Source organism: Convolutriloba macropyga, chromosome 10 (genome assembly GCF_964194025.1).
Source record: "Convolutriloba macropyga chromosome 10, txConMacr16.3, whole genome shotgun sequence".
Taxonomy (NCBI): domain Eukaryota; kingdom Metazoa; phylum Xenacoelomorpha; order Acoela; family Convolutidae; genus Convolutriloba; species Convolutriloba macropyga.
The window spans coordinates 17219161-17278209 of record NC_134477.1 but is presented as its reverse complement, the minus strand read 5'-3'; the positions used below and the strand labels follow the sequence as shown (position 1 = coordinate 17278209).

Genomic DNA, 59049 nt, shown 5'->3' with positions numbered 1-59049 from the left:
ATGTGTGTGTGTGTGCGAGCAACTATTTATTCGAAGAACTCATTAGACAATCGGATTCAGTAAAGAATGTGAAGAGACAGGCCGGCGTAAAACTCGAGAACCAGGCTGTGATATTTTGGTTCCGCTGAAGTTTCTGAGCTGCCGCAAGATTTTGTCCACCGACCCGGACAACAGCAACGATGACACAAACAGCAGAGATTCTTCAATTCAATTAGGTGGACCAAAGCACAAACAGTAAAAATTGCCAGCAAAAGTCCTAGCAGGCACTGGAAAACAGTTGATATGAAATCGAGTCGTCAACTCAAAACGTTAGAGAAAAAAGAAACTGACCTACTCAAGTTTTGCTCTAGACACCTCAACGAGTTAGAAAGCTAATTGACACAAAACAAAACGACAAACGACGACAGCCGAAAATGCCAATCGATGCATCTTGGAGACTTACGATGCATTAGAAGACAACAAACAGCAGCAGAGGTTACTGTTAAAATTGATGTATTTAGAAAATTTCGATAATGAGACCAAGCATATGTTGGAAGAAAACAAAAATGTTTGGAGATGAGTAATTGTAAGTTAATGGTAAGTAACATTTCTCCGAGACCATTAAAGTTCCTGCACAAAACTCTTCAACCGTTCGAAAGACACATTTCGATCATACAAATCAGTGAGTTTTGTTGTTCCAACTTTGAGTGAACTATGAATTTTGAACAAAGAAGTTGAACACAGAAAATTTAGGCGACTCTGAAAAATTCACATTGTGTAATCAGCTGGACAAGTTAGAAGGAAAGCTATATAAAAGCTACAAAGAATTGGTTCGAATGATAAAGCCGGTAGATTGCACCCCAGAGATTGCGGAGGTCAGCGTTACTAGGAGTTATTATCAAGGCCTGATCAAGCAGTATGGGCACAGCAAGGATTGCGCAAACCAAACAATCCTAGTGACATCTGCAACAAGTACCAGAATAGATTCAAACCAGGCCGTAGTTGTCAAAGATAAAGAGGCTTCAGACGCGAAAGGAGAAACTGTGGATGTTTCTTCTCAGGTTTGTTCTACCAAAAGTAGAAGTAAGGAACTCAGTGTTGCCAGGTCCCACTCCTTACGACAACGTGAAATTGAATGAATAGAACTTGAAAACTTGATGGCTAAGCAAGACGCAGAGCAACAGCTGCGAGGCCGAAAAATTGAAATGAAAATGAGCGTGAAGAAATTGAACTACGTGGACGGCAAAAAGAATTACGCCTACAGCAAAAACAACAGCAACAGGAAGAAGAATTACGCTTTAAGTTTCAACAACAAGAAGACTAACTACTACAGCATAATCGAGCCCTTGAAAATGAAAGAAAGAAAACTGAAGCTGACGAAGAACAAAGACTTCTAAATAAAATTTGAGCTGACCAATGGAATCTCAAGAGCATCTGGATCAGTGGCCGATTAGAATGAAAGTGTTGGATCAAAATGCAATCAAGAAAGAAGAGCATGGTGGTCAACATCGGAGGCTCAACGGTCTGTCCCAAGCCGGCCAATATCTCCAGACTGTGTTCTCGATCGTCCGACAAAATTCACAAGCGAGAGGCAAAAAGTTTCAGCGCCTATCCAAAAACTACCCCGCTATTTCAACTGGGGGTGTGGCCCTTTTCAGCAACATTGACGGAGCCGAGTATTCTTATGAAACACGAAATCCAAAAATCAATTAAAGTCTCGAGCCCGCAAGTTCCATTGACAAACACGAGCCCGCAAGTTCCATTGACAAACACGAGCCCGCAAGTGCCGTTGAGAAGTGCCGTTTCAGCAACAAGGAACGTCAACAGTCCAGAACAGAAACAGGAGTCAGAGTCCAATAAACAATTCTCAAAACAGATCTGCCAAGCGTAGAAACAAGAGCACAATGAACCAAACTACTACCCAAGTCATTTACCAACCAGTACAGAACAAAGGCGCCAGTGGCATGCAAAAACTAAAGCTAACTGAGTTTTCAGGAGATTCTCTGCAGTGGCCACAGAGTGGTCGGGTGTTTTTGATTTAGTTGTTCATCTAAAGCAAATCGGCGATACGGAAAAGATGCAATACCTGAAGACGAGTCTACAGTGTCAAGCCAAAGCAGCAATATCGGGAATGGGATTCAGCTCACAATCATACTATCATGCTTGTGATATACTCTGTGAGAAGTATGGCAGATCAGATGTCATAGTCAAAACTCTATTCAAGAAAATACATTTCCATCCGCCAGTTCGAGTTCGGCACGACAATTCTGCGAGCATTGTCAAATTTGCAAAGGTGATTACAAATGTGGTAAATATTTTAACTAAACTTGGAAACCTAGAAGCAGAAGCAGGGCTAAGTTCATTAACGAGAAAACTTTTTCCGCAACTGAGAGAACAGTGCTTTCAGTATATGTAATATCGTCGACTACTGAGACGCAACTTGAATTTTTTCAAAGAGGGGCTTGCATCCAAAGCGGAAATTCATGAGAGTTTTTTAGCACAGACAAACTCGTGGTTTGACAGAAATAAAACACAAAGTCGGTATAAGCCAAAGACAGGTACATTCCTTCAAACGCTAAAGCTTTAAGCATACCCAAGAACCTATTATGTCCCTTCAAGAACGGAAAAAAACCCTGTAGGGACTTGTGAAAACTTCAAAACAATGAAAGCAAATGAACGATTTGAAACAGGGGCGCCTGTTGAAGGATTGCAAAAGCAGGACTTGTAGTGTACCCAACTGTGGAATGCGAAACAGCATACTTTCGCACAGCGATTTCTTGAAGAAGGAGACTACAAAAATGTATCAGATGATACAGCGGCAGTAGCAACTAACATAACTCAAGGAGGTCTCCCAGTGGAGCAAATCTAACTGACAAACAGAGACTTAAGCCTAATTGTACTAACCATGTGAGATTCGGGATGCTCAATCTCAATTGTAGACAAATCAGTGGTATCTAATCTTCAAATTGAAGGCCGAAAAGTGTCCTTATCAGTAGCATGGCTCCATGGCTCACAGGATGTCAATAAGTTAATAGTGCCGATACCTGTTTCAGCCCATGAGAAGTCTGGACCACCGACAACAGTGCAAGTCTAAGTGCACGGAAAATTGAAGTTGAGTGGCCAGATTTTGGAGCTGCAAGAGCTAAAAGACCGTCATTCATTTGTGAGAAATTTGCGCAACCAGACCTAACATCTGAACGGGGTTCAATTGACTCTTGCACAAGATTGCTACGACATCCATCAGCCTTTCGAGTTCAAGAACTCAGAAGAGAAGGCTGCACCATGTGCAGTCACTTCAGAGATTGGCTGGGCCTTAGGTGGTCAGCTACCAGCGACAGCAAGCAGCAATTCTTCCCACAACAGCAACATCAATTGCAGATGATAAAATGGTCATCCAGTTGAGAAAGTGGTTGGATATCAGGTCCTACGCCTCAAATTTTGATGTCACCGGCCAATCAAAAGATGAACAACAAGCGATCAAGACGTGGGAGCCAAAATCGCGATTCAACGGTGAAAGATACGACGTTGGACTTCTGTGGCGTGGGGACAAAGAGAAGTTGCCGAACACCTTCAACTCTGCAATGGGGCAACTAAAGTCCCTAGAATGACAAATATAACGAGACAGGACTCCAGGAGCGCGCCATTAGCAGTTGTCAAAGCAGGATATGTTTGCAAAATTGACCAAACCAAACTGAAACAAACTAAAGACAAATTAAAATGGTATTTGCCACATCAACCTGTCATCAACCCATATAACAAGTCAATCCGAAGATTGTGCAATCCAGCAGCAAAAAATCAAGGCGTAACCCCCAACGACAAACTTCTATCTGGAGAAGACCTGCTGCAGAGTCTAATCAAAATTATTTTTCGCTTCGCAGAACACCAATCAGTTTTACCAGCCGACATAGAAACAATGTTTCTTCAAATTGCTGTCCCAAGCAACGACAACCGATGTCTACAATTTCTCTGTCGAGAAGACCCAGAAGTGGAAGTTTACAAGTGCACACGGCACGTTTTGGGGCGGAAAGCTTGCGGACTTGTGCAATTTACGCTTTGCACCAAGTGGCGAAATAAAATGCAGTCAACGACGAAAGTCTCGTCAGAACAGGTCACCAAAATTTCTACATGGACGAATTCTTTAAGCCAATCAATTCCTCTCAAGAAGCGTTTGAGATCTACCATAAAGTCAAAGAAGTCCTCAGCAGGTGGATACAAAATGGTGCAATCGTAACATGTGACGATGAATTTAATCAGAGATCCCAGAGACAGACAGGTTAACGAAAATTGTGAAAATTTTCGAAACTGCACCACAGTCATGCGCAATGGTTAGACTAAACTGGAACGTAGGCACCGATAGTCTCATTGTCTTCTGCGGAACTGACCCAGAAGTTCCGATAAGAAAAACACAGAAAATTTTCTTATCGTTTGTCTCAGCAGTGTTCGACCCGCTTGGGATAAGTTCACCGGTCCCCATACGAATGCGGTTTCTACTTAAATGCATTTGGGCAGCAATTGGATCTGCATGGGACAAAGAGTTTTCAGCAGAACACTCAAAACTGTTCATTGATTGGTCTTCTGAGTTGACAGAAATAATGACAAAGTCGTTAAACTTTATTTTGAAAATAGATGTACAAACTTGAGACTTCACATCTTTACAGATGCTTCAGAAGAAGCAATATGCATTGTGACATATCTGCAAGGTGAAACAACCCTAAGACCGACCTATGTAAGAGGGAAAAGCCGTGCGGCAGCCATCAGACATTTGACATTACCGAAGTCATTACTCCAGGCCGCAATTTACGGAGTTCGTGTCAAAAAGCAGATACTCAGCGAACATGATGTCAGTATTGACAAAAACTATCCTTGGACCAACCGACTCATAAAAGGTACTACAGTGGCTAAAAGCAGCTCACAAGGAACAACAAGTGTTCGTTGCAAATAGAGCAGAGAAAATATTGCAAAACTCAACAAAGGGTCAATGCAGACACGTCAAATGTGTCGAAAACCTGCCGACATAGGAACTTGAGGAATATCAATTTAAGGGTTCTCGGCGTCCGTGTGGTTAAACGGGCCGGCATGGCTACAAACAGATAAAGATAAGTGGCCAAAGCCGTGGTGACAAGAGAACAAACTAGAACCCGGGGACGCAATCAGTGGTGAAGCGACAGAAATACAGGCTAAGCAACCATTTGACTGGAACTACAACAGCAGCTTCAATAGAATCACAAACTTTATTGCCTACCGCAAGAGGTTCCTGACGAAGCATAGGGGACCACTCAAAGCAGACGAACTCCATCTTGCAGAGCAAATTTTGTTCCAATTTGCTTAAACCTAAATATTCCCGAACTTTTCAAGGTCGATAACAAGTAGCAAAGAAATCCCCATAACGTTGAACGTCACCAAATTGTCACCCTCCGTAGAAAAAATTAGAAATTCAAGTAAAGTTTTGACTGAAGCATTTGAGCTTCAATTACGATGCAAAACACAATATTTTTAACAGCAAAGGGTCCAGTTGCCCAATTTCTGTTGGAGAGAACACATCGGAACAACCTACATAAAGGCACTGAGTATGTGAGAAACTTTCTTCAACAAGTTTACTGGATTGTTGGATTCAGAAAAAAGATACAGAAAAAGAAAAAAGTTGGATGAGGAGACAAGACCGCCAATCCAATCTACCAAATGATGGCGGACCTACCTCGATAACTATTTGATGAACACGTTTTTCCTTTCTCACATACCGGAGTCGACTACTTCAGACCCAACGAAGTGAATTTCTTAAGACGTTCCTTGAAATGATGGTGCTACTTCACTTGTGTAACAACAAGAGCAGTACACATCGACCTTGCACAGTCATTGGGCACGGAGTCATCTCTAGCTCCAGTTACAAGCTTCAATGTTCGTCGAGGCTACCCAAGTACCATCATCAGCAACAACGATAAAAACTCCGTCGAAGCATCCAAGGAACTGAAGGCATTCCTGGCGGAATAGAACAAAGGTAAGATGGAAAGTGACTTAGCACAAAAAGAGATCGTCTATAAATTCAAACCTCCGTAGCCCCACACTTTGGTGAAATCTTGGAAAGACTGCCTCAAAGTCGCACGAAAGTCATAATTTCAATTTTGAAAACCGGAGCTTCAAAAATGACGTAATGAATACAACGATGTGTCTTGTTGTACTCATTACGTTTGAGAGCAGTAAGTGACGACCTAGAAGACTTGACAGCGCTCACACCCAATCAATTCTTGGTAGGACGAGAAAACGCTAGTGTATCCTTCATGCCATCCACCGAGCAATACCATGACCTGAGCAAATCATCACAACGGTCAAAGCATATGTCGACATGATCTGGAAAAGATGGACTCATGAATACCTTCCCCAATGGAACCAAAAGTCGAAGTGGGCAAAGGAAGATGTGCGAATACTGAAAGAAGACCTTGTTTTGACAATAGATGATTCAGTGAAACGATGTCAATGCAAAATGGGAAGAGTCATCCATGTCTTCAAAGGCGTCGTACGGTGACGTCGTACGATCAGCGAGAGTCCAGATGGCACATGGCGAATTCAACAGACCAGTAGTGTGAAATTGGCACATGTATTATACGATTCTGTTTCCGTGATTGAAATTAGGGACGGCGATCAGCATGAAGAGCCATCAGACAGCAAGAAAAAAGTTTTGAAACTGAAAAACGTTACAATTTAAACTCAAAAAATGTCAAATATGAAAAGTTGGGACCAAAAAGTTCTACAAAACCCGATTTTGGGACGGGAAAACTTGAGCAACCCGAAATTTTGGCACATGTTTTGGGTCAGCTCTAACTGATTCATGGACTTAAAAAACTTTATTGCGTCAGACCCACAAGTGTGGCTATTAGCACTTATATGGTTCAAAAAATGCAATTTTTGGTACGTTGTTATCTGTTGTCAAACTTCTTAAACTGTTAATTCTATGATCTTTTAGGTGTTTTTTTATGGTCCAATGTCATACGATTGAAGCATTTGGATTTATGTACTAATCAGCCTCGCTTATGTCAACAAATGCAAATATTGCATTAATTTGACTTTTTAATGTAAATATTGATCTAAATCAATTAATTGATTTACCAATCAGAAACGAGTAGCAGTGATGTTATAAATGATATTTACCCTATTACTTATTTTAGCCGAGTCTCTTGAACAGTACAACCAAGTTGTATTTAGAACCATTTGTATTTACAAACTGTTACCAAGAGCAGTTGGCTCTCAGAATATACTAAGTTTGAGTCTTCATCAACTTCAGTCTTTTGTTCTAAGTTTGCTAGATCTTAAGATCTTAAAAGATTAAGTTAGTTGAGCTCTCCTATGAAAAAATTGGCAAGAAAACTAGCTATTGGCTGAAGCTTTAAAAATTTCAGCACGAGATTGAACATATATTATCACTGAGGTGTCTCTCGACTTCAATAAAAAAAACTTATAGTTACAGTAGTTTATACGTCCGAGCGACAAATTATTTCCACGAGATCATTAGACAATTGGATTCAAAAAAGAACCAAGCCGATGTAGAGCTCGAGAATCAGGCTGTGATATTTCGGTTTCGCTGAGATTCTTTAGCAGCTGCAACAGATTTTTTCGTGATGAAACTCTGTCGTCCTGATGCCCTGTCGTCAGGTACAAGAATGCTCAGGCAACCGTCTTTAACCGAAAGAGAGCAAACCTTCCGGTATTTGTCAAAGTAAGAAGAATGGCTCAGCATTGAAGGGATAAAATTTTTGATATTAATTTTTTCGGCTTCCTTCAAAAGACTGTCACAATTTAGAGAACTCCTGGCTATAAAAGTCAATTTGTGTCAATGTTGCAGGTCATGTTTAAATGATTTGTAAACGTTCTGAGGAGACACCCTACTGTTTTGAAGAATTTCTTAGGTATCGAAGAGTAGTTCAGTGCCATTTCTTTCATAAATTGGTTGCAGCTTTTATCAGAGCCAAGAACTGATCCCCGAACACGATGACCTTATATTACATCAACATTTAATGCATTATCTAAATTTAATCACATTATGGCCAAATGCACCGCCATTTTCAATGAGCTTATTTAGCCCGATTCTTCAGTGATTCAAGGCTGGCAGCCCTATTACCGTCTTCTATGCACCACTATTGAGTCAATTTAGATCTTCAAGCATGTCGATGAGAGGAAATGTAGCCACTCCGTACATTGCCATGGCCATCAGATCAGCATGTATTGTTATTTCTTGAGACTTGATTACTTTTTATCAATCAAAAGGCTTTGATGGGGTATTATAAAAGTTTCTGACTGGTGTATAAACTAAAGGACATCGCTTTCTGATGGGACATCGGTTTTTGGGCCAAATCTCTATCAAGCTAGTAAACTTGCTGGCATGAACCAGAAGTATCGCTTAAGTACGATCCTCAAAAAACGTCGGTGGAGTGCATGGATAGCATGTTTGATGCCAATTTTTTGGGAGTCTCGTTTAACGCGCATAACAATACTCCTACCTACAACTCATCCTAAAGCCTCGCCCATGCTAATTGCATGAAACACCGGGCATTTATCCATTGCAACAAGACGACAATCGTTATAAGAACTCATTGCAACCAGTGACCTTGCAATTTTGGACACTGGTGTGCAGAGATCAATTGAGGAGCATTGGTATGATGTAAAAAAATGTCTCCATTTTGCTGAATCAAGACCAGATGAGCTACGGCTGCTATTTGCTTTCATTGTGGCGCGTTTCAATTCAGAGTCATTAATTCTTTCTGAAAAAGAATAATTAAACGGCAATTCACAATTTATCAGATCACAACTACGTTTTCTGGATCAACATTCTGACTAAATGGGTGCTTCTTCTGTAGAAGATCGAGTACGGTGCAGTTTCTTCCTTTGATAACCACCTTATCGGCTGTTGACAAATTCAAAAGTGCGAAAACAAGGAGTCTATTTGTGGCAGATTTGCAAGCACATTTCTCTTAAAAATTCAACTTGTCAAATTATCTCTTCTTGGGGACAAAATCAGCTACGCCTACGACTTCCTGCCTTCTCCGAACCTGTTCAACATTATTATCTTCTTCCTTGGTGGAAACAATGCCTTCGACGGATTTGAGCCCTCCTCTTTACCAGCGAGGACAGTTGCGAAGGAACTCATTGACTTAGCTAACGTCCTTTTGACCCTAGCTAGAGAAGTCTTCGTTCTGGGAATAACCGACAGAAACGAATAAAAACAAACGGCAGTTGGCATCAACCAGATTCTCGAGGCAGCAGCTCATCGACTTCACAAAACAACGAAACCAAAACTTGGAAGGAGGAAGAATTTGACCGCGATGGACTAAAGCGCAAATATCGCTGTATATTAGACTTAGTTGATGGTAAATGATACTACAGAGGCAATACTATCCACGTAAACAATTGAGGTCTCAATAACATCAAAAAAACCCCATCAAGGCCAAAGATCTCTACCACAAATATATTTTTTCTGCAATTTATACTCTTACTGTATTGGTTGAGGGTTTTATAAAGCCTTTTAAACCTCAAGTTTACTAGAAGAAAAATGCCAAAGTCAGATTAAACTCAATTTGTGAAACGGAAGTATTCAAATGGCTGGTTCAGAATTAGAACAAAATAAGGTTTATGAATGATTATATAAGAAAATTATTTAAGATGCTAATATTGTTTTCTCTTTTTAGAAGAGAGAGGCATCTCAGTTTTTTTAGGAAGAGCTTTGATGTTAGTTTTGATCACATCATTGGTCAATTTATCTTATGTAATAATCTTTATAATAATTTATCGAGTTGAACTAACATAAAAAAATTTTTAGCTGTTTGACAAATCCCGTCAACAAAAAACATTCCTTGACTTGTCCCGCCTTGATCAGACTCCATGATGATTCTCATCAATAATTATTATGCTTTCATTCTTTTGTTCAAGTCTGGTTTGCACTTGGTCACAATCTTTTTTTGTTCGCTTGTTTATTGTAAAACTTTCGAATTGTGTCTTCAATTTGTATCTTACAAGCATGTTTTAGATTTGCTTCGGATGGGCTGCTACACTGCCTCTCTCTTAGAAAAACTGGAATGTTATTTCACTTACTCAGAAGCTTGAATTTCCTAGGTCCATTTTGATGTTCAAAAAGACTTCAGCTTTTTCATTTCCGTACTTGTCAAATATGTTCCAAGATCTTTTTGCCTGCAGTCTGACTCTGAAGAGCTCCTCATGACCAGCCTTGTTGTTTTGACACAGTAGCTACGAAGTTTTGAAATGCTTCTTAATTGTGCTTGTTGTTGCCCCCTGTGGAAAGAACATCAGCTCATAAAAATTGGAGGACGCCTGAAGGGGCTGTGTGAGTTGATGGCTTCCAGCCTCCTCTGTCTGACTTTTTTGGCGTCTGCTCCGTTTTAATCATCAGGACTTTTCCTGATGTCTCTCCTGGCATTCTCCATCTCCCAAGCCAAACATTCCCGGGCAGCTATCAGAGTGATACATTCCCCTGCTTTGGCCTCCGCAACGTTTTTAGCTTCTTCCAATTCCCTCTTTAACAGCTTAAATTGCCTCCTGCAGGACTTCCGCTGATTCCCAACGTTTTCTAGCAACCTCTTAGTCTCTTAAAATTGGTCCCTTATTCTATGACCTTCCAAATTTAACTGCCGGAACTCCTCTTCATTCCGAGCCCGACAGTTCACAGCCCTTCGCTCTTGTTTATCCTCCTCTTTTCGTCTTTGATTTTACCATACAGCTCGTTTACCTCCATGACACTAATGATTGGATCTCTGTCAACAAAATTGGGAGGCTGCAGCTGCATCTTTGTTAAAACATATTTTGTTATTGAACGTCACTGTGAAAATCCGATAAACCTGGTGCCTGATCACTGACTTGACTTCTTATATTTCGGGTAAATAGTAGCAGCAGTCGCCAACTGTTGGTGCAGCCATTCCTACATGATATAGAATACCATTAACCCATTTTCCAATTTTATAGTTCAATAATTATAGTTTCTTTTCCATTTTTTGCTGTATGTCTGTATCAACGTCACACAGTTCAACTGTTGTTCTTTTTCTGGTCGAATTTTGTCCCGTGGCTGTTTGAGATGAAAAAAAAATAATTTTTTTACCACATTGGTTTAAAGGATTTTACTGCGACCCCACGATTGATGCCACTGCGTAATGTATCAATTGGAAGAAACACAGGTACCGCACAAACTATGATTTTAAAACCGTTAAAAAAGTCAAGAAATTAGTAGTTACTTCCCTGGTTACATGCTATATTTGTTTCACTTCACTCCCCAATTATCAAAACCAAGGAGTTTGGGCCACTGATGACCGTATTCCAAGTCCCTGTGGAAATACTCAAAGATTTCATTTTCATATAAGCCTCCTTGTCCCAAGAAAACTTCTCTTCTTGTTATTGTTTTTCCCGAATGCCTTAATATTTGGGCTTTCTTAATGAGTTCAATGTCAAAATTCAATTGTATCTCCCTGATATAGCAAAGTTTGCTCCTGTTTCAGAGAGTCTTTGAGCCATAACCAAGTTCCCTCAATTGTTTACGTAGTTTCGATGAACAAGGTCTCCTGGGTTTGCATGCTCGTCTTTGATTTGTGATGTTTCGCATTTGGTCTCTTCCTTCCGCGATAACTCTAGCATTTCCAGAATTTTCTCTAAGTCATACCTCATCAAAATTCGCAGAAATATGGTACTCGTAAAGTATGGGAGACCAAATTTTGTTAAAGATGCTGAAATGTTTGATTGATTTTCAATCTCTATCGCCGTTATAATATCCGTACACTTCATACTTGTTTCTGCTGGGTTGACGGGTCGTTTAAAGTACTTTAAACCTCGAGTTTACAAGGCAAAGACTCTATTTACTTTGCGAAATGGAAGAATACAAAGGGTTGGTTCAGAGTTATATCAAGTAAAAGTTTTTGAATGAGTTGTAAAATTCCTATAAAGGATGCCAAGATGGAAAATTTCTTTGCTGGAGAAGAGATGCAGTTGGGTTTTATGCGTTAAAGTTTTGACTATGATTGTTGGTTTTGGTCATATCATTGGTAATTTATATTAGATTAATTTTCATTTGTCTAATCGGTCTGTGATTTTCATGGCTATTTTAAAATAGTTGGGTCCCTAATACTTAACAACAAGTTTACGCGCTTGACCAATTCCGTTAAGAACGAGTCTTCATTGAAGTATCCCGTCAAGATCGAACTCCGTGCTGGTTCCCACCATTTTTTTATTCTCTCTTTCTTTCGTTTAGATCCAATGTTTACCTCGTTTCAATCTATCTTTGTTCTCTATTTGTTTTGAACTTTTCAAAATGTGTCTTCAGTTTGTATTTACAAGCTTATTATACATTTTCTTTTGACGGGTTACTACACAAAGACAAGCAGCAACTTCACGCAGTCGGTAACACAGCAGAATCCGATTGCCATCGAAACAAGTGTGCTTGCAAATGCTTCCAGTGGACTTCATTCCATTGAATGTATTTTACAATAAACTACAGTGCTTTCTCGGGGGTCTTTTTAGGTACTACAGAGGGAGTGACTTAAGTTATTTGTTTAACATTCTCCAAGAAATAAGAACCACAAGGACGATTTGGACGCGGTAGACAAAAGCTCGCAATTTGAGTTTGGAGAAATGCTATCCAAGCTGAAATTTCTGTTCATGCTACGTATTAAAATGCACTCTGGTGTGAGAGTTTGAGTTAAGCTTGATTTGTACAAACCGCTTCTTTTACTTCAATTTCTTCTTCATGTCTTGTGCTATATTTCACCATCAAAAAAAGACCTCTGTGAAATAGAGCGTTTTCAAAGAAAAGTTGTGAAAAGGATAACTGGGAAAAAGATATATCAGTTACATTAATCAGCTGACACTCTTGCATAAGCTTTTGTTGCCGATGCGTATCCAACTCACGGTTTTTTTACTTCTAATTAAACTGTTTTCTGAACTTAAACTGCCTGAGTTTTTAGATGATGAACGCCGACAATATTAAAATCTCAAACTGCTGACGGGACACACTTAGAGGGGACGCAAAGAATTTATGTTTAGAACACGCGGATTGGTAAATCCAGCCGAGAATATCACGGCTGTTTTTCATTATGCAGGACAGAAAAAACGACTTCTTGATATCATGTAGAAATTTGTTGATAAGGTTTTTTTCTGACACCAACCTGTTCAGGTGGCAAATCACATGCAATTTTATGATTTTAACTATGATTTTAAAACCGATAAAAAAGTCATGAAATTAATAGTTACTTCCCTGGTTGCATGCTATATTTGTTTCACTTTAATCCCCAATTATCAAAAGCAAGGAGTTTGGGCCACTAATGACCGCATTCCAAGTCCCTGTGGAAATACTCAAAGAACTTTATTTTCATATAAGCCTCCTTGTCCCAAGAAAACTTCTCTTCCTGTTATCGTTTTTCCCGAATGCCTTAACATTTGGGCTTTCTTAATGAGTTCAATGTCAAAATTCAATTGTATCTCCCTGATATAGCAAAGTTTGCTCCAGTTTCAGAGAGTCTTTGAGACATAACCAAGTTCCCTCAATTGTTTCCGTAGTTTCGATGAACAAGGTCTCCTGGGTTTACATGCTCGTCTTTGATTTGTGATGTTTCGCATTTGGTCTCTTCCTTCCGCAAAAACTCTAGCATTTCCAGAATGTTCTCTAAGTCATACCTCATCAATATTTGTAGAAATATGGTACTCGTAAGTTATGGGAGACCAAAGTTTGTTAAATATGCTGAAATGTTTGATTGATTTTCAATCTCTATCGCCGTTATAATATCCGTACACTTCATACTTTTTTTCTGCTGGTTTGGTGGGTCGTTTAAAGTACTTTAAACATCGAGTTTACAAGGCAAAGACTCTATTTACTTTGTGAAATGGAAGAATACAAAGGGTTGGTTCAGATCAGAGTTAGATCAAGTAAAAGTTTTTGAATGAGTTGTAAAATTCGTATAAAGGATGGGAAGATGGATAATATCTTTGCTGGAGAAGAGATGCAGTTCGGTTTTATGCGTTAAAGTTTTGACTATGATTGTTGGTTTTGGTCATATCATTGGTTAATTTATCTTAGATTAGTTTTCATTTGTCTAATCGGTCTGTGATTTTCATGGTTATTTTAAATTAGTTGGGTCCCTAATACTTAACAACAGGTTTGCGCGCTTGACGAATTCCGTTAAGAACGAGCCTTCATTGAAGTATCCCGTCAAGATCGAAATCCGTGCTGGTTCTCATCATTTTTTATGATTCTTTCGTTTAGATCCAACGTTTTCCTCGTTTCAATCTCTCTTTGTTCTCTATTTGTTGTGAACTTTTCAAAATGTGTCTTCAGTTTGTAATTTACAAGCATATTATACATTTTCTTTTGATGGGTTACTACACAAAGACAAGCAGCAATTTCACGCAGCCGGTAACACAGCAGAATCCGATTGCCCCCGAAACAAGTGTGCTTTCAAATGCTTAAAGTGAACTTCATTCTATTAATTGTATTTTACAATAAACTACAGTGCTTTCTCAGGGGTCTTTTTAGGTACTACAGAGAAAGTGACTTAAGTTATTTGTTTAACATTCTCCAAGAAATAAGAACCACAAGGACGATTTGGACGCGGTAGACAAAAGCTCGCAATTTGAGTTTGGAGAAATGCTATCCAAGCTGAAATTTCTGTTCATGCTACATAGTAAAATGCACTCTGGTGTGAGAGTTTGAGTTAAGCTTGATTTGTACAAACCGCTTCTTTTACTTCAATTTCTTCTTCATGCCTTCTGCTATATCTCACCATCGAAAAAAGACCTCTGTGAAATAGAGCGTTTTCAAAGAAAAGTTGTGAAAAGGATAACTGGGAAAAAGATTTATCAGTTAACCAGTTGAGACTCTTGCATAATCTTTTGTTGCCGATGCGTATCCAACTCACGGTTTTTTTACTTCTAGTTAAACTGTTTTCTGAACTCAAACTGCCTGAGGTTTTAGATGATGAAGGCCGACAATATTAAAATCTCAAACTGCTGACGGGACACACTTAGAGGGGAAGCAAAGAATTTATGTTTAGAACACGCAGATTGGTAAATCAAGCCGAGAAGACCACGGCTATTTTTCAGTATGCAGGACAGAAAAAACGATTTCTGGATGTCATGTAGAAATTTGTCGATAAGGTTTTTTTTCTGACACCAACCCCTTTAGGTGGCAAATCACATGCAATTTTAACTCATAAAAAAGAACAAGACATTGTCTTAAAGAAGCCAAAATGGACCAAGTCCACTCAGCTGAGAACTGAAAATTCAAAACAGCAACATCAACATAGCGTGTTATCACAAAATTTCAACTGCGCCTGGCGGCATAAATGACATAAACAAAAACTTGGGAGAAAAGAGTAGATCCCAAAATAAGAGGGATTGAGCTTTGCTGCAGCTATGTTACTGCTAGTGACAAATACTAACAAAAAACAATAACTCAACCAATTTATCCTACACAAAATCACAACTTCCACTTCAAATGCGCAAATAACTTACCAACAAGAAACCTCAGTAATGTACATTCGCACAAAAATTTTCGAACCCACTCATCCACATTTTTCGCTCATCTTTCTAACAAATATAGAAGAGACAAATATTCAAGAGGCAGAAAAATTTTTTATTTAATATTCGAGCAATATTCAAGGTAAAAAACAAAAAGTCAAATAATGTTCAGAAATAAGTGATAAACTGCTTCGTCTCATTTGTTAACGTCTCATTTGTTAACCGAATGCCAATTTAGACAGCCGGTGAGATCCGCATGCTTCTGATTATATTGTAGGTCTTTAAAAACAAACAACAAGAGACGTAAACAATAATTCTATTAAATTTTACTAGAAAACTGTGTTGAGGCCGCTAAAAACATTACATCTTTCGTAACAAATCTAATTAAAACATTCTCATCTTCTTTGTACACCAGAAATGTGATATTTCAACTCTGAACGACGAGACTATATGACATGTACACAAAAAAAGCAAAAGAAAAAAAACAGAAACTCAGAAAACTTAAGTATAATTCGAAAGCAATACATTTTAAAGTCATTCCAATCGTTACTTTTTAATTGAAGTCACTAAATAGGTTTTTTTTCAAAAAAAAACCTTGAGATCTTTCATTATTCATTATATATCATAGGTTTGCAAAAGAATGACGTTTTCAGACAAAAAGAGCAGCAAATTGCATAGTTGAAAAATACTTTTATGTATTTTTAAATATTTTTAAACATTTGCATTCAAAGTCACACAAACCTTTAGTCACTACTCAATCGATTAAGTTGTTCACTTATTCATCTATAAGAAGTTGCCACTGAGAGCTGCTTACATCCAGACTTTTTTGAACAACTACAAACAACGAAATTTAATTTCAATTAGTTTCTTCTAGACGACCGTGTCGAACCCGTTAAAACCAAAAATTCATTGGTTGAAACAATTGATCTCTTACCTGTCAAAAACGTTAAAAGACTAAAAAATTTCAACGTTTGGAAAAGGAAAAAAATGAAAACTGTTTTTGTTAAAACCCGTAGTATCAAAGCCAAAAAACATGACATTAAATGTAATATAACAATAAAAATTACACTTTAACCATTAGAAAGAAAATGTAACCTTTCCTTGTAATTTTTCATCTACAAATTGACCAAGAACAGACGAAAATTGAGAAAGCTCAAAAATTAATGTTTTTTTTAAACAAGTCTTCAAAAAATTTTAAATTACCATAAACTTTCAAATAAAACCTCTACACAGGTTTATGTGAAACTCCATAGGAAACCAATAGAATTGTCATTTTTAACCCTTGATTTAAATTGTCTTATACTGTATCATCAAAAAAAACATATGTGCCAAAATGTTAAAAAAAGAGATCATCTGATAACCATCAGAATTATATTTAGAATAAAGAAAAGCACAAAATGAGACGGAAACTTGCCCTGGTATTGCCGTTTGTCTGTTAAAAACACGTAAAAGTTCCGAATATTACAAATATAGATAATTCAACCCAAAAACACAATATATCAAAATAAGATGGAGAATTTGGATGATTATCAAGCTGAATTGTCAAAAAAAAACGTTTTTTGATTCAAGAAAACTACCACTCCTTGGAGATCACGAAGGTTGCGTCACCGGTTTTTAAGTTTGTTAATCAAACAAACTTAAACTAAGAGGAAAGAAGAAACCTATTTTGTGCCCTTCTTGATGCAAAAAAATCATTTTGATCAAAACTAAGCAACAATTTTACCCACAAATTCAAAAAAAACAGTTCAACAACACCCTTTTGTTTTCAACGGTAAAGCCAACTGGACATTCGTTACCAATTATATCATATTTTTTTACAAATAAAAGATGCAAATAATAGTTGTCCGATAACTCGGCCGCTTTACTTCTACATAACTCTATGTTTGAATTACAAGCCAAGTTTAGTAATCTAGGTATTGAGATTTGAATAAATCTTCCAGGAGTTTGTTAAGTAGATTTAAAGCTAACTAAACTGACAAGTGTACTAAACGAATTCAAAAGAAATGTACCGGTTGGCGTTTTGTTCTGCCGTAATAAGTTGATGTACAATGTGCGGGTCTTATTTGTAGTAGTAATAGTTGTAGTAGAAAAGTATTGAGTTTACTCCCTGAACAGTTGCAGAATAATTTGAAGTTCGTTTTGAATGATGTGATTTTTTTTGTTGGGGATACAGAAAGTGCATCCGCAGATTATACTCCAGGTGCAGGGGTTGTTTCCATCAAATTTGTGGACAAAGAAGCTTCTGAAGATTTTTATCAGCATTCGTTTCTTTATTTAGCGGTTGTGTTTGTAAAAGTGTCTTGGCAGAAATTTGAGGAAAAAACTTAATCTAGCAAATAACTTGTATCAGGTTTTCTGTAATTTTGTTTTTGTGAAGCTGATTTCATTCCTTTAGCATTGTCCGGTCTTCTGCGTAGCTGTTGGTGAAACAAACAGTGTCGGATCAAGGTCTTTCTTTGATTAAAGCAACGAAGTAAACAATTTCTGCAGCTCTAGGTAAAACGATACCGGCAGGAGCTTGCAATTTTTCATTCTCTCCCTGTATGTCATGATACTACCATAAAACCAATTGTTAAGTGTTTTTTGAACGCGCTCCATTTTTCTCTGTGCTTGCAATGGGTGATCCGCAGCTTAGAAGCGGTATTATGTATCTATTAAATGCGTTCAATTGAATTAAGTTTTGCAGTTTTGTGACAGGCTTCTTCTGATTAAGAGTCAACCGAGCGCTTTGCTTGATCTTTGTGTGGAACTTTTCGTCCACGTCAGGTTTCGACAAACCATTAACCCAAAATCTTTTTGAGAAGTTGCCTTCTGGACCTCTGTGGTACACAAGGTACCCACGAGGTCCTTCTCCAGATTTATAATTGAGCAACTTTTGGCGTTCAGTTTCATGCCATTTGACTCGCACCAATTTGTTATTGCCTTTGCTTCTCTCATTGACTGATGATTGCTGCTAAGGACAATTTAAAAGATGTCAGCGAATCAATAGACGCTGCCCTTTTCTTCGGGTAAGTCGATGATGAAATCAAGAAACTGTAAAGGCCCCAGCAACGAGCCTTGTGGAAATCCGCTGGTGACTGGTAGGAAATTTGATGCAGTTCTATGTACTTGAGTTTATGGTTTGCCCTGATAGAGGTATGAAATTAGGAGTCTCAGTAGTTTCCCGCGAACTCCAAACTCTTGTACCTTAAGGATGAGTACTTTGTGCGGCACCGTATCGAATGCTTTTGCGACATCAAGTTTCGTCCAAAAAGATCAGCACTTGCAATGTCGCTGACCTCTTTTTTCGAAGTTCACGTTGACTTGGGTGCCATTTAGCTTGAGCAAAGGGGTACATTTCGTTGACGATTAGTCTCTCAAATGCCTTCGACATACAACACAAGAGACTAATAGGTCATTATCAGGTGAAGTCGTTTATGCTGCCTCCTACGAGTACAGGAGTTATTTGGCCCACTTTCCACAGTTCATGAAACCAGCTTTTGTTTATAGCGGTCTGGTAGAGAAGTTGGAGTAAGTTGCAAAATGGCTCGGCTGCATATTTGAGGAACACCTTTCGAATACTGTCTGGTCCATTGATTTGGAAGTGCTCAGCTTATCTTAAACTTCAACCACTCTGTTTTTTGTCTGATCTGGCGAAATTTATTTTGCCAGAAGGATATCTGTTGGTTACTGTTAGATCACTCTGTTTATGAAACACACTTGCGAAAAAAATCATTAAACAGTTTTGCACTCTTCTCGTTGTCATCTGCTTTTTTCCTGTAAAAACACAGTTTCATGATTTGATGGGTTTCTCCTAAAGCATGCCAATGTTTTTTTAATTCTGCTGAACTGTCGGCTGTGGAAGATCTCCGCTTCGTAGTCTGCAAGATTGTTCTCGTTGCCAGTGTAGGTTTTTTCTTCGAGGTGTCGTACATAGATTTCTAATGTCAAGCTTGGCTTCGTTTTCGTTCTCTCGCGTCGGAGCACGTTCAGTTTCTGGTATTTGAAGGAAGTCCAACGGGTTAGCATGGAACGGTGTGTAGATATCCTCGGCAAAAAATCATTATTTTTTGAGTCCACGAATACCACAGTTATAACAGTACACTTATGTTGTTATAGCAGTAAGGGATAAACAGTTAACTCTCTACCGATTTTAAATCTAATGACCAGTCAGTTTTCTTCAAGCTGTTCCTGAATTGGCGTCCATCTGGTGACCGTGTTTTGATTTTTAAGCGGAGGAGGACGTTAAAGAGACTACGTCCTGGGCATTTCTTCCCGTCCAGGTTGTAGTGTGATGAGAAACTGGCATCTATTGTTGTTTTCAGTACTATGTCTGGGTTGTTTGCTAGCAGTATGTTCAGTTGATTTTCGCCACTTTCAAGATGTTTTAGGTATCATGAAGAGAGAAGTTCTCTCAGAATTTGGTCTTCAGATGGTTTTTTGGATTTCGTGTCCATCCAATTTGTGTTCGTGAAATGTATGTCGCCAGTTATGATGGTGCTACTGCAATTGCTTGTTTTCTCATACAGACAGCGCTCCTTGACAAGTTTTAGCACATTTTCTTTGCTTAATTTAAACTTGCTGGGAGCCGGCGCACTAAATAGACAATAAAAGAGCGCATAGGCTCTTGAAACTCCATTTTTATGCAAAGTAATTGTCCATGAGCTGATCGATTTTCACTTCATTCACCCCGAGAGTTTTGTTGTCCGCAACCATGACGCCGCGGTGTTTTGAGAGCACCCCTTCAATTGTTCAATCTTTCCGGAAAATTTGGTAGCAGTAGGCTTTATCGGTGACTTGTGCAGTGAGCACGGTTTCAGTGATGCAAAGAATTTTCTACTCGGAAGCAATTGTTATTGTCTGGTCTATTGACTCACCGTCGCACAGTTTCGCACTGTCTGGTTTGTCGAATCACTGTCGAACTATTTCGCGCTATTTCGCACAATTTCCCGGAATTTCGATTCATACTCCAACTATTGTCTGGACTGTCGAGTCATGGGTGTTTTGCGTCTGGATCGTCTGGTTCATACTTCCACGACCTCAACCCGGGAAGCACACTATTTGCGAATTTGTTTCGTCTTCTTATGTCCAGCAGATTGCGTGCGTTGAACGCAAGCAATTTCAAAGTTCACGAGCTGATGTTTTTTGTTTTTCTGGGCAGAGTCAATTCGATCCAGTTTTTTCTGTTATCGTGCTCCAAACGTCTCGTTTCAACTAATGAAGGCTTAAGTTTCGAATTCTGAGTGTTTTTGATTGATATCCATCTTTGGCATGAAATTCACGTCTGTCTTAGAGCTGCGTTCTCTTTCGCAGGATCTTCTTCTTTAAACTCCGGACTCAGAAAAACAGGACATGCAAGACTATTGTAGTCCTTCAGTTTGTGTGCTGACTTTAGGACTAGTTCTTTATCTACCTGATTATGCTGGTCAAAGACAATCGCTTGCGGCCCTCTTCCACTGTTGGCTTGGCCCAGACTCGACAATTGCAAAACTTTTGCCTGCCAGTCCAATGCGGATTAACATTCATTCGATGGCCTTCCTATCATGTGTGAGGGTTCACTGCTGTGTCGAATTTCCTAGGAATACCCTAAACTCGGGTTCCTATTTTATTCCTGGCTGGTTTGTTCGGAGCGAACACATGTTTGCCGGCTACAGCGTTTCCCACTGTTTTGACTTGGGCATAGGTAGTGTCATTTATTTTCTTGTACCTCCGATCTCCAGTTGCATTTTCCGCATCATTTTGAAAATTTCTTGACGCTCGGGGCACATTTGTCAATTTTTTTGTTCGTTTCCACGATGCTAGAGATTTTTCGTGGAGTTGTTTGTTCAGTTTGCTTATTCGGTTTCTCTTTTTCGGCAGTGCATTTGTTGCATACATGCAGAATGTTGTGTTTCATATCAATCAAGACCATAAGACTTCGTCAAAAACGTTAGTTTTTCGACCATTTCGCTTCAAAAGTTCAGTTATTAATTCCTTACCTATCAGATATCACGATAAAACAGCGTTACATATTTGGTGCTTGTATTCATTTGGATGATTCAATTTCGTTCCATTATGGATAATGTTGAAGTTTATGTAGGTGCTACTTATTAATAAGTTTACATCTAGAATTAGGTTTGTGAAGACTTCTATGAACTTTACATAGCCGGCAAATTGCCGGAAAACAGCCGCCGTTAACCCTCTTGACGCACATTGGGATTGAAACAGAAAAAGAACAAAATAGGAGAAATTGACAAATTTTCCGGTGCAAAAATTTATTTGGTGTGCAAATTCCGCATAATCGGTTAGATTCTAAAATTACACTTCAGCTTCTTAATTCAGCTTCTAAACTGAAAACTATTAAACTTAATACTAATGTCAGCTAGCAATCTCTCTAATGAACTTTGGTGACCTAATGTACTATGATTTAATGACAGGACTTTATCGGTACATCCCTTCTTTTGATTTTGCACTTTTGACATTGACCGCATTCATTACATCACGTAATTCATTAAGTAAAGAATTTAAAAATTATTTCACTTGAAACAGTGAGTGAAGTAAATCGAAAATCAAGCGGGAAAATTGTGACTTATGTAAAACGAAAAACGTGATCAAAAGGTAAAGCGAATTGAAAAAAACATAGCAGGCTGAGTCCTGACGTACGATTCAAAAAATTTTCATTGCCTGAACAAAAAAACTAGACCCAAAACGGGAAATGGGAAAACCATCTCTAAAAATCAGATCACAAAATTTTAAAAAAAAACAAAACATTCAATGTCAAAATGCCGCATGTGAACAGAAAAAACTAGCGAGAAATGGACATTTGGTTCTGTCGTACACAATCAATATTGTGTACTTCATTTTGCAATACGAATCGCTTTTAGTTTCTGTTGAATTTACTTGTGCGGCGAGTGCACTTAATACGATTTTGTATTTGAATTCGCTTAGCGAATCGCTTATCTGACACTTGTTTATTTTACTCAGATAGTAAATACGACTGTCAAGAATTTAGTTATATTGAGCAACTGTACTCGAGATGCAAAACTAAAAAAGTGAAGTTTATAATAAGTCAGCGACACAGAAGTCATAACAAATGTGAACAAACAATTCCAATGCGGGAATTAGGGCAACAGACATAATATGTGAATTAAAAGGCAGTAGACAGTGAGCTTAAGATGACTTTTTAATATGTCCTTTAAGATTAGGTACAAACATTAAATAAGTACATCATATAATTTTACTGCAACAAATAAAATGATTATGTACAACATTTCTCCCTTTTTGGTGAAAAATAAAATTGCATAACATGAAAGTTTTAATAACAATTTTATTTATATATTAATACTTATTCACCGGTTAAATAGTTATTAACAATATATATACTGGTTATCATAGCTAGTCATAAATAATATTGTATCAAGTTTTAAATATGTACAGTTTGAGTTTACATATCCTCCTCGTCAATTATCAATTCATCTGGTGGACTCTGATTTTCTGGGTGGATGCGAGGGTCAGTTGGAAAAACCTCTCCTTTAACTGGCGATGGGAACGAATTTGGAATTGGCTCAACTTGAGCCGCAGTATCAACGATTGTTTGGATGACAGAAGGTTGCACAGATTCAACATCGCCAGCACGACGTTTCCTGCGGGGCTGTGCAAAATTGGGTGGGCACGAATTTGTCGATTCGCCGAATGAATCGGCACATTCAAATCCATAATATTTTGGACTTTTTCGAGTCCTCTTTGTTGTTCGTGGAAGAACTTGGTGCAATGCTTCTAATGGTGCCAAAGTAGAAAATAACGTTAGTTCTGTGAACTGATTTGTTGGTGGACACGCAATAATTACTTCTGAGGCTGTGATTTGTGGATCGGAATTTGCTTCAGGTTTGAATGGCTGCGGCGCGAGATTGGGTGGCACTTTTGGCATCCTTACTCGCATTGCGAGAGCAATATTTGATCTGTTAGATGATACACCGCTCGCCGTATCACGTTTGCGGTGCTTCATCTTGCGGTCGCCTTTCTGAATTCGTGTGAATTCTTTTGTGTGGCTCAGTATTTTGGCCTCTGTTGATTTTTTCATAGATTCTGGGTCCTCTACGATTAATATGTTCGGTCAACTTAGTTTTCCGTTCGTCTCGGGTTCCAAATTTGGCAATGTCGCTATTCCTGACATTTATCTCCAGCTTCCCTGGTTCACGAATTACTGACGTGAAATGGTCAGTTTTCTGGACGACCGAGCCAGGGGCTGTCACTTCATACAGTCCGTCGAGATTTTTTTTGGACCGTTTATTCGGGTGCTTCTTGAGGGCAATATTTATCTGCACTGTATGCTCCTTGAGAAGTATAGGGCTGTGAGCTTTCGTCGAGCGTAAGAAGCGAGATTCGTTGTCACGCGCAAGCCGTTCTCTAGAGCGGGCGTCATTAGTGGCCGTGCACATATTCTTCTCGACTTCTTCGTCACAGCGATAGTTTCCCCAATGATTTTCTGGTGGCAAAGAATTTGGTTTAGTACTAATATTGCTAAGCGGAGATTTTCCCCCAAAGTGTGCTTCGAAAACCGAAATTTTAGTAGTTTTATGTTTGCATATGCGGAGCGGGTAGAGAATTGATTTGAGTGCTGTTTTTAATTGTGAACAAGTTTCATTCTTTATTTGCTTCTTTTATACATGCAAGGCGCTGTTTAATTGTACTAATCAATCGTTCTACTAAACCTATAGCTCGGTGATCATTTGATGGAGCTGGAATTTAAATTATATTAGTTTTTGTGCAAAATTTTTTTTACTTGATTTCCTATAAGACAACGAGTTTGATCTATTCATAATGATAAGCGAATCAGTGAGTTTGTATATAATTAATTAAAAATTTAATTACTTTTAAGCGTTTGCATTATCAAAAATTTCGGCAGAAGGGTATTTGGAAAATCTATCAATACATGTTAGAATATAAATCTCATGACCTTTTTCATTATCATAGGGCCTGCAAAATCTATTTGTATCTTTTGGTTCGGGACTATACATGGTTTATGTGCTTGAAATTGCTTTGCGGGAATGATATTTTTTAATTTTTTACCGATTGCAGTGCAGGGTTTGCACTCTATTGCTCGAACTAAAAGGCCTCTATTCAAGTATGGCCACCAGCAGTGCTGAGCCATACATACCTTCCACTAGCTACTCGGGTGACTGGCATGAAGTTCCTCGATGAGTGCATCCTTCAGGGCGTTTGGGATGGCCACCTTCTCATCCATGCAAACGCAACCACCGCTGACATACAAATCTCGCCAGTGGCTATGCAGGTAGGGGTTTAGTTCCTTCAAACGTTCCTCGTCAGGCCGGATGATGCAGACCCGGACTGCTCTGAGCACTGCATCTTTGCTCGTGAGGGAAGCGATCAAATTTTTCTTAAATACTTTCCCAATCACTTTATCGAAGGACAAGATATGAGGGCTATTGGTTAGTGGGGTACTGATGTTAGAATGAGAGGGTGATTGGCGAGGCGTGTTGTGTGTTGCGTTATCCGTGGATGAAACGCAAGCCGAAGTTCGGGTAGATCGAGTAGAGGTTGATTTTCCTTTCATATCGGACACTTGTTGGCTCATTTTTGATGAATCTGATGAGTTTCTGAATTAAATTAATTGAGTTAGAAGTCATTTGTATTTCAGAATGAGTTGGGGCAAAAAGCGACTTTTCTTTGTTTGTCAATTGAGCACGTGAAATTTTTAAAGTATTCGATTTTTGAGTGCTAATTAGGGAAAGAATTTGAGGCTCATTTAAGATTGACAAGCAAAAGTGGCTTAATTCATTGAATTGATGCCAATTTTGGTAAGCGAGTGACGCCTTTCCGGAATTTTGCGTCTAAAATGGTGCTATTTGAGTCTCAATTTCTAGCAGCTTATTTATAGTATTTGTATGATGCAATGCCAGTGGGGGAAAATTTGGTGTTTGCTAGCGTGAATTGCAAATAAGGCATTTGAGTAATGCGTAATATGTGGTTATTTTAATAAAAGAGGATTATGCCCGGCGAGTGTTAATTTATTTTGAGTAATGCGTAGTCCCGGATCGAAATCACAATCAGAAATATTATGATTTGGAGTATTTGGTTTGAACGTATTAGAATGCTGAGCAGGTGTTAATTGATTTTGAGTTAAGTGTACCCGCGATGCATGTGGGGCCATCAAAATTTGTACATCTAAAGGGAATGAAATTTGGATAAGACTTTTGCTAGGCGAGTGTTGAATTATTTTGAGTTAAGCGTACGCGCATTGCGTGTTCACTATCTGAATTAGTATGGTTAAAAGATATTAGATATAAATGATGCATTTGCGTGGCGAGTGTGGAATTTTTTTTAGTTAAGCGTACGCGCGTTGCGTTATCACTAATAATTAAATTTAATTTATGTTTTAAAAGTAAATCTGAACTAGGACTTAGCGAATAACATAGTGTTTTGTATTGACGATTTAGGCTTCCCAGTATTTATATTCAGTACTTGATTAGTTTGTGGAATACTAGGTGTTTGTATGTCAGTTTTTGTCTCTAAGTAAGATTTATTAAGTTTAACAGCCGAAATATGTTTTTCTTGTTGAAATAGTTTTGCATCAGCTTGTATACGGGATAATGTTGCAACTAAAAATTCGTCGTCATATTTAGAAATACTTTTTGCAGGTTGATAAGGATTGCGGGATATATAGTCAATAAGTCCCATCCTTGCGCCTGGTGAATGTTCTATTTTAAATTGATAGTGTAAAAGACGATCGACCCATCTTGATAAACAACTGTTATAAGATTTAATGGATCTATGTTCTTTTTAAATTGAAAGAACGGCTGAATGATCAGTTATGATGTAAAATTTTTTACTTTAAAGATGATTCTTAAAGTATTCTATAGACAAGACGACTCCAAGGAGTTCAAGCTCATTGATGCTGTAACGTTCTTCGTTACTATTCAAAAATCTAGAAGCAAATGAAATCGGCTTCCAACCGTTAACTGTCAATTGTTCTAATGCTGCTTCTAGGCCGGAACGAGAAGCATCACATTTTGTACGTTTTTCGAGTTGCGGGTTATAGGGAGTGTTTTCTGTGGGATTCGCGATTCGTAGTTTTATAGCAGTAAAATGTATAATGTGTTCATCGGTCCAGATGTATTATGTAGATTAACGAAGAAGGGGTCTTATAGGATAGAAAAGTTGTGCTAAATTGGGGATAAATTTGCCAATATAGTGAACCGAACCAAGGAAAGAGCGTAATTTTTTAACTGTATTAGGTGGTTGCAGTGAAAGGATTGCAGAAGTTTTAGATTCAAGAGGTTATGCTCCTGATTGAGGTAAATTATACCCCAACCATGAAATTTCTTGTTTTTATGCATGGCTTTATTAAGAATTTTAGAGTCTAAAGCTATTTTTATTGATTAATCTCTTGACTGTAATAACGATTGGAGAAATGAATTGTTGATCGGAACAATTGTTAAGTTTTTCAATGTGTTCTTCTTCAAGAAAATTTTTAATTTCACTATTAACTCGTTCTTTTAAATTATTTGGTGCTCTTCTACCCTTCTGATGTTTAGGCTGAAAATTGCTGTGAAATTTAGATTTAACAATGTGGACTTTTGATCTACCAGTGCGTGAAATAAGTTGAGGAAATTGATTTGCTATGCGTGTTTTGAATGGGCATTGAGTTGTGATAGTGTTGACCATACTAGCTTCATCAGAACAAAGAGTTTGAGTGATTGATATTCCAAGGACCTCAAATAAGTCTCTGATAATGAGTCGTTTCAGTCCGTCTCTAACGACCACAAATTCAGCGTCTTCGATCCGCCAACCATTACGTTCTACCGGCTTTTGCATCATTCAAATGACGGGTATTATTATTCCAATGATGGGTCGTTAGCAAAGGTCTTGAGTTCTTGAGCAGGTGCTGTTGTTAGCCATCGATTAAGCGTAGGATTAATGATTACTTCACAAGCAAATGATTTGTTTAGGATGCTGCACACACTCCCAGAGTCGATGAGAAGTCCTACTTGCGCATTTCCGATCTGTAAGATTGTATTTTTGGGTTCAATTTGCACTGTAAAACTAGCAATGCTAGCTATTATGTTGTCGTCTGAACTATCATAGTCTGATCCACATTGGGGTTTATAATTGGTATTTTGAATTGCATTAACAGACTGTTTGATTGTATTTTCCTCAATTGAGTTGACATTGGGACGAGTTGGTTTAGTGGATGAAGACTTCGGTTTACGACATGCACGCGAAAAGTGATTTTGTAAACCGCAATTATTGCGTGTCTTGCCTTTTGCAATACATTTGTCCTTGTGATTTGTGTGACCAAGTGAGGCCACAGTTTCGGCATAGTTGATTCGTCTGTCGAATAGTGGCTGTAACATTTTGTCGTTGATTCCATTGGCGAAAGGGCCGTTGTGGAGTTGTTGCATTCACATGCGACGCGGGTTGTGAGTTCGAAATTTGTAACTGCTTCCGTTGTCCGAGTTCCGTATTTATAGCTAAGCGTAGTGCATGTGCTGGTTCGAGAGTTTCTTTAAGTAATTCTCGTTGAATTTCGGGGCCTTGAAAATTGGCAATGAAAAGTTCTCTGATAAGAGTATCTTCTTGATCTCCAAGATCGCAATTCTCATAGAATTCCTTTAATTTGCCAAAGAAGTGTTCAATGGATTCCCCTTTTGATTGCTTGGTGGTGAGAAGCACGTACCTATCGAATGTAATGTTACGCGGACGAATGTATGTATCCTCCATGATTTTGCAAAGTTCCACAGTTGTCAGTATATCCATCTTGAAATGCGGTTTTCAGCAACATATAACACGTCTTCCTTCGGTGCCCAAACTTAGGTATAACATGGATACTGTTTTGCGGTCAGCTTGTATCCATGGTTTATCTCCGCACATGATTCCTATCTCTAACTGTTCCTGACATCGATTCTCCAAATTCACTTTCAATAGTGCGTTTCTAGCTAGACGTTCTCGTTCTGACTGCGCTCTCGAACCAGTTATTGTATTTTCATAAAACGGTTTTAAAGGAAGTTGAACATTCTCGGGCTTCGGTGCAAGTAGCGTATCCAATGCAATGTTTTCCTTCGCAAGAAGAGCCAATTTCGCCTGCATCAGCTACTTTTCCCGTTTCAAAGGTGGATCTGCACTAGGTTTTTCCAGAAAGGTTCAATACTAAGTGGGGATCGGTTTTGCGTTGCTGGCTGCGCCATGTCGTACACAATCAATATTGTGTACTTGACTTTGCAAAACGAATGGCTTTTAGTTTCTGTTGAATTTACTTGTGCGGCGAGTGCACTTAATACGATTTTGTATTTGAATTCGCTTAGCGAATCGCTTATCTGACACTTGTCTATTTTACTCAGATAGTAAATACGACTGTCAAGAAATTCGTTATATTGAGCAACTGTACTCGAGATGCAAAACTAAAAAAGTGAAGTTTATAATAAGTCAGCGACACAGAAGTCATAACAAATGTGAACAAACAATTCCAATGCGGGAATTAGGGCAACATACATAATATGTGAATTAAAAGGCGGTAGACAGTGAGCTTAAGATGACTTTGTAATATGTCCTTCAAGATTAGGTACAAACATTAAATAAGTACATCGTATAATTCTTTAACTGCACCAAATAAAAGGTTTATGTACAACAGGTTCAAACAAAAAACTAGGCCTAGAATGAACTATAAATGGATTGAAAAACCATTTAGAAAATTTAAAAATCATTAAAAACAGTAAAAAAACAAGGTGAAATTGCTTGCCACATGTGAACAAAAAACATTCCAGAAAGCGAATTATTGTACAAAAACGTTTTCAATCACTCTCCTTTAAAATTAGAGCAAATTTCACGCCGCAAAACCAAACGCTTTTTCGCTTCATTTACTGTTTCGGCGTGACCAAAATCACTACTCCATTTTGACTTCAAAAATCATGAAAATGTGTCAACAGATCTATAAAAAAAGACAGCACCCCAATACAATTTAAATTCTTTGAATTGTAAAAACATAGCCTGAAGACACCGGAATCGACTCGAATTAAAAAAAACTTACAATAGCCAGGCACTAACAGATATAAATTTTAACTTAATTATACTATTCATTTTGAAACAACCCGAATAAACAAATTATCAGTGAAACACAAATTATGAAATATTTCTTGGAAAATTTTATAAGTTGCATCTCCAGGATTGTGTCTGATAGAGTCTCTGGCATAAAACATAACGGACTAACGTCGGGCGAATTGCTCTCAAACAACCGGCGAGCGATTGGCTTCTTTAATAGCTAGGCACGGTTTAATGACGCTAGCTTTAGCTTAATTTAAGTCGCGTACGTGAGCGCAGCAGGGGGTGTGGTGCACCGGGAGGCTAATGTGGGGGGGGGGGGGGGGGTGGGAAGTGGGGGTCAATCTCTAAGAACCGCCCTTCGCACAAGTATGTCTCTAAAACATATTCTGTGAATCGGATACTTGAAGACTAGTGAGCTGAAAGGCTCTAAGAGCACTTAATGCCCACTGGGCGCTACCTGTTTATCCCGTTTTTGAGGACGAAATGTCAAAAGCCTCAGACGAAGAATTGGGCAAGCGAAAAATCGCTTTAAAAAGACCGACAGGAGCAAGAAACAATTCTCAAGAAGCAATTCCTGTTTGATTTATTGAGCATTTACGTAACACCCAAACACACAGAAAGACTAAACACAAAGAAAGAAGTTACAAAAACGGCAGACTAAATTAATTAATTTTTGTAAAAAGTGCTAACAAACCTTTGTTTGAAATTAAAAACCATAACCCTATCAACAACTCTAAGTTAAGGAAAAAAATCTCTAAATTAAGCCCATTTATGTTTTTTAAAACAAACGTAAACTGATATTGGCAATGCCAAAAGGCCACGAAACCAAATATAGAAGCTAGTTTCAACCAATTACGTAATACCAGTTACTGAAATTATGAAAGAGTACAAAAACCGTTAATAAATTGTCTAAAACGGCGAAATCACAAAAATAGCTCAAGATTGCATAAAAACACTCATTTACGATTGCAATGGTCAGTAAGACTCCCAATTGTACAATAACCGGTTAAAATGGTTTAGGAAAATCTTTTTACCCAAAAAAGTAAAGTATAAACTGAAAAGGTGCTTCAAAGAAGTCGAACGTGATCAAAATATTTCTCTCGCTTAGCAAAATTTTTCACAGCTACTTTTCTCGATCTCTCAAAAACGCGATATTAAAGAAAATCTCTCTCCCTGCTCTTCAATTCGTTCAATTGACTTAAACGCTTAGTTTTCACGTGCGTGATTGACTTCTGCATCCTTTTTTAAATACATCCCAAAAAGTTTCGATAAAAAAACGCCCCACAAATACTCCTCTTCGAGTCTTAAAAAGAAGAGCGCCTAAATAATAGCCGATTAGAAGCTGACGGCGACTATTAAAAAACTACCATCTGATTAAGTACGACTACTAATATTGTACGCGAGTTAAGTCTTCATTATTATTTCATTTATTAGGATGTCAGCCTATTTTTGGTTGTTCACTTATTTTATTGTCCATTTTTTTTCAGGACCCTCGCAGTGAAGATGACCATCTTCAATAAAAAGCAGTTTTAAAATTGAAAATCAATTCAAAATTGCACAGTAGCATCATTGCACTCAATTATAATACGCATTCAACTCAAAGCGGGTAATAAATAAAATCGCAATGTTACTTAAAACATGTAATTAGCAATAAATAAGCCCCATTGTTGATCAAAACAAAACAACTTCAATTGTATAACCGTAAAAGTTTTCAAATAACAAAAAGCAAAATAACATTTGAAAATAATTCAAACGTCAAATCAAAGTCCAGTCTGTCAATTCATGGTTAACTCCAATGAAAATTTTAATTTTGAGAAGTCAGAGTAAAAAGCAAAAAGAGTTAGATACGAGCAGTTAAAACAATCTGGAGTGTTAAATAATCAGTGATAACAGGTTCAAACTTCAATGAAATGCAAGACAAATATGTCAAACTTGTGAAGCAGCAAAGAGTTTGCATAAGTTAGTTTGAGAGAACGCAAAATATTTTTAGAATGAATCATTGAAAATAGCAAAATGAAGTTTTCGTTTCCGTCGGAATAGATAAACCCGTCATTTCAACATCTATTCAGAGCATGGCCCCAATGTTTACCACTGGACTGGCTTGTTAGCAGTGTCTGTTGACGAGCAGTGCGGAAACACGTTGGAAGGCAGCGAATAACTGGCCACACAATTCACAATCCAATCGGGCGACACTTTGTACGACCCGTCTTGAATCTTCTCAATATGACCAAAAATATCCTCGGTTACGTAACCCAACCTCATGTCGCCAATCATCGAGTCTTCTTTCATAAATTCGATCTTGATCTTGGGGTCATTCAGGAGTTTCTTCCCGGCCGAGGGTTCAGGGGAGGTTCCCAGGAGCTGTCCATCTCCGATTTCGATCAGAAGGCAGATCTCGTGATACTTGAAGGTGAATAGTTTCTCAGAGACAAAGAATTTCATACCGTGGAAGATTTTCTTCGGGTTGGACTTGTTTGATTCTCGAGCACGCAGGACACCCTCCTTTAAATGAAACATTCAAAATTGAATATTTGGTATCTTTTCTGATTTACTTGGTGCACGTGCTTTAATGATTTAACACGCAGTGGCACGAGCTCTGGGGGGTGGGGGGGGGGGGGATAACGACTGGGGGCACAAATTTCCAATCACAAAACAAAACATACCCGGCAGATTGCCGGAAAATAGCCGCCGTTGATTCCAATAAGCATGATTGGGATTGAACGAATAGAATATATTGAAAAAAAAAAGATTTTTGTACAAAAATATTTTTTAAGTCCGATTTATTTTGATGGCATTTCGTAGTTGAACATACTTCTGTTTCTTAGAGAGAGGCTACAGGGGCTACTATCAACACCAATAAGCATTAGAGGTGGTAACTAAGACTTATAGGAACGACGTTCAAATAGCGGGCATCTAAAATTGGGCTTTATGGGTTTATCCCGTTTCTATTTCTGACTTCAATTTTTTATACCGACTCTGTTCATTTTGAATTGCTTTGCTTAGCAACTGATGTTCAAATTCACTTTTAGCAGAATGAGAGAAGAGAGAAACTAGCCTAGAGAAGTCAAAAAGATTTCACGCAAAATGTCGAAAAAGCGGCAAAATGGTAAAGCGAAAAAAAGTTTGACGAAGTAAAAAAACATAGCAGGACAAGTCCTGACGTACAATTCAAAGAATTTTCATTGACTCAACAAACAACTAGACCTAGAATGGACAATGCGTGAATTAGGAAAACCATTTCTAAAAAAAATCAGATGAAAAAAAAACAAAAAAAAACAGAAAATCAATGTCAAAATGCTGCTAGGGAGAACAAAAAACCACTAGTGAGATATGTAATTTTGATTCTAACAAAAATCTAGGTCCAGAATGAGCTGTGAATGGATTGGGAAAACTATTTAGAAAAAAATCCGATCCAAAAAATTGAAAAAACAGTAAAAATCAGAGTGCAATTGCCGCATGTGAACAAAAAACCACTAGCGAGAAAGCGAATTTTTGTTCAAACACCGTTTTCTCACTCTACTTTAAATTTAGAGCGAAAAAAATTCACGCCGCAAAACCACTCGCTTTTCGCTCCATTTCCTGTTTCAGCGTGACCAAAATCACCACTCCAATTTGACTTCAAAAATCATGAAAATGTGTGAACAGATCTTAAAAAAAAAAAAGACAGCGCCCCAATACAATTCAAATTCTTTGAATTGTAAAAAAAAATACGAGCGCAATAATAGCCGGCTGAGAAGATGAGGGCGGCTATTAAATATTGACAAAGTGTGGAATAATCCAACAGACGCATACCGTGGTTTACTTTGTCTCAATTATTTTGTTCATATAGCTCAGTAGAAAAGATTTCCAATGAAGAGTTCAAAAATGAAAAGCCTGAACGAAAATAGAAAGAAAATTGTACGACATTTCATTGAAAAGCGTTGAATGATATTTACGATTTGGCATCTATTTCAATATGAAATTGGGCAACCCGAACCCAGTCAATGAAGATGTCTAGACAACTTGCTACCTTAATTCCACAAACAGAGTCGATGAGATAGTTGTCGTAGTCCAGGTAGGTCCTGTTGCTCAGACATTCTCTCATCCACGCAATGTCAATCACATTTCCATTTGTCAAGATGGCCGCCAGTACTTTGATCGAGGGCGGGTAGCTGCTCGCCTTCGTCTTACTCTTCCCACACACCAACACGTTGCAGTCATTATTGTAGTTCTGACTCAGAGTCACACGTTCTGGGAACTTCTCGGCAAAGTTTGCAACCAAATTCTTTTCCTCGTCGCTCAATCCCGACACGGAGAACACAGTTGGTTTTCCCAGTTTGGGGGGAGGACCAGAAACCGGAGCAACCGGGGGCTTGACAGCCTCGAAGATCTCCCGTTTGGTTTCCTTGACAACTTGGAGCAAGTCAGTACAGCCGTATTCCGCTCCCATCTTTTCAGCAAGCGACATAGCTGTAAATTCCTTTCCCAGTGCATCCTGTGAACAAAGTTCTGTTTTATTTAATTATCAGAATACGGGGTCAGAATAAAGACTTTATTTTTTTTTTATTGTTCAAACATGTAAATTACTCAGAATATAACCCTAAGGTTAGATATCTACATGCTTTAAAATGTTAAAATAAGTTAATCAGTATTGTTATTAATATAATAATCTCAAAATTGTGGCTGTTCGTTCTCATAGGTAAAAATAGGCTCCTATTTGTCTATTAACGGGTACATTTTTGTGCTGATCGAGCAAAAACTCTGTTAAAACATTTCTAAAGCAAGTTTTACTGTTAACAGTTCTTATTGAAGAGGGCAATTAAAACATTTCATCAATTAAAACATTTCGCGAAAAATATTTAAGAAAGATCAGGACAAAGTTACAGCCAAAAATTTGGTGTCAAAGCTAAACCAATGAGCACAAAACAATTTGTGAATATGATTTCGTAAGCCAAGCTCTAAAATTAACACTCACTCAGGGCCTTAGTTTCAAAGGTTAATTTCTTGCATATAAAAATGCAAACATTTTGGTATACTCACTACAACAGTCTTAAATGCGTTCCCTCACACCATTTTGTGGTACAAAATAAAATCTTCGTAGCTTAAAAACTCAACTACTCAACTAAACATACCCGGCAGATTGCCGGAAAATAGCCGCCGTTGATTCCAATAAGCATGACTGGGATTGAAATAACAGAAGATATTGAAAAAAAAAGATTTTCGTACAAAAACATTTTTTTAAGTCCGATTTATTTTGATGGCATTTCGTAGTTGAACATACTTCTGTTTCTTAGAGAGAGGCTACAGGGGCTACTATCAATAACAAACATACCCGGCAGATTGCCGGAAAATAGCCGCCGTTGATTCCAATAAGCATGATTCGGATTGAACGAATAGAATATATTGAAAAAAAAAAGATTTTTGTACAAAAATATTTTTTAAGTCCGATTTATTTTGATGGCATTTCGTAGTTGAACATACTTCTGTTTCTTAGAGAGAGGCTACAGGGGCTACTATCAACACCAATAAGCATTAGAGGTGGTAACTAAGACTTATAGGAACGACTTTGAAATAGCGGGCATCTAAAATTGGGCTTTATGGGTTTATCCCGTTTCTATTTCTGACTTCAATTTTTTATACCGACTCTGTTCATTTTGAATTGCTTTGCTTAGCAACTGATGTTCAAATTCACTTTTAGCAGAATGAGAGAAGAGAGAAACTAGCCTAGAGAAGTCAAAAAGATTTCACGCAAAATGTCGAAAAAGCGGCAAAATGGTAAAGCGAAAAAAAAGTTTGACGAAGTAAAAAAAAAAAATACGAGCGCAATAATAGCCGGCTGAGAAGATGAGGGCGGCTATTAATAAGCATTAGAGAGAGGTAACTAATACTTATAGGACCGACGTTCAAATAGCGGGCATCTAAAATTGGGCTTTATGGGTTTATCCCGTTTCTATTTCTGACTTCAATTTTTTATACTGACTGTTCATTTTGAATTGCTTTGCTGAGCAACTGATGTTCAAAATCACTTTTAGCAGAATGAGAAAAGAGAGAAACTAGCCTAGAGAAGTCAAAAAGATTTCACGCAAAATGTTGAAAAGGCGGCAAAATGAGGTAAAGCGAAACATTTTTTTATTCGACGAAGTAAAAAAAAAATAGGAGCGCTATAATAGCCGGCTGAGAAGATGAGGGCGGCTATTAATAACAACCATTATACGAAAATCCAGAACAAAATCATAAGCATAATATCAACGAAGAAACACTTAATTATCGAGTATAGTTAGCAGAAAACAAATGATTTAAAACTACAAATTAAAGTGATAATAATGACTGACCTGATAACGTCTTAAAAAATAGATAAAACAAACCAGATTAAAAGTAACAAAGTTGAGACGAACCTTTCCAGTGGCACTGAGATCAGCTCCATACTTGATGAGGAGTCTGGCAGTCTCGACACAGTTGTTGCTGATGGCAATGTGGAGAGGCATCAGGTTCTCCTCTCCGCCCGCCACATTCACCTCAGCTCCAAACTCAAGCAGCAATTGACACAGCTCCGGTTTCTGAAACAACTAACAACTTGAATGGGTTAAGAACCAAACAACCATCACACGGCTAGAATACTGTTCAGTTTCTTCGTTGAACATAAAAATTCGCGAGACCTCTCTCGTGTCTGTTATTGATTGAAGCAAACTCTTAAGGCTGGATGTGAAACGTAACCTGAACTTTCTTAATTTCAGGGAGTAAAGCAATTCTGCAATACGTGTTAAAATTCTGGAGACTATAGAAATTTTCCGTTTGTCATCCCCCTCCTCTCCCCGAGTAACGTTATGCATCCACTCGTTACAGAACGTGTCATTAAATAGAAAGTCATTATGCAAAAATATGGCACGTGCGAAACTTCCACTGGGCTATTTCTCTTAAAATGCTGTTTCACTTATGCGCTGTCTTTATTTTTTTAAAAAAAGTACAATTATTATTTTTAAAAAACGACGAAGTGAATGAAATTCAAAGAAATGTTAAGTCTCCTTAAGTTCACTAGACTTCCCTCAAGCACGGTTTACATCAATAATCATAGCCCGCAGTTTGTCGAAATAGGTGCAATATAGAATTGAGTGCCGTAGAATATAGATAGCAACAAATACACAGCTGTGTTATTGGGACACAATGAAACTTCTTTTAAGGTATTTTCCAAAAATATGCAATTGCGTACACTATTATCTTCGTCCCGCTTTATCATTACAGCTTTTCCTATTTAAGAGACTTTAATTGACCTGAAAATGAGTTAGTGTAACCTTTAGTCACCTTATTAGTATTGGAATTTGAAAGTCCAAAATTGCTTATATAAATTTTTAATTCATGATTTATTATTAACAGCCTTTCCAATAAGTCCTTTATTGACCTTCAAAAGATTTAGAGCAACCTTATATGATACAAATATTGGAGATAGAAAGTCATTTAGAGGGCAAAGTCTCATTTATGATTTTAAAAAAGCAGGTAAAAACACTCGCAATCTAGATACTCAGCGTAACTCGAAAATGCTATACCACCCTGTTTAAGCTCCCAATCTATACATGTTTTAAAACCCCTCAAACTTGATTTTCCCCAAAAATAACAGACAAAAACCGGATTTGAACTCAGCTCTATGGTTTGAGATGCGGAGCCGCAATGAGTTGGGCTACGGGGACGGAATGGGAGGTGTTCTCATCCAGTGGAGGTTCTGGACTGTATGAGTCCCTTGTGTGCGTGTGGGTTCGTGTGTGCATATTTATGTATGTATGTATGTATGTATGTATGTATGGGTAAGTGCATGAGCGTGCATGTATGCGTGAACACGTAGGCATTCAAATGACCATTTTGTACTCAAATGCTCTCTTCGGTTTTGGGACACTCAGTTCGTTTTCAAAGGTTTGCCCGTTTTCAAACGTTCGCTTCGTTTTCGACCGTTCTTAAACTGACCGCGTACGCGCGCTTGTGTGTTGTGACTTTGAGCCGTTTACCTTTACCTGAAGTTAACCATTCCATGGAGTTTAACCACTGAATCAAGCCATTGATTTTATCCTTGACTTTAGACATTGCGTTTATGCATTACTGATTTTTTTTTTACATATTGTCATTCCTAATGCATTGACTTTTGCATATCCAAGATAACCAACAATTAAGTAAGCAACATCCATCGGTGATCAAAAGTAAACAGGGCGGGAAGGTCTGAACTGGTCTTAAGGTCTCAGATTTTGCTCCGTTTTTTATTGCCTCACCCTAATCGTGGAAATTAGTTGAGAACTGCTCAAAATTTTTTACGCTAATTTTTTTTAAAGTAACGGTTCCCTTTCAGATTTGACAGATTTCTGAATGACTGCTTTGCCGATAACTGGACTGCAGCAAAGCTTTAAACCTGAAATTCAGAAGTTTGAGCAGCAAATTATTTGCTACTCAACGGTTAGAAATGGCCTTCAGTTACTTCATCAGTCAGTCGAGAAGTGTAGAGTCTGACGACGAAAACTTAAAATTAAGCGCAAAATGATTAAATTGCCCCGAGTTCTAAGAAAAAGAGGGCATCTGTCAAGTGAATTCCTTGTAAAGAGGGCATCTGAATTCCTTGTAAAGTTCAATGGCGCGCAAATTACGTTTTTCACTCTTAACGAGGATCCTGATAATTCTGTTATTAAAAATCTGCTCGACATGAGGGACGAGGAAGTAAGCACCCCCATCGCGTCCTTCTGTTCTCACTTTCTTTCCTCACAATTTTTTGTACTCATTTCTCGCACTTTCTTTCTGCAAATTCTGTTATCACTTTTCCTCTTTTTTATCTAGACGTTCTTTCTTTTCTCACTTTCGTTCCAACTTTCTTTATTTAATCTTTCTATTCTATTTTTCTCTCTTTTCTTCTTATTTTCTCTTCTCGCTTTCTGCTCTCTTTCTTTTCTAACTTTCTGCTTTCATTTTTTATTCTCATTTTTTCTCTCAATTCAATAGAGAAAATATAAACCGACTAACGTCGGATGAATTGCTTTCGAACCACAGACGAGGGCAATTTAATTTAGAGGTGCTGTAGCTTAGAAATGTTTTACCCGTACAAAAACGACCCCACAGGGGTTCAAACCCGGACTTTCAGGTTGGCAGTCTGACATCCTAACCAACAAAAATCAAATAAAGGGTGGTAAAAGTTACTCAAGAAACAAATCAAAGAACGTTCTAGAGAAAAAGCGCAAAAACAGTCGAGCAAAAATTTTGCATAAAAGAGATACAAGTTTACAATAACTGCTTCGAGCTTCATTCGAGCGCAATTAAACAGGAGACTCCATAAACTAATTCCAACAATATTAACATAGCTGGCAGATTGCCAGAAAATAGCCGCAATAGATTCGTAGATCGGCAGTCTAAAAAAACAGTAAAAAAGACAGACCAAAAAAATTTGTCTTTTCATTGAAGGCTGATCTGTTATATTTTGATTAAAAATCTGTAAAGTTATTGCTGCCTCTATTAGCTGATCTCAAATAACCTTCATTTAGAGTGACACACACCCATTTGACCTTATCTCTTTGAATTAAAGTAAATAAAAGTCAATTTCAAAGTGAGGAAGTCATTTTTGAGAGTGAGGTAAGTCAAGTGTGACCAAAATTTTAATCACGCGCATGAACAAAAGAACTCGCTCCACTAAGAGCGAAAAATGACGTCACACATGCAATTCAGTTGAAATTGCATGAACGAATGAACAAAAAGTGGCTGTGACGTCATATGGTCGTAACAAAAATCATGACGACGAAATAAAAAAACATAGCAGGACAAGTCCTGACGTACAATTCAAAGAATTTTCATTGACTAAACAGAAAACTAGACCTAGAACGGACTATGAATGGATTGAAAAAACCATTTAGAAAAAAATCCGATCCAAAAAATCGAAAAAAACAGTAAAAATCAAAGTGAAATTGCCGCATGTGAACAAAAAACCACTACCGATAAAGCGAATTTTTGTTCAAACACCGTATTCTCACTCTACTTTAAAATTAGAGCGAAAAAATTTCACGCCGCAAAACCACTCGCTTTTTCGCTCCATTTCCTGTTTCGGCGTGACCAAAATCACTACTCCAATATGACGTCAAAAATCATGAAAATGTGTGAACAGATCTTAAAAAAAAACATAGCAGAACAAGTCTTGACGTACAATTCAAAGAATTTTCATTGACTAAACAGAAAAACTAGACCTAGAATGAACTATGAGTGAATTGAGAAAACCATTTTAAAAAATCAGATCAAAAAATAAGAAAAAAAACAAAAATTCAATGTCAAAATTCCGCATGTGAACAAAAAAACCACTTGCGAGAAATGAAAATTTAATTCAAACAAAAATCTAGGCCTAGAATGAGCTGTGAATGGATTGGGAAAACCATTTAGAAAAAAATCCGATCGAAAAAATCGAAAAAAACAGTAAAAATCAGATTGAAATTGCCGCATGTGAACAAAAAACCACTACCGAGTAACCGAATTTTTGTTCAAACACCGTTTTCTCACTCTACTTTAAAATTAGAGCGAAAAAATTCACGCCGCAAAACCACTCGCTTTTTCGCTCCACTTCCTGTTTCGGCGTGACCAAAATCACTACTCCAATTTGACTTCAAAATTCATGAAAATGTGTGAACAGATCTTAAAAAAAAAAGACAGCGCCCCAATACAATTCAAATTCTTTGAATTGTAAAAAGACAGCGCCCCAATACAATTCAAATTCTTTGAATTGTAAAAAAACCAAGAGAAGGCCAATAATAGCCCCAGCTATCGCTGTGCGGCTATTAAAAAAGAAAAGCTGCGGCCGCTATATCCAAATTCAAAGTTGTTTGCTCTCTTTAAAATCAGTGAACCTCAAGGCCTTCTAACGTCCTTATGCAAAACTCATTTACCAAAAACAAACAAAAACACAAGTTGAAGCTTAATCGCACAATAAGCACGCTCAATAATAGTTCCAATCAGCTATCGCAGTAATTAAAAACCTCGAAACATGCTCTTTGAGTCGTGAAGTTCGGCCTTTCCCATGATTTTGCACCACGTAAAGTTTTGCGCCCTATTGATCCGGAAACTGCGCTTCCGTTAAATTGGCTGTCAACTTCAGTGTTGAAATCAACCTTTATCATGCGGTTTATGTAGTAATAGAAAAACAACTTAACAAGAGAACAAAGACACGCTATCTATATTGATAGTCGTGACAAGATCAAACTAAAATAGCCGAGAAATACATACATTATACATTATCATGAGTTAATGTCCAATCATTTGTGTAATTATGTATACTAAATGCGAGCACTAGTTCCTTACGTGGATGACTCCGTGTTCATGAATGGGACGCAGGTTTGCGTTGTCGGAGGTATTTGGGTCTGAGCCCATCTCGAGCCACTCTCTCGCCTTCTCCAACATTCCCTTCTGACAGCTAGCATGCAATTGAGTCTCACCTTTGAAGTTCTTCTTCATCACCTGCAACAACATATCACACACTGCACCTCTTTTAAAGCAACAAAAGCTTCACAGATTTGACGAAAGCTTTCAGTCCACAAAATTTGACACAATCGATATTTTATCTCCAATTCAACTCAAAACGCTCGAGCAACAAATCATTACGACAACATATTTTGAAGTCAAACACGGCTTCACTTAAAGTGCACTGCGGTTTTTAAGATGTACTGCCGATTCAAACCAATTTACTCAAGTTGGCATTAAAAAGACATGATGAACTACCTTTTTATAAGTTGCGGGATCATTAGCAGCGCTCAGTTTGATTTTGCTTTGTGCTTTATTTTCGATGCTGGCCGCTGGTCGATTCAAGAGCGGGTTCGGTTGACTGGCAACTGAGGTGCTCTTTTCAGGTTCGGTTTCCTTCTCGACTTTGCTCGCTTCCGATTCTGATGTGGTAGATGCTGGTTTTGTTGCGGGAGTTTTCGTAGCTGAAGCAGCTTCACGTGCTACTTGTCGGGAGGTGGTCTTCCTGGGAGCTGGGGTTGTTTCCTCTTTCTGTCCTCCGTCAGACTTCTTTGCTCGCTTCCTGGGTGGAGAGTCCAATGTTGCGACCTCGGGTTGCGTCTGAAAGAAAACAGATGTTAACACTTTTATGGAAAAGCACAAAATGTCTCATCCCTGAAAAATCAATAGCACTTTTCAGATTTTTTCAAAATCACCAATAGGTACGCCTTCAGTACATAATTCAGATCAAATAGGGAGTCACAAAAGGTCTGAGTTTGGCTAAATTTTGGCTAAATATGTATAAAATTATCCGTTTACAGCTTAAACAAAAAAAAACGATAAATCAGGCAGTTGCCCAATCAGCCGGCTGTACCTCAGAGTGACTGTTCATTCTCACTTCTCAAACTTCATTACTGAGCAAGAAATAGCGTATCCTGGTATAAAGTACTACCATCTCTGGCATGAAAAATGAGAAACTGTCATCTCTGCGCTATCCCCACCAGTAGACAGCTTTTTCAAGACAGTGCATGATATGAGCACTGCTTAACTCTTTTCTCAGACCCCTGGCCACTTACCGTCTCAGTATTCTTGGTCCCCTCAGTCACCGGCGCCATCGGGTTTTCCAGAGTCGGCAGCCCAGGTATACAGGGCTTGATACTCCTCAACATCTTCAATGCAGCACTGTCCAGACACACCTCCACATTGGTGTCCGACTTATCGACGTTCAAGCTCGAGTTACTTTTGAGTTCGACAGTAATTGCATTAATAAACAAGGGATCAACATACGCCATAATTTTCGTACTTTTTCTCGTCCAAAGAGCATCGCATTTTGCGTCATTTTTCAAAACAGTATCACATTTCAGCTGACTTACATGTCCTAAGAGCTGCAAACATTTAACACATAGAATATGCTGACAGTTGACATTGTAGAAGAGCAGAACAATGTTGCTGACCAGATTGCATTTCGAGCACTTGCACAATTTTCCTTTAGCCTTCGCTTTTTGCTCTTCAGAAGAAGCCGACGCATCAGATTTCATTTCACTTATTACCTCGATATCGTCACCAGCACCAATTTCAGACTCGATATTGGGATCCACATTTTCCTTAGTCTTTTCCTGATCAGATAATTTCACTCCCACCTTCACCCCCTCTTGTTCCATTGGTTCACACGCTGCAGTTTTGACCTCCTCGGTGGACTGGGTTTGTTTCTGGACTTCAGTAGCAGACATTGTATAATTCGTTTCTATGATTTCGAGTTTTCAGATAAGATGAAGTTGTATCCAAAGGATTATTAAAAGAACAACAATCTGAAATACGTTTTTGGGAGCTTTTAGAACTTTCCTTCTCAAATTATGATCAAACTTCAAACAAAAATTTGACAATCGGTTCTTAATGCTTGAAATGGCATTTTCTCATAATCTTGAACAATGAGAATACTCCTAGTCAAGCTAAACCTATAGCAAAATTTCTTGACAACAAAAGTAGTTTAAAATTGATTTATTTTATTCAAGCTTTAAGTCAAATAAAAACAACCAAATATGCAATAAACAAAAATAGGCAGCTCCAAACTAAATGACCATATTTAGTCAAATATGTCACTATTAGTTTAAAGAGAGCAAAAAATCCAGAATGTTGTAGTTTTTCAGTCAATTAAAGCTGGCTGGTCATCTCCGTGTGTATGCCCGGAGAAATCTCATCATTTATTGGCTACTAATTGTCCGAATAGCCGTTGTTACTGCTTTCACGGCGAACATGATGATTCCTCATTATCTGTCGCAATTGTCAAACCCGGCATTTCTGAACTCCCACTTGCAGGCGATGAAACAGCACCGTTTGAGCCTGCCCCTCGAGTCCCCTGCCGAGTTCTCGGAGTACCAACTATCTCATCTACTTTGCCCTTTTCGAGTCTAACACCTTCACTTCGCGAAAATCTTGCTATGCTCGGATTTGCATCTGTTACGTTTACTCTGCCATTAATTCTTGCAGACTTTCGAGGCAGAATTGACGTAACAGTAAGACCTTGTTTGAAAACGGCTTCTTTCTTCTTGGACTCTGGTGATCGATTGTCGGGCGTTGATTCTCGCTCACCACTCGATGAAGATCTTTCGATTTCCCTTCTTTCATTAGTCAGACCAGAAGAAGTTTGATCAGAGCTTGTGACCGATTCGAAACTTGGTTTTGTTGGTACTTTTGGCAGTGTGCCGGTGGACCTTCGCGCTACATGTTTAGCTTCTTTAGTAGAGCAACCAGCGCGTTGTTTAACAGAATGTCTAGAAATCGATTTGGCCGTTTTTGGGAACCGAGGTGAAATACGAGATGGTCTATCAAAATCTTCTTGGGGTTCATCGTCGGTTGAACTCTCACTGAGTGCCGTTAGATCTATATCTCTAAGTTCCAACTCTTGACTCGAAGATTCAGTAGCTGAGTGTCGCTTTCTTTGACCAGTCGTCTTTGGATCCAATATTGGTTTCGGCCTGCAAATCTGTTCGAAAGTAACATTGTGAGCTTTCATCACTTTTAGCATTTCTCCAAATTTCTGATTGAAAAATATCTCAGGAATTAGTCCATCCTTTGTAAACATTCTTTTGCAAGGTGTCGCCATTGTTCCTTGACTAGCTACTCCACAGCAAATGCGTTTCCAAACATATATACTCTTGAGACAATGTGTGCAAACAACATGCTCACACAAACCATTCCGGTAGTTTCGCGAACAAGGCATTCCGCATTTAACACACGCCAATAAGTCGTACAACAGCCTACACTTCTCAATAACTGTCTTTCTGTCCATTGAACCCTTTGGTGCATTAAATACCATTGATAAACTGAAAATTAAAAAAAAACCAACCCACGTAAACATACAAAGTCTACGAAAAAAATAGTTTCTGTGATATGAAATTTCCATTCAACACTTCCATATAAATATAATGTATCAGGTTTGGTTTTAAAATAAGTAGGTAGAAGTTTATGGCTTGCTCAAGATGACAGCAATACCTTGCCCACCCCCAATGCAAGCCGAACCAACAACATGGTTGATATCACTTTCGTTTTTAACTCGGTATGCCAAGTGAGCTAAAATTCTACTGCCAGAAGCTGCTAAGGGGTGTCCGATTGCAATAGCACCTCCACATGAATTGGTTTTGTCTCTGTTTAGACCAAGTTCTTTTTCGACTGCTAAATACTGGGCTGCAAATGCTTCGTTAACTTCCACTAAGTCCATATCATTAAGAGTCAAACTAGTCGCAGTGAGCGCTTTCATAATTGCTGGAACGGGACCTATGCCCATAATTGAAGGGTCACAACCAGCAGCTCCATAACCAACGATCCTAGCCAATGGTTCCAAGTTGAACTTTTTACAAGCTTCTTCACTCGCTACCATAACTGTACCAGCTCCATCATTGACACCAGATGCAGTTCCCGCTGTTACAGTTCCTCCCTCTTTAAAAACAGGCTTCAATTTTTTCATCATCTCAATTGTTGGATCTTTTCTAGGGTATTCATCAGCTGCAAAAACATTCGGACCTTTCTTACTTTTCAATTCCATTTCACAAATTTCATCAGCGAACAATTGGTTCTCATAAGCTTTTGCCCAACGTTGTTGCGACTGCAAGGCGTACAGGTCACAATCTTCTCTGGAAATCTTGTACTTCTCTGCCAAGTTTTCAGCAGTTAAAGCCATGGGTAAATTACAATGGGTGTCAGTCAGTCCACTCCAAAGTGCGTCTTGAACTTTGGGGCTCTGACCCAAGGGAATGCCAAATCTTGAATTCCAGATTGAATAGGGCGCCATACTCATGCTTTCCGTGCCAGCAGCAAGGACTATATGTGACTCTCCAATGCTGATACTTTGACAAGCATTCACGACTGATTGAAATCCAGATCCACAAAGCCTATTGATAGAGTACATTTCTCGCTCTAGAGGAACGCCAGCTTTCAACCCAACATGGCGCGCGCAGTATATTCCATCCGGGGAACTATGGATAACATTACCGACAACAACTGAATCAACATTTTCCGGTTTAATGTTCGCACTTTTCATAGCTGCTACACTGCTGTGAACAGCCAATTGTGTAGGTGAAAAATTTGCTAGTGTGCCTCCATACTTGCCAAATCCTGTCCGTTTAGCCCCAACAATGAAAATGTCTTTCAAACGAGCAGCCATTATTCTGAATAAAAAGCTAACTAAATTTTGCAACAATAAAGGTTTAAACAGCTCTCATTTTTTTTTGCCGATAGTCGTTAATGGCAGCCACGAAAAATCGGTGACGAAAACAAATCTCATGAAGAAAAGGTACCGAGAAACTCAACCAGATTGGGATTTATTGTCCCCCACCCCATTGTAAAGCAAACACCACTTAATAAAGGATGCTTTCAATCTTTCTGGGAAATTAGTGATGTAATACCCATATTCAAAGACGGGGACATCGGTTGAACAATACAGGCCGATAAGTTTGCTATGTATCGTCTCATGTATGTAAATACATTATGTTGTGACTGTACGAAATTGAAAGAAAGCTTACATAGCTCTCAGCACGGCTTCAGAAAAGAGATCAGTAATAGTCTGTCTGTGTACAGTATGTATGGAACCTGGGAGCGGTTAACCGCTCCTAGTTCTGGAGCGCAGAAGCGTCCATACTTGAGAACGGGCGTCCATACTTGAGAACCTAATCTGAGAAAATATAGAGAACCTATATTAAACCGCTCAGCTATGCTTACGTAAAGCTTGTTTGCACTGACAGCTATATGAAGTGGAATGGTAAAATCCTGGAAACATGGTGCCAAAAACATTTCACGGCTTTAACATTATTATTATTGGTTTAAGCACCATTTAAAATCAACAGTACAGGAAAATTAAAAAATAACTTTGGAGTTTTTGCATGAAAACTTCAGATAGTAAGATTCACCACAGAAGAAAGCCTTTTCCACTCAACAGCGACTCAAGCGAGAAAAAAACGTCGATTCCAAAATAAGAGCCAAATTTGGGAGCAAGTAAATTGTAATTATATTGAGACCTTGAAACAATCGTGTTTCGTTTCATTAGTTCCGATAAATAGTGGGAGTTTACTAGGCTGATGTACAAAGTGATGCGCATCCAATGGGATTTTGAACACAAATTCTAATGTTGTCTGTCATTTGTTTTTCTTCCTCAGCTGATGATTATATAATCATTTTATTGATAGATTTAACCAATACGAAATGCTTTATGTAGACGTAGTGCTGGGAGGGCCCGGACCAGCCAATATTCACCCAGTTTTGGGGAGGGGCATTTCTTAAATTACCTTTTTTTTAAAAAAAAACTTTTTTGAACACATAGCGTTGCCTAATTGTCACCCAGTGCAGCTGCTTCAGGTACGAAGAGAATGAAGTTGGAGGTGACAATCGAAAAATCAAACGCGTGGCAGAGTTCATTCTTCGCTGGAGTATTGCTAACAATAAGTTTGGCAGACCATAATAAAGCGAATTACAGTAGTCTCCACGTGATAACATTCACAATCAATTAACTCAATTAAGACTGATGTTTTATTTTGATTTTGAAATTAACACTTTTTTGACAGATACTAAAATGAAATCGACAAAACAAGGTCGGCTTGTCGTTGAAGAGTAAAATAACAATTAAAATAACAAGGTAGAAGTTTTACCTGTTTCGTTTAGCCACCATCTTCTGGCGGACGTAAACGACTATGTTTACCAATTTTGCAATTCCGAATAATCAAATACTGACTCTTATCCGCATTCAATTTCAATTTTTGATTTTTGAACCAACATTGAATCTGGGTCAAACTATCATCAGACCCGAATTTACTAAGGGTCGCATCGTTTATAAAAAAGAACGCTTTCATCTGCGTAGAAATGGTAATTTAATTTCAAATTCTTGACCTTTTCTTCTAGAGGCAGCATGTAAAAGAAAAAACTCAGCAGACCAAGAAAAGACCCTTGCGGCACTTAGTTTTAGCATCTCCAGAAAGATATCTGTTTATGATAACTTGTTGCAAACGATTCAAAAGTCAACTTTCGACAGATATTAACACAAGAGGTTGCAATCTAATCTTTTCCGCAATTATCAGAAATCAGAACTGATGATAAGTGATATCAAACGCTGCAGACAAGACTCAGCCAATCTACATCACATAAAACAACCGGTCCAGATAACAAGGGAGATCAAAAAAGACTATTCGCAAAACCGTTTCCGCTGAATGCGAACAACAAAAAGCACCCCGGTGATTGCTCGTGAGATTATTTGATTCCACGTACAAATGAATTTGCTCAAGAGTAATTCTTTCAAAAACTTTTGAAAGGAATCTTAGATTTGTCGCAGGGCGACAACATGACAGCAATTTGGGATCAAAGTTAGGCCTATTGAGCGACATCTGGACGCTTTGTTTCAAGTGAATTGACAGAATTCCTCTCTGAGGAATTAAACCATTTAAGGCAATCAAAACGTCCGAAAAAAGGGTCAAAACAATTTTCGTAACCTCGTTGGCATTAAATCACTCGGCAACGTACTGTTCAAATTTCTTGGAAGAATTTGGAGAATTGGGAGAATTTACAAACTGCTCTCTGTAAAACTCTGAAAACTGTCCTGGTTAGTTATATGTGAATCATTCAATTTTAAACCATTCGTTGAAGGTAGTGTAACTAATACGGCTTCTATTCTCTTATCAAAGAAGGCATTAAATTATTTTGCTAATCGTTCAGGTTCCCCTACTGACTGAGGCGGGACAACCTTAATTTTTAATTGCTCTTGCTGCAGGACAGAGTATCTAACTCGCCTATTTTCCAAAGCAATCTATTTTTGAAGATATTCACATTTTTTGTTGCTAAACAGCTCAAAATACTCCATAACTGGTTGAAGAAACCGGCTCTTGGCGTACAAATTTCTCTTCTTTCGGTAAGCTTTCTCAATTTTTTTCCCTATCTTTTTGTTGTTTTTGCTCATCGTCAAAGAAAAAACACGGATGCTTTTGCACATAATTAGTTTTTAGAGGATGGTTCTTATTGACATATCTGACTTCGTTCTTTAAAACACTGTTAAAAACATTTTCAGGATCCTCTCCCTCTATCGGAGCATTGTTTTCTGCAAACGCAATTAGGTCAAAGTTGTGCCATTTTTTGCACGAGGTTTCTTCTATTGCTTAACTTTCATGTTTTTGCAGAAAGTCAAAGCGCAAAACTCAATGATCAGAGTTTGTAATGAAATTTACACGAGGCTCCGATAAATCAACCTCCTCGGATGTTATATCTGCTCAAAATTTCCACCACTTTTGTGATTAGGCACAGTAATTTGCTGACAACTCATGCATAAAAATCCAATTACTTGACGCATCATTTAATAGCAGCATTGAATTATTGCTATCACCTAAAATAAGTAAATTTTTGAACAACAGATATTTTTCCTCAAAAAAACGCTGTTAACTCATTTAAGAAGACACAAACATTGGTATTTATTTGACAGTATATACTAACTAAAGGATTCACCAACTTGCCTAACGTAAATTCAAGAAATGCGTTAATTAGACCCATGTTTGAGAAACTATCGATACGTAAATTTCCATAAAAGTACTCCCATAATCCGCCCTTTTTCTCTGTTTTCACAATAATTTGGCAGATCATAATAAAGCGAATTACAGTAGTCTCCACGTGATAACATTCACAATCAATTAACTCAATTAAGAGTGATGTTTTAATTTGATTTTGAAATTAACACTTTTTAGACAGATACTAAAATGAAATCGACAAAACAAGGTCGGCTTGTCGTTGAAGAGTAAAATAACAATCAAAATAACAAGGTAGAAGTTTTACCTGTTTCGTTTAGCCACCATCTTCTGGCGGACGTAAACGACTATGTTTACCAATTTTGCAATTCCGAATAATCAAATACTCACTCTTAGCCGCATTCAATTTCAATTTTTGATTTTTGAACTAACATTGAATCCGGGTCAAATTATCATCAGATCCGACTTTACTAAGAGTCGCATCAATTATAAAAGAGAACGCTTTCATCTGCGTAGAAATGGTAATTTAATTTCAAATTCTTGACCTTGTCTTCTAGAGGCAGCATGTAAAAGAGAAAACTCAGCAGACCAAGAAACGACCCTTGCGGCACTTAGTTTTAGCATCTCCAGAAAGATATCTGTTTATGATAACTTGTTGCAAACGATTCAAAAGTCAATTTTCGACAGATATTAACACCAAAGTTTGCAATCTAATCTTTTCAACAATTATCTGAAATCAGAACTGATGATAAGTGATATAAAACGCTGCAGGCAAGTCTCAGCCAATCTACATCACATAAACCAACCGGTCCAGATAACAAGGGAGATCAAAAAAGACTATCCGCAAAGCCGTCTCCGGTGAATGCGAACAACAAATAGCACTCCGTTACTTGCTCGTGAGATTATTTGATTCCACGTACAAATGAATTTGCTCAAGAGCAGTTCATTCAAAAGTTTTTGAAAGGAATCTTAGATTTGTCACAGGGCGATAATTTCAAAGCAATTCGGGATCAAAGTTAGGCCTATTGAGCGGACTCTGGACGCCTTGTTTCAAGTGATTTGACAGGATTCCTATCTGAGGAGTTAAACCATTTAAGGCAATCAAAACGTCCGAAAAAAGGGTCAAAACATTTTTCATAACCTCGTTGGCATTAAATCACTCGGCAACATACTGTTTAAATTTTTTGGGAGAATTTTGAGAACTGGGAGAATTTACAAGCTGCTCACTGTAAAAACCATAAAACTGTCCTGGATAATATTATGTGAATCATTCAATTTTAAACCATTCGTTGAAGGTAGTGTAACTAATACGGCTTCTATTCTCTTATCAAAGAAGGCATTAAATTATTTTGCTAATCGTTCTGGTTCCCCTACTGACTGAGGCGGGACAACCTTAATTTTAAATTGCTCTTGCTGCAAGATAGAATATCTAACTCGGTAATTTTCCAAAGCAAGCTATTTTTGAAGGTTTTCACATTTTTTGTTGCTAAACAGCTCAAAATACTCCATAACTGGTTGAAGAAACCGGCTCTTGGCGTACAAATTTCTTTTCTTTCGGCAAGCTTTCCCAATTTTTTTCCCCTATCTTTTTGTTGCTTTTGCTCATCGTCAAAGAAAAGGCACGGATGCTTTTGCACATAATTAGTTTTTAGAGGATGGTTCTTATTGAAATATCTGACTTCGTTCTTTAAAACACTGTTAAAAACATTTTCAGGATCCTCTCCCTCTATCGGAGCATTGTTTTCTGCAAACGCAATTAGGTCAAAGTTGTGCCATTTTTTGCACGAGGTATCTTCTATTGCTTAACTTTCATGTTATTGCAGAAAGTCAAAGCGCAAAACTCAATGATCAGAGTTTGTAACGAAACTTACACGAGGCTCCGATATATCAACCTCCTCGTATGTTATAACTGCTCCAAATTTCCACCACTTTTGTGAGTAGGCACAGTAATTTGCTGTCAACTCATGCATAAAAATCCAATTACTTGACGCATCATTTAATAGCAGCATAGAATTATTGCTATCACCTACAATAGGTAAATTTTTGAACAACAGATATTTTTCCTCAAAAAACGCTGTTAACTCATTTAAAAAGACACAAACATTGGTATTCATTTGACAGTATATACTAACTAAAAGATTCACCAACTTGCCTAACGTAAATTCAAGAAATGCGTAAATTAGACCCATGTTTGAGAAACTATCGACACGTAATTTTCCATGAGAGTACTCCCATAATCCGCCCTTTTTTTGTTTCTACAGATGTAATAATAGCCATTTGGACAACACTGTTGGAGAAGAAACTCCTATTTTGACACATTCTTCATTTAAGTTTCTGTCAAATTTCTGAATTTGAAATCATTAGCTTCAATAAGATTTCTAATAGAGAGGTTTTGTTGCAAATCGATCTTGCATTATGTAAACAATATTTTACTCGGTTACTGACAGATTTGAAATTAAGTAGTCAGGCATCAAAGGCCCCTATCAAATCCCTTGACTTCTGATTCAAATAAAAACGTGAAAATCAACATTTTCGAGCCAGAATTTGGAAGATTAAAATCGCTCAGTATCGAATTGGAAAACACACGGAAAGATTTCACACGAGACCCATCTCTAGATATTTGAGGGATATACAGAAGATCAACTACCTTTCTCTTGAAGTATTCTCTTATATCGTCCGTACATACAGAGTTGCCTAAACAACCAATGTGAAAATGCCATTTTTTTGGTGGCCTTTAAATTGCACTGACTGTCGTCTGATGATTATTATTTGTGCCCGTCTTAAAAACATTTGGTTTTCCGCCAAGGGACACTTTGTCAGCAAACATATTTTCAATGACTTCAGCTTCCTCTTTTGAGTTACGATCACTACCACTGTTGTCAGTCCGATTTCCTAAAACAGCTTCAAGTTATGGGTAATCAAGTTTCTTTAGATAATATTTCTCCTGTTCCAGTGATTGGATGTGAGAGACCAGCGAATCTACTTTTTCAAAATCAACTTCAAGAGCAGATACTCCGTCAAGGGCGATTGAATCTGTTGTAAACGTTGGCCAACAATTCGGACTTGACCAAAAATTCATTCCAATGCATTTTGCTGTCTGAAAAATTCCAAGGCAAGATCCATGAAGACATTTAGCATCACTTCGAACAGAAATAAGGGCTTATTGCTCTGTACATAAACCCATGCAACCAAAGCATGGCGTATCGGATGAAGGAGGCGGCAGGAATAAAGCCGTCAATGTTTGTGCAGAACACTCCAAAGACTGCAGTTATCGCTCCAAAGACTCCAAGGACTGCAGTTAGAGCTGATTAAAAAGACTGCAGTTAGCGCAGTTGTTTTACACTCCAAAAACTGCAGTTAGCGCTGATTAAGTCGTAATCAAAAGAATAAAATAAGTTCTATTATCTGAATAAATAAGTACAAAAAACAAATAAGTCAGTCGACAAATATGGAAAATGTTTTCGCCAAATTTTATCTACTGAGAAAAAACTTCCTGTAAAAAAGCTCAAACAAACGCGAAGAACTTATTCGCCAAAAGATTAATCGCAAAAACCAGGATTTCAGTCTTCATTGAACTTCAATACCGTTTGCAGTAGTCTAATCTGAAGTATGCACGCTTCCTCCACATGAATCTGAAATCCCATGTAACTTGGGCTACCCAAACAAAGTCCGACCTCTGATAAAAAAATTTACAATTATGAGCTGAAGCACTTAGAGTCTGTTCAATAAATTTATCACAACAATTAGGCTATGACACTGTTGCAAGCCAATTTGATCCAAAACATTATTCCAATTTCTTGACGCGTCATTTAATAGCAGAAAAAAATAATGATATCACCTGTAAAAAGTAATTTTTCGAGCAACAGCAATAAAAATTGGTGGAAACACATTTACAAGAACACAAACGTTGGTATTTGGTTGACAGTATATATAAAAAAGGATACACTGACATGACGGCGTACAGCAAGGAATCCATCTCCGCGTTTTTTAAGCGCATATTTGAGAAATTTGTCGAAACATAAAGTTCCATGTAAAGTTTCATCATTGTACAACGCTAATCTTCCGCCATTTTTTTCTGTTTGCACTGAGGTAATTAAAGCCATTTAAGCTATAAGGTTAAAACCATAAGCTTCAATGGGTTTTTTTGTTTGCAAGGTCTTGTTGCAAATCAATCGTGCATTATGTAAGAAAATTTTTACTCGGTTACTGACAGGTTTGGAATTATATAGTCACGTATCAAAGGCGGCCAGCCACTCCCCCGCCTTTTTATTCAAAAAAAATTTGTGAGAATGAACATTTTGAGACAATAATTTGGAAGATTAAACTTAGCAAATATCGATTTTGAAAACTCAGTGGAAAGAATTTAGACGGGACTCTTCTTTCGATATTTCATGGAAATGCAGAAAAACTTTTCCGTTTTTGTTTTATTATTCTTTTATATTGTCCATAGAGACAGAGTCGCCTATAAGACCAAATTATATATGCCTTCTTTTTGGTGGCATTTTAATTGCATTGACCGTCGTCTGATGATTTTTATTTATGCCCGTCTTGAAAAAATTTGATTTTCTTTCATAGGACTCTTTGTCAGCAAACATGTTTTCAATGTATTCAGCTTTTATTTTTTTTGAATTATAATCCATAGCAGTGCTGTCAGTACAAATTCTGAAAGCAGCTTCAAGGTACAGGTAATCAGATTTCTTCGGAGATTTTATCTCCAGTTGCAAAAGTTGGGTTTCAGAAATCAGCAAGTCCAATTTTTCAAATTTAACTTCAAGAGCAGATATTCGGTATAAAAAGGGCTAATAAATCTGTTGTAAAAATTGCAAACAATTTGGACATGACCAAAAAACTTTTCCAATGCAATTTGTTGTCCGAGAAATTCCAAGGCAAGATCCATCAACACATTTAGCTTCACATCGAACCTAGATAACGCGTTTTTTCGTACTTAAACCCATGCATAGAATGCATGGAGTATTGGACGGAGGAGGCCATGCTGATAGAGCCGTCCTTGTTTGCGACAAATACGTACAGTCCAAAGACTGCAGTTAGTGCTGAGTAAATCCTAATTAATCGAATAATCTAAATCCTAATATCTAAATAAATATTTACAAAAAATAATTTTATTAGCCGAACAAAATCGGAGATCGCTTATGCCAAAGTTTGACTGAGAAAACAATTAAACAAAAACTCAAACAATTGCAAAGAACTCTTGCTCCACAAAAATAACGAAAACCAGTGTTTCAAAGGTCATTAAAATTCTACAAGGCTTGCAATACTCGAATCTGAAGTGTACCAAATTCTTCCATGAGAATCTGAAATTTCCGATAATTGGGGCTGCCCAATGTCCGGTCTCCGATAAAATTACAATCAGGAGCTGTAACAGAATTAAATAGCTTCCCGGATGCACTTGGAGACTGTTTAATAAATTTATCACAACAATTAGGCTATGAAATTGTTGCAAGCCAAATTCATCCAAAAAAGACTTCCAATTTCTAGACGCATCATCTGATAGCAGCAAAGAAATATTGAGATTACCTCCAATAGATAATTTTTCGAACAACAGCAATTTATCTTTGAAAAATGGTGTTAAATCATTTATAAAGACAAGAACATTGGTATATAGTCGACAGTATATACAAACTAAAATTGACACTGACCTGCCCAGCGTAAATTCAAGAAAACTCACCTCCGAGTTTTTTAAGTACATATTTGAAAAGTTTGTCGAAACGTAAGATTCCATCGTAGTACACCGCTAATCCTTCGCATTTTTTTCTTTTCTGTTTACACTGAAGTAATAATAATCATTTGTGCAACGCTGTTAGGGAAAAAGCTCATCAATTGAGTTATCTCTGATCTATGTTTCTTGGTCTTGTGCATGATCTAGGTCGTGTTGCCAATCGATCTTGAATTACTGACAGATTTGAAACGATATAGTCACGTGTCAAAGGCGGCCAGCCACTCCCTCGTTTTCTGATTCAAAAAAATCGTAAAAACGATCATTTTTGAGTCAGAATTTTGGAGAAAAAACTTGGTCAATATCGAATATAAAAAAAAACAGTGGAAAGATTTCAGACCAGACTCGTCTCTAGATAATTCACGGATATACAGAAGTCCAACTGCCTTGTTCTGGTAATATTCTTTTATATCGTCCATAGAGACAGAGTTGCCAATACAACCAATGCAAAAATACCGTTGTTTAAATGGGCTTTCAATCGCACTGACACTCTTCTGATGACTATTGTTTGTACCCGTCTTGAAAAAATTTAGTTGTCGGTCATGGGACTCTTTAACAGCAAACATGTTTTCAGTGATTTCAGATTTCTATTTGTTTGAATTACGATCAGTAGCAGTTCTGTCAGTTCAAATTCTGTAAGCAGCTTTAAGATACGGGTAATCAGTCTTCTTCATAGAATTTATCTCCTGCTCCACTAATTGGATTTTAGAAACCAGCGAGTCTAATTTTTCTAATTCAGCTGCAAGAGAAGATACTCGGTCAAGAGCTATGAAGTCTGTTGTAAACGTTGGCAAACATTTCGGACATGACCAAAAATTCATTTCAATGCAATTTGTTGTCTGACAAATTTGAAGGCAAGATCCATGAACACTTTTAGCTTTAATTCGAACACAGATAAGGGTTTATTATTCTGTGCATAAACCCATGCACACAATACATGTCGTATTGGACGGAGAAGGCGGCGGGGATTTTTTGACCGTCCTTGTTTGGGATAAAAAATACATTCCAATGAGTGCAGTTAGCGATGAATAAGTTCTAGTTAAAGGAATAATCTAAACCCTATTATCTAAATGAATATCTACGAAAAACAAATAAATCAATCGAACAAATGCAGAGAACGCTTACGCCGAATGTTGAGTGACAAAAAAATTAAATGTAAGAAATGCTCAAACAATTACAAAGAACTCTTGAGCCAAAATTGTACTCTCGAAAACCAGGACTTCAGTGTTCCTTAAAATAGTACAAAAATTGCAATATTCGAATCTGAAATGTACAGGCTTCTTCCGCAGGAATCTGAAAAACCGGTAACTGGGGTTTTCCATACAAAGTGTGGCCTCTGTTACAAGAGTGAAAAGTTAAACCCAGGAGCTGAAACAGAAATAAATGGCTTCCCGGGTGAAAGTGGACGAGACTATTTAATAATTTATCACTACAATTAGCCTATGACACAAAATTCCTAAAAGTTTACTGAAGTTTATTTTCGTGAAATTTAATGCATCCTATTTAGAACCTCGGAGTTGTTACAGCTGAATCACTAAGTTAGAATGATCATGTTGAAGTAAAGTGCATAAAAACAACAGCAGCCTTGTTTCAAGTCAAAAGAAACCTGTCAGCTAATACATCAGTTTCGATAAATCTTGACACTTTTTCTGGCTAATTGATGCCAATTTTTTAATGCGAAGCTGTTTGTCTCAACAGTGGGGACACAAATTTGATAGAACTGGTTCAAAGACGTTCAATTTTGCGGATCCTTGGTTCCTCGAATTACCACTACAAAGAACGACTTCTCAAGTTGAGGCTGTTGCTGGTTTCGTTGTACGTCGAGCTGCACTGTTATTTATTGTTTTCCTCCGTGCTCTCAGGACAAGTTGACATCGAACGGAACGGTTTTTTGTCACATGATACTGGCGGCACAAGACAATCAGAAACCTCTTTTATGTTGTCCAACACAACCAAGAGCAAAACAAAAATACCCTTCTTTTATTGGGCTCACATTTTGAACATCCAGTTAGAATCGTTGTTTGATATTGCCTTAGATCAAAAAATTTTGTAGGACTAACTAATCTTGCTTTACTGGAACATCTCCAAATTTCACTTCAATGAATTGGTTCCACGCACGTTTCGTATCATTTTTGGATACGCTCTTGGGTCCTGCACTGTTATACAGAAACAATCTTAAACAAACAGTAAACTGAATTGTTTTTTGGATTAAAACTCAATGATTTGTAGTCTCTATAGTCCGTTTTAATATTATTATTATTATTATTATTATTATTATTATTATTCTTAGTTTTATTAAGAATATTATTATTATTATTATTATTATTATTATTTTTATTAATATTATTATTTTTATTATTATCATTATTATTATTATTATTATTATTATTATTATTATTATTATTATTATTATTAGTATTATTATTATTATTATTACTATTATTATTATTATTATTATTATTATTATTATTATTATTATTATTTTTATTATCATTATTATTATTAAAATTATTATTACTATTATTATTATTTTTATTATTATTATTATTATTATTATTATTGTTGTTATTATTATTATTACTATTATTGTTATTATTATTATTATTATCATTATTATTATTATTATTATTATTATTATTATTATTATTATTTTTATTATTATTATTATTATTATTATTATTAATATTAGTAAAAGCATTAGTATTTTTATTAGTGTTGTTATTAGTTTTAATAATAATATTTTTATTGCTTTTCATTATAACATATGTATCTTTTTTTATGTCTTTATATATATATATATATATATATATATAATATACTTTTATAATGATACAAACGTAACCTAACCAATTAAAAACGGTAATATGAAAAAGGGAATAAAAAGAAAGAAAGAAAAGCTTTTGTTAGAATACATATAGACATTAGTGTATCATTGTATATTACGAGACAAATTATGTTTTTTGGGGAAACAGTTTGAGAACATTGAACACTCAAAATTTTGGAGTTGGCTTCAGATGCCGACAGAAGTAATGGTTGCAGTTTACAAGCCGAAACAGATCGTTTTGATACGAACTTGTGCAGTGGATGGGCTCAACCAATGTCTATATTATGGGTTGTACCAATGTACATAATTTCGTTAATAATGCGTTTATCGCTCTCCTTGATATGTTGCCTGATAGGTTTGAAATCTTCAAAAATTGCCAATTCCACATGCCTCCTTCTAGAAACCATCTAGTTTGTCGAGTAGATAATTGGCAGCGCCACCCCAAACACTAAAACAATAGTTCATGACACTTGTAATTAGACTTAAATACATTTACAAAAGTTCAATTTCGGAACATCCCCTTCCTTTTAGGCGTAATAAAAAAAACACGCCTCGAAGTTCGTTGTTTCAACGTACTGATATGTGACATAAAAGTTAGTTTCTCATCAAATTTAACAACCAGAATTTTGACTGCGATTTTCCAAGATCGTTGTTTACTTGATGTAATCAATGCCTTCCATCACTATTTATCACGCGCAATGTGGATGATTAAGGATCTGATTTGACTAGAGACCAGTTCCGCATCCACAAATCGGTCCTTGCGACAAACAGCATCTTTTTTTAAAAGCAGATTCACCATCGGAGTGACAAAGAACTTTCAGGGTTTCAAATTGCAACTCTGAGAAACGCGCAGCGAAAATAAAAAAAATTCTTCAAAAATCTCTGTGATCTCATTTGCGTCGGTGTGGTCAAATACAGCATCATAGCTTGTTATCAAAAAAAGTGTTGAAGCGCTGTTATCCCGAAAAAATTCCCTGCATTTTGAAACTCTGTTCAACAACAACAACAACAGCAGATCAGCAATAACATTAAAAATCTTGTTTCGTGACAGTCTCTAACTATTACGAATCCCATGACAAAGAGGTATCCACTCTATCTTGATTTTAAGAGAACATATAACCGATGAAACTGATTCAAAGAATGTCATCTCTATGGGTCTTTGGTTCCTAGAATTACCGCTATGGAAATCGACGTCTCAGGTTGAGGTTGTTGCCAGTTTCGTTGTAATTCATGCTGCACTTTGGTTATAGTTTTCCTCCGTGCTCTCGGGACAAGTTGACATCGAATGGAACATATTTTGTCACCTGATACTGGCAGCACAAGACAATCAGAAATTTATTTTATGTTGCCCCACACAACCAACAGCAAGACGAAAATACACTCCTTGTCAACAATTTGGTCTTACATTTTCCGCTAATTTGGATGGATCTCTTTTCCCATTTTTCCTGGTAAAAATGGTAATTAGTTCTTTTGTTCTGGATTTCTGCAGCATTAGATTAATCCTTGAAAAACCATTCACTGAGATAATTTGCATTTTGATCGGCATTATTATGACTGCTTTATAAGCCGGGATATATAGAGGTATTATGGTC

The 59049-nt window shown here is 37.5% G+C and overlaps 3 protein-coding genes across 3 annotated transcripts in view; all 3 read right to left on the bottom strand.

Moving 5' to 3' along the window:
* LOC142347940 (uncharacterized) overlaps positions 1 to 449 on the bottom strand; it is a 15271-nt gene extending 14822 nt beyond the window's left edge. Inside the window, exon 1 of the mRNA XM_075399105.1 lies at positions 443 to 449. Within this exon, the coding sequence (XP_075255220.1) occupies positions 443 to 449 (7 nt within the window). The remainder of the gene's footprint in view (positions 1 to 442) is intronic.
* Positions 450 to 31017: 30568 nt separating this feature from the next.
* Positions 31018 to 42737, bottom strand: LOC142348794 (uncharacterized). The gene is made up of 6 exons (XM_075400294.1): positions 41985 to 42737; positions 41188 to 41529; positions 40771 to 40926; positions 35865 to 36026; positions 33500 to 33964; positions 31018 to 31992 (listed from the first exon to the last, which is right to left on the bottom strand). The coding sequence occupies exons 1-6, from the start codon at positions 42636 to 42638 to the stop codon at positions 31576 to 31578; spliced, it is 2196 nt and encodes a 731-aa protein (XP_075256409.1). The 5' UTR covers positions 42639 to 42737; the 3' UTR covers positions 31018 to 31575.
* A 157-nt stretch (positions 42738 to 42894) lies between these two features.
* LOC142348793 (3-ketoacyl-CoA thiolase, mitochondrial-like) lies at positions 42895 to 45767 on the bottom strand. Its single transcript, XM_075400293.1, has one exon. The coding sequence runs from the start codon at positions 45566 to 45568 to the stop codon at positions 44372 to 44374; it is 1197 nt and encodes a 398-aa protein (XP_075256408.1). The 5' UTR covers positions 45569 to 45767; the 3' UTR covers positions 42895 to 44371.
* Positions 45768 to 59049: the final 13282 nt, after the last annotated feature.

Coding starts and splice junctions, on each gene's coding strand:
- LOC142348793 (XM_075400293.1), bottom strand. CDS start 45,568: ATGGCTGCTCGTTTGAAAGACATTTTCATTGTTGGGGCTAAACGGACA.
- LOC142348794 (XM_075400294.1), bottom strand. CDS start 42,638: ATGTCTGCTACTGAAGTCCAGAAACAAACCCAGTCCACCGAGGAGGTC. Junction 40,927..41,187: donor ATCCCGCAACTTATAAAAAG/GTAGTTCATCAT, acceptor ATGTTGTTGCAG/GTGATGAAGAAGAACTTCAA. Junction 31,993..33,499: donor ACTCTGTTTGTGGAATTAAG/GTAGCAAGTTGT, acceptor TTTCATTTAAAG/GAGGGTGTCCTGCGTGCTCG.